The sequence below is a fragment of the Anabrus simplex genome, chromosome 4 (genome assembly GCF_040414725.1).
Source record: "Anabrus simplex isolate iqAnaSimp1 chromosome 4, ASM4041472v1, whole genome shotgun sequence".
In the NCBI taxonomy this organism is placed as follows: Eukaryota; Metazoa; Arthropoda; class Insecta; order Orthoptera; family Tettigoniidae; genus Anabrus; species Anabrus simplex.
Genome location: NC_090268.1, coordinates 453,532,932 through 453,603,181, shown reverse-complemented (window position 1 = coordinate 453,603,181; position 70,250 = coordinate 453,532,932). Strand labels below are relative to the sequence as shown.

General features: G+C 47.5%; 6 non-coding genes across 6 annotated transcripts; all 6 read left to right on the top strand.

The window, feature by feature from the left end:
• The first annotated feature begins 10,156 nt into the window (after window positions 1-10,156).
• On the top strand, window positions 10,157-10,275 carry LOC137500728 (5S ribosomal RNA). The gene has a single exon (XR_011018229.1). It is a non-coding gene; the product is annotated as a 5S ribosomal RNA (ribosomal RNA).
• Window positions 10,276-19,553: 9,278 nt separating this feature from the next.
• On the top strand, window positions 19,554-19,672 carry LOC137500727 (5S ribosomal RNA). The gene has a single exon (XR_011018228.1). It is a non-coding gene; the product is annotated as a 5S ribosomal RNA (ribosomal RNA).
• Window positions 19,673-28,957: 9,285 nt separating this feature from the next.
• Window positions 28,958-29,076, top strand: LOC137500726 (5S ribosomal RNA). Its single transcript, XR_011018227.1, has one exon. It is a non-coding gene; the product is annotated as a 5S ribosomal RNA (ribosomal RNA).
• A 9,275-nt stretch (window positions 29,077-38,351) lies between these two features.
• Window positions 38,352-38,470, top strand: LOC137500725 (5S ribosomal RNA). The gene has a single exon (XR_011018226.1). It is a non-coding gene; the product is annotated as a 5S ribosomal RNA (ribosomal RNA).
• Window positions 38,471-48,832: 10,362 nt separating this feature from the next.
• Window positions 48,833-48,951, top strand: LOC137500724 (5S ribosomal RNA). The gene has a single exon (XR_011018225.1). It is a non-coding gene; the product is annotated as a 5S ribosomal RNA (ribosomal RNA).
• Window positions 48,952-58,229: 9,278 nt separating this feature from the next.
• LOC137500709 (5S ribosomal RNA) lies at window positions 58,230-58,348 on the top strand. Its single transcript, XR_011018212.1, has one exon. It is a non-coding gene; the product is annotated as a 5S ribosomal RNA (ribosomal RNA).
• Window positions 58,349-70,250: the final 11,902 nt, after the last annotated feature.

The window sequence follows — 70,250 nt, the reverse complement described above, 5'->3', positions numbered from 1 at the left end:
TGCCATCAAGAGCCTGAAGGAACGAGGTGGATCTTCTCTGCAGGCTATCAAGAAGTACATCTCTGCCAACTACAAGGTGGACTCTGAGAAGCTGGCCCCTTTCATCAAGAAGTACCTGAAATCTGCCGTGGCTTCCGGAGAGCTGGTCCAGACCAAGGGGAAGGGAGCTTCAGGTTCCTTCAAGCTCGCTTCGGCTGCCAAGCCGGAGAAGGCCAGCGCAGCCCCTGTCAAGCGGTCCGCTGCCCCCAAGGAGAAGCGCATCCCCAAGGCGAAGAAGGCTGGTGGAGCCAAGGCTGCAGCCAAGAAAGCCATTTCCAAAAAGCCTGCCGAGAAGAAGAAGGCCGCTCCTGCTCCCAAACCCAAGCAGAAGGCTCCTTCCAAGGCTAAGAAGGCCGCCAAGGTGCCCACTAAGAAACCTAAGGCACCTAAGCCTAAAAAGGCCGCTAAGCCCAAGGCCTCGCCTAAAAAGGCACCAGCAAAAAGGAAGTGAGGACATTTCATGTTCTTGCTTCCTTCTACACGCACCTCTTGCTCTCGTAGGAGCAGAGGAAAAACGGCCCTTATCAGGGCCATCAATTTTATTCCCCAAGAGAGCATATTATGTCAGTCACTGTCCAAGGCTGGAACCCTGGCCTCTCCTATCTCTGCCTCCTAAACAGGCTAGTTTGTCTCATTGCGGGGCGACTCACTCTTCAAATTTCATTATTATTGTACTTAACTACATTTTTCTTTATCCTTACTTACTGCACTTTTGCTGTTGCTGTTGTTGTTGTTATTATTATTATTATTATTATTATTATTATTATTATTATTATTACTATCACGTCCTAGATATTAATTAATGAATTATTGTACTCAATACTCAAGATTATTATTATTATTATTATTATTATTATTATTATTATTATTATTGTTATTATTATTATATTCTGTTACTCTTAGATTTTTCCTTGAACCTAGAGGAACCACTAGCTTTTTTTCTTTTCGTTTTCCTTCTATCCTAGACCAGAGAGACAATAACTACTCTTCTAGGAAATTTTGGTGGCCCTGAAAAGGGCCGTTTGGTAAAGCTCCAGCCATAAGACAAGCACCGGACTTAGGCACGTTCGCCACGGATGCGGCGGGCGAGCTGGATGTCCTTAGGCATGATGGTGACACGCTTGGCGTGGATGGCACACAAGTTGGTGTCTTCAAAAAGACCCACCAGGTAGGCCTCACTGGCCTCCTGCAAGGCCATGACAGCCGAGCTCTGGAAGCGCAGGTCGGTCTTGAAGTCCTGAGCTATCTCTCTCACCAGCCGCTGGAAGGGCAGCTTGCGGATCAGAAGCTCAGTGCTCTTCTGGTAGCGTCTGATCTCACGCAGGGCCACGGTACCGGGCCTGTAGCGATGAGGCTTCTTCACTCCTCCGGTGGCAGGCGCGCTCTTACGGGCAGCCTTGGTGGCCAGTTGCTTGCGCGGGGCCTTGCCTCCGGTAGATTTACGTGCAGTCTGCTTAGTACGGGCCATCACGTGCTCACTGTCGACTCGTCCCAGGAAGAATGGTTCGGGGGCTTGCTGCCCGACTGTTTTATTGCTTCGCTTCCCCCACCCTCGGTAGCAGCTGCACTCCCATTGGCCGGGCGGTGCTGACGTCACCGGGGCCAGGCACTTTCAACAAAAGCGAGGGGCCTCGAGTGCCAGCCGCATTCTAGCTCTGAACTCGCAGCTCTACTGATCTATCATGACCGGACGAGGCAAGGGAGGCAAGGGACTCGGCAAAGGAGGCGCCAAGCGTCACAGGAAGGTGCTCCGAGACAACATCCAGGGCATCACTAAGCCTGCCATCAGACGTCTCGCTCGCAGAGGTGGAGTCAAGCGTATTTCGGGACTTATCTACGAGGAGACCCGTGGCGTGCTCAAGGTATTCCTGGAGAACGTTATCCGGGATGCCGTCACCTACACCGAGCACGCCAAGAGGAAGACCGTGACCGCCATGGATGTCGTCTATGCTCTCAAGAGGCAGGGACGCACCCTGTACGGTTTTGGTGGTTAAGTCTCCTCCGAGCGTGCTCCCGTTTGTGAGCATGCAGTATTTAAAAAACGGCCCTTTTCAGGGCCACCACTTACCTCTCAAAAGAGCACAGAGTCCCACTTACAGTACTCCTCTAACGTAGCTTGCGCTATTCTCCCTCTCAAAACAGTCATCTCCCCGAAACCTGCACGGAAAAAAGCCCTCATTATCAGTTATGATGTCTACATTTTAATGCTAACAAGAGAAAACAAACATTATCTTCCTTGCTGTGCACGTCTAAAAGACAAAGTATTGTAAATATACTACTTTAAGTATCCTTTCCTTTCCTTTCTAGTTAAGTGTGTGTTCTTACATGCATAGGTTGGTAGTATCCAGCAGTCAAGAACAGAATTATACAGCATAAATGAAATGAAAAGAAATCTATAATGTACTTCCTTCTTCCTTCCCTTCTGAAAATTAAATATTAAGAGGGGCCTGGAGCTACCTTACTCATTTCCCCCTTAAATAAATAACCTCAAAGGAAAGGCTATTCTTGTGCTCTCCTGGCTAATGTTACAGATGCCCTCATATTTGCAGTGTCTCATTATTGTTATTATTATCATTATTATTAGGAGAGTTGTCTGAACTGCTCTATCACTTCAGGATTTCTCCATACTTCTGCTAAGATAGCTATAGCAGCATGATAGACAAACAGCTCTTATCTTAAGGAGTTGGTGGCCCTGAAAAGGGCCGTTTATTTATATTTTTCCGGTGAGCCAACGCCCTGACCGAGAACAGGAACTTAAGCCTTCTTCTCGGTCTTCTTAGGCAGGAGCACTGCCTGGATGTTGGGCAGAACACCACCCTGGGCAATGGTCACTCCAGACAGCAACTTGTTCAACTCCTCGTCGTTACGGATGGCCAACTGTAAGTGACGAGGGATGATCCTGGTCTTCTTGTTGTCACGGGCTGCATTGCCCGCCAACTCAAGAACTTCAGCTGCCAGGTATTCCATGACTGCAGCCAGGTACACAGGAGCCCCAGCACCCACTCGCTCAGCGTAGTTTCCCTTGCGGAGGAGACGGTGGATACGGCCGACAGGGAACTGCAGGCCTGCACGGCTGGAGCGACTCTTGGACTTGCCCTTCACTTTTCCTCCCTTTCCTCGTCCTGACATGATGCTATGATGCTCTGCTGCTCTACTTCGAAGGGAAAATGATAGTAGAGTAGTAGTAGACCACACATCTCGTGGGATAAGAGGGTCGGAACCCAATCCCGTGAGCAATTTTAGCCCTTCGGCCTTAGGGGCCTTGAGTGCAACTTTCGATAGGTTTCTAACTAGACTGCATAGGTGTTATGAGGTGGTACTTTTGAACGGAATCGCACTGGTCAGGATATGACCTGCACCCCGGAGGGTGGATTTAACTTAGGAGAGACTTTGGTCGCTTGTGGATAAGACCATCAGTATCGTAGTTACCCAGGTTGGATATGAGTGGGTTTGGGTTGGAGTTCAGGTTGTAGTAGAATCGTTGTGCCGAGATCAGGATTCTGTAGTAAACTTCATCCACATGAAGGTCATTGTGTATATCGCGATTCCGTTCGTACCATTGCGCACCGCTGATCATGCGAAGTGCACGATTTTGAAAGCGCTGAACTTTATTTAGGTGCGTTTTGGCTGCGATCCCCCAGACAGGACTGGCATACTCAAGGATTGGCCGTATGGAGGTTTTGTACAGCAGGAGCCTGTTTTCTAAGTTGAGCCCATTGTCGGCTTTCATTAGAGGTATAATTTCGTACAGGCGTTTATATGCCTGGGCCAAAATTCTTTCAATATGGTGTCTGAAAGTTAATCTTCTGTCGAGGGAAACACCCAGGTATTTAGTGACATTTGACCACCGGATCACCTCGCCGAAAAAGACCAGTGGTAGTGGGTCAGAATGAGTTCTTTTGGAGAAAAGAGTAGCACTGCTCTTAGTAACATTAATTTTGATTCTCCACTGTCGAAGCCAAGGTTCGATAGTGGAGAGGGCTTCTTGGAGGTAATTTTGTACTCTGGGTGGTTGCCAGGATACAGAAGAGATGGCGGTGTCGTCCGCGTACATGTAGACATTCGCGTGCGGTGGACGAGGTATGTCTGACATAAATAGGTTGAAGAGAACCGGTGAGAGGACCCCTCCCTGAGGGACCCCAGCGTTGATGGGGCGGGGATCCGACAGGGAGTTGCCGACTTGCACTTGGAATTTTCTTTGTGAGAGATAGCTATGAAGAAGGTGAATCAGGTATTTGGGAATCTGAAGAAGATTGAGTTTGTAGATTAGTCCTTCATGCCATACCTTGTCAAACGCACGCGAGATGTCAAGAAAACAGACTCCTGTGTGCCTCCTATGATTATAATTTTTTGTAATTTCCTCGGTGATTCGCATAAGTTGGTGGACTGTGGAATGTCCACTTCTGAAACCAAATTGTTCGTCATTGAGGAGGTGTTTGGCTTCAATGATAGCTTGCAGACGAGAAAGTAGGATAGATTCAAAAAGTTTGGAGAGAATAGAGAGAAGAGAGATGGGTCTGTAGTTTTGGGGGAAAGTGGGGTCAGAGAGAGCCTTGGGGATCATGATGACCTTTGCCAGTTTCCATGGTTTGGGAAAGTGAGCAAATCTGAAGATGGCATTGAAGAGTTTGGTTATAAAAGTTAAGGCTTTCCTGGGTAAGTTTTTTAGGAACGTGGCTGAGATGTTGTCTAAACCAGGAGTTTTACGGTTTTTAAGTTTGCGAATAGCAGCCTGGAGCTCAGAAGGTGAGACAAATTTGAAGTCGGGGGGGAGATTGAAATCGTCGAGGTTGTCAATAGCCTCCTCGACAAGGTCAATGAAATCGTCATCGGACGGGTCTACATTGGGGGTGCAAGTTTCTTCAAAAGTGTCTGCAAGAGCGTTAGCTTTTTCGTAATCTGAATGAGCCAATCCTTGTTGACCATGTAGGGTAGGGATGCCAGTCCTTTTCCTAGTGAATCGTCTCGCCATCCTGTGCAGTGAGTTATCTGCAGCACTGAGCTCAGCTAATCTGGATTTCCAAGAACTTATTTTGTGGTTTCTGATGAGGGTGGTCAGATTTCTTTTCTGGCGATTCCAGACTGATTTTAGATATGGGTCTCTGGATAGGTGCCACTGCTTGCGGGTGCGGTTTTTGATTTTAATTTGTTGTAGAATCTCAGTTGGTAGAGGTTCAGGTTTGGTCCTGGCCACCGAGGGTCCCACGGCGGAAGTTTCGGCGGCAGAGATAATAGCGGTAGTGATCTCCTTTGTAAGGGCATCGATGTCTTCCGGACCTTTTATGCTGGGGTTACCGTTGACATGCGTTTGTAGATAGTCTCGAAAGGATTGCCAGTTGATCTTGCGTAGATGTATGGGGATGGGGATTGGGGAGTGAATGGGACTGGAAGCAATATTGATAAGAACTGGTAAATGGTCTGAATTTAGGGCATCAATGGTAGTCAATTTGATATAATGACGGATGTTAGAGGAAATGGCAATGTCTAGAGTATCGGGCATATGATTGGGGTTATGGGGGTAGTGGGTATGCCTATCAGGACCGTGAGTAAGCAGGAGTTTTCTGTCGCAGTATCGGGCCAGTTGGTTGCCTCTAGTTGTGGAGGTGCGACTGTTCCACCTTGGTTTCTTGGCATTAAAGTCCCCAGCAAGCAGGTGTTGGTGGCCAGGGCGGATGAGCTTATCCAGATCAGCTGAGTCAAATACTGCATTAGGTGAGATGTAACACGCAGAGAGACTGAGGGGTCCTTTGTGTGTGGCTACTTCAACGGTTGTGGCTTCAAGTGAGAAAAGGTCAGGTGGAGTAGGGATACGTTGATGGGAAAGGGTGTTTTTGATAAAGATGGCAGTGCCGCCATGTTCTCGGTTGGGACGATCGTTTCTGTAGGACTTGAAGTTGGGAAGGTGGAAGGAGTGGCGGGGTTTGAGCCAGGTTTCACAAATAAGGGCGATGTCGACCTTCAGTTCCTTGATTAGCTCACACAATTCGACGTGTTGACGTTGAACGCCTTCGGCGTTCCAAAAGAGGACCCTCAGTTCCCTGGGGGATGCCCGGTTGGTGGAAAGTTTAGGCATCTTGGAACCACTCAAGTAAGGCTTCAAAGAGGGCTTGTTTTTTGGCAGCAGGTGTAGGGGCAGCAGCAATGCGAGAAAGAGTGTTCTTGATAAGTGAAATTAAACTTTTGATGGTTGGATCTGTGAGAAGTTTGAAAAGTTCTAGTATGTCAGAAGCGCTAGAGGTGGAGGTAAGGTTTAACGGTGCTTCCCTTTCTGGTAAGGGGGCCGTAGTTCCTGGTAGAAGAGGGAAGTCGGAAAGGGAAAGGTTTATCGGATTGGGAGTGGTGGTCTGATTTGACTCGGAGGGCTGGGGGTTCATTGCATTGGCGTAAGTTATGTTAGCTTTAAGTCTTGACGGAGGGGGACCGGAGGGGCCTTTGCGGGCAGAGGGGAGCCTGGAGTTGTGCAATTGCAGGAGTCGGAGGTAGTGACTACATCCTCGGTAGTTTGCGGTGTGTTGTTCACCGCAGTTGGCGCAGCGAGGCTTCTGGGAGCGGTCGCCTCTTTTGGGGCAGTCGTTGGTGGTGTGGTAGTCTCCGCAGATTACGCATCTTGAGAGGCAGTGACAACCTCCTGAGAGATGGCCGTAGCGCTGGCATTTGAAACACTGGACTGGACCAGAAGGGCTGTTATATTTCTCAATTTTGACGTCGGTGCGCAGGAGATGCTTGATGTCGAAGATCTTAAGATCGTCGTCGTGGTCATCGAAGTAAGTGACCAGAAAGAGCGGGAGTTTCCTTTTGGTCTTCATGGACGTCATCTGGGCTACTGATGCTATGCGAAAACCAATGGACGATAATTCTTCGGCGATCTCTTCCAGGGATTGAGAGTGATGGAGGCCACGGATTACCACCTTCCTGTAGGCTTTGTCAACTAGGAGTCTAGTATGATATTGCCCGTTGCATTTTCGGATGAGGGCTTTCAACGTTTCAAAGTCTTCTAAAGAGCGGGTTTGAACCCGAATGCCGTCGTGAAGTACTTTGATTGCGTATTCAATCTGATTTGCCTTCAGAAGGTCGGTGAATTGATTAATGTCCTTAACGTCCCTGACATAGACAGGGGGAATCTTGATTCTTGGAGTCCGGGAAGTCTGGGAGGAGTTTTGCGCAGGAGGGGATGAGTTAGAATCAGTTCTAGATTGCTGGAAAGAATTATTGTCAATGAGGGGAGGTGGGGGGGAAGAACGGGAGGGAGTGGAGGGCTTGACGGCGGGGGTTTTTGGGGGCGAAGTGGGGGGAGCAGAAGGTTTACTGAAGATATCAAATTTGTTGGACACAACCAGTGGTCTTGGTTTCACATCATGGCATTTCATACGTCTTCTTTGGGAACGTCCAGTGGGCGACGTAAATGAGTCATCAGAAGAACCATCCGTGGAGGCAGCATCATCGGAGTCTGGAGTGAGGTTGTCCAGGCTAACAGACTGGGTGGCCGGGGACCTGGCTCTTGACAACGGAGGTGGAAGCGAAGAAGATCTTATCCTCAAACAGGTGGCTGGAGGCGGCTCCGACTCAGGACCAGAATCGGGTGGATCAGCTGTAGTGGTGACCACCGAGGATGTAGGGGTGACAGAAGGGGGGGGAGGGGGGGGAGGTGACCGAGTCTTGCGTAGAAAAGGCGGGGTAATACTTGGAGGTACCTCAACTCTTAAACAATTGGTTGACCTCTCGGGCATAATGCTCACTGCAGCAGGATTGGCGTTGGACAGCACACTTGGGCTGTTTCTATTAGGGTTTTTCATTTTGAAGATTCTTTGATTACAGGGGCCTGAAGGGCCTGAGGTGGAAGCAGACTGCAAAGAACCAGAAGGGTTCTTGCCGACTTTAGTCATGATAAGTAAGTTAGAGTGAGAAATGAAAGTTAGCCCCTGCCAAGGCAGGGGCCTTAGTCACTAGGGCTGAGGGGGCAGCCAAAATAACAGCTATGCAGTCGGGCAGGGTGGAAAAGAGCGAGCAGCAGGGGGGGGAGTGTCAAACACCAGGAGTGGACTGTCAGAAAAGTGTCTTCCTGTTGTCGAGGTCGCACCAGGGCGAGTTTTTCTGGTAGTGGTTGGGGCCACTGACAGGATGCGAGCTGCGGTCAACAGGCGACACAAGTTACGAAGGCTGTCGGTACAGCAGAGAAAAGATTTAGCGGGGACCTGAGGCCGAAGCAGGACGCTAAGTGCTCAACCTACACTACCAGTCCTGCTACGGAGACCGGAGGGCTATAGCTGGACTATGGATTGAACCAGGTCCGCTATAAAGACAAATTGCTCTGGTCAGCCTGGAAACAGGCCGAGGATGGAGGGCTGGTGGCAGTCAGGGGGCTGCGACGAAGACGAAGTGCGAAGCGGCGACAAGAGCGGGTATGCAACCCGCAAGGCGAGGTGCAGGCGCAGGTAGGCAACCAGCAAGGCGAGGGTCGGGTGACCGTGGGTAGCAGGCGTGAAGTCACGTCCCAGTAGAGGTGAGTAGCCGTGAAGAATGGCCCGCAGGGGAGAGGCAGGTAGGCAACCAGCCCAACTACCAGTTGGAATACCTCCTCGCTTCTTATGAGTTCCTGGTAGGTGAAGTCAATTGAAGGCAGCAGTATCTGGCCGGGAGCGGCTTGGCAGTCCAGGCAAAGGCTGGGGACGACCGAGGAGACCACGAAGAATGCGCTGACACCAATTAGCAGAGGCGGAGGCTGGGCAGAACGACGGAGAAGGCTCGGAGAACTGCTCAGTCCGGAGGCTACCAGGAGAATGCTGGCTGGCTGGCTGGCTGATGATGGCTGAAATGGTAAAAATGATGAAATGATGGAAAATGATACCGAATCACTCTGCGCACCAGTTTTGTAGCCTGCAAGGTTGCTCAACGTTACGAGCCAACCAATAAGGCTGCAGTAAGCTTGCGCTCATTGGCTAGTCGCATGCAGCCCTCTCGGTCTTAAAAAGAATTGCAAGGGGGCCGAAAAATTTACTTTCTAGGAGACATCCCAGACAACCATGCCACCCAAGACAAGCGGAAAGGCAGCCAAGAAAGCCGGCAAGGCCCAGAAGAACATCTCCAAGGGAGACAAGAAGAAGAAGCGCAAGAGGAAGGAAAGCTATGCCATCTACATCTACAAGGTGCTTAAACAGGTACATCCTGATACTGGCATCTCCAGCAAGGCGATGAGCATCATGAACAGCTTTGTCAACGACATCTTCGAGCGCATCGCCGCTGAGGCTTCCCGTCTGGCCCACTACAACAAGCGCTCCACCATCACCAGTCGGGAGATCCAGACTGCCGTCCGCCTCCTGTTGCCCGGTGAGCTGGCCAAGCACGCCGTCAGTGAGGGTACCAAGGCAGTTACCAAATACACCAGCTCCAAGTAAGGTGCCAGGTTTTCTGCCTTGCTGCATTCTTAACAAACGGCCCTTTTCAGGGCCACCACACCTTTAAAAAAAAGAGCAGCATCTGTTAGCCTTGTTATCAACTCCACTCTGATTTTATCTATCTGTCCTACTTCATATACATCGAAAGACAGTGCAAAACATTCAAATCATAAGCTAAGGAGGGAAGAACTACTACTACTACTACTACTACATTACCTTATTGCTAAAAATCCTCCTGCTTTGTCCTTTACAATGAAAACCAGACCAAGCCCCATGGCACTACAGCCCCTAAGCAAGCAGGCTGAGTGGACCTCAAAGCAGCCATTAGATCGAGGTAAAATTCCTTTGCCTGGCCGGGAATTGAACCCGGGCCCCCCAGCTACGAGGCAGGCACGCTGCCCCTGCGCTACAGCGCCGGCCCCTTCACAACCACCTTCAGTAATTATTATTATTATTATTATTATTATTATTACAACCCTCGACACTTCCCGTGTGTGTGTGCGCGCGCGCGCCAGCGCGCGCGTTTTTTTGGGGTTAGGTTACGAGAAGTGGGGTTAAGTCGAGTTAGGGTACGTTTCGCCGCGGAGCGCGACAACCACCCGCGCCCGCTCCGCGACGGCGACCTCCGAGCACACCCCTGCACCATTGCCAACGCCCCCGCGCCACAAAGACCTCCAGGAAACTCGCTTTGCGGTTCGTATGGACGTTTCAAGCTCCGTTCTCTCGCCAACGGCCATACCATGTTGAATACACCGGTTCTCGTCCGATCACCGCAGTTAAGCAACATTGGGCGTGGTCAGTACTTGGATGGGTGACCGCTTGGGAACACCACGTGCCGTTGGCTCAATTCCCTTTTTACCAAGTTTCCCAGTCCCAGTACGACAACTTACTTTCAACTTTTGCCTCAGGCCAGCAGAAATTGCTTAAATCACGTTTTTTGTTACGTCTGAAACTAGCTAGACCTTTTGCTGCTCTTCGACCCCGTGGCTATACAGGAACGAAGCTTAGCGTAGTATTGCATTTCCTCCTAGGTGACCGGCCTAACCTGGCGGCGGCGACATCATCATCATCGTTGTTGTTATTATTATTATTATTATTATTATTATTATTATTATTATTATTATTATTATTATTATTATTCGTCGTCTCTCTCTCTCTCTCTCTCTCTCTCTCTCTCTCTCTGTGTGTGTGTGTGTGTGTGTGTGTGTGTGTGTGTGTGTGTGTGTGTGTGTCGACCTAGGGGACCCTTGCTGAGCCTAGCACCGCTTCCAATTACTCGTGCCAGGATTTTAACTTTCGTACCTCCTATCGTACGTCCCTATGTCTAAACTTGCTGTTCTTATTCTTTTAGGTTAGTGTAGCTTATCCTGCAGGCCTCTTATGGCACATAACATCATTCTACGTCCTATTTCTCCCAATATTAAGATTATTAAAGGGCGGAACGAGGCTTCTAAACTCCCCGCCCACCTTGAAAATCGCGAGGAAGGTGGTTTCCATGCAACGTCATCGACACTGTCGTGATTACAATGAAAGCCATGTCCTAGCAACCGACCGCGGCATTTAGCAGCCCCTCAAAGAGTCGAACAATTTCCTTTTATGTTCTTTCAGGTAAGTAGCTATTCAAATTACGACACGGTTCGGCAATAAGTTACAAGTTTGTAGTACGCTCGTGTCTCTCCCGGGCTTCCTTACGAACGGTAGGGCACCAGTGCAGTACAGTGGCCTACACACAGCCCGCTATCTTCGAAGTGCGTGTGTTGCGATGTAACGTAGTTTTGAAGCCTAGGAACTTGTAAAACTCTTTCATTTCTATCAAAGACGAGACGCCCTTCAAATAAGACTGAGAAGGTAACCTTTTGACGACAAGGGTTAGTTCAAAGAGTCGTGACGTTTTAGGTTAGGTGAAGGGAGGAAAGCACTCGTTTTTGTTGTTTGTACGTCAGCTGACCGATCTTTTGGCAAGTGATAAATTGAGTAGAACGAATCGGAACTCCGTATAGTTACTGTTACCGTCCTAGAATTAAAATTAGACCATTCTGAGCCCTACTTGACAGGTTCGACACCGGCTCACTCGTGTGATATTTCGATGGTCTGTAGATATGGGCGCATAAAAAGAACTCCTGCGGGACAAACTTCCGGCACCTCGGCATCTACGAAAGGCGTAAGATAATAGTGAACATAACCTTACTAGTAGTACCACCACCACCATTACTGCTACTAATACGACTATTACTTAAGGCAGTGGACAATTTCGAACTCAAGCAATAATGTGTCCTTTTGCTGACCACCTGATCACTGCCTCTTGCCTTACTACTACAGGCTAGCGTTCAAGGAAAGAAAGAAAGAAAGAAAGAAAGAAAGAAATAAGTTACCGTTCTTCCCAAGTCAGGTTAGGATTTCTGCATCAGACACGGCTAGGGCTGATCGTGGATCTACTAGTACCTAACATGCTAAATTGTGCTCCGTTATATCATCACCAGTCGTGAAGTCACACCTGCATCTTCTAATTACAGGGTAGATGCTACATATTTCGGGCAATATATAACCCAGGTTTGGCTTGGATAACCTAAAAATATTCAGGTACTGGGTCTGGCCTGGTTATATCAAGTGTCACCCTAGATCAGCAGGGCTAAGAATCATCAGGTCTCTGTCATGAATTTAAATGGCTTAGTACCCCTCATTATGGTGTACTTCTCTTCATATTTGAGGGAAGAGGAGTAAAACTTAAAACTTTATTGCCTGTCTTAAACCACCTACTTTCTTTGGGGTATTGTCTAGCACAAACTTCTAAGGCGACCACATCACACAGCCCGATGCTCGAATACTGCTTGGGCAGGGGTGTAGGTGGTGGTTAGTGGTTGCAAGAAGGGTCCTGGAAGGGAGGGATAATAAGCCAGTACGCCACTTGCTCTTAAGTCTGTACCTTTCATTATACGGTTTCATTAACTATTTTTTACACCTGCCCTGTAGTATGGTACCATTTAGTAAGAGGTCTCTAGAGTTTGGCCTAGTACAACCTTCAATGAAAGTAGTTTTCAGGAGTGGTTAGGTACCCCTATACTTACTTTCTTTCTTTCTTTCTTTCTTTCTTTCTTTCTTTCTTTCTTGGATTACAAGGTGTCGGTAAAGCAGCTGATCGTTGCTTATGTACAAAAAAATGTTCATACATGGGCTTTCATTCGCTGAGGTAAATGATAATGATAATAATAATAATAATAATAATAATAATAATAATAATAATAATAATAATAATAATAATGGCAAGAACACAAAGGGTCCTTTTCTCTGCAGCTGATTTTTAGCATGAAGGACAGAGGCTGTCATGATGATGATGATTACCGAGTGATACCGTTAAGCTAAAACCCAGTAGGGGATTAATATTAACAGCAGGGAACGTTGTGCAGAATCATTCAGTAAAGATGTAATGGCAGGGGGAGGGGGGGAAGAGGGCGTTCAGTATAATACACCATCAACCCAAGTACAGTGCATATTTAGCTCTATGTTATGTAATGCTCTCTCTGCTCTCTGTACCTTTATTTGGCCCTACAACTTGTCTCACCAAGTGAAGGAGATCTTACACATAGTTACTGTACTGTACTTAATTTCACGCTGACTTCAACTGCTAGTAGGATACGCACGTCGAACCATGCAGAAACCTGCACGATTTCAAACGACTGCCGACTAGATAGCGACTAGGCCGAAGAAAGAAAGGGCATCTTATAAATCGAGAGCGACAATTCATTTTCGAGGTTAGGGTTACCGCTTGGTTCTCTTAGCCAAAGAAATCATGAAACCATTTTGCGAGTAAAAACTGATGTTACCTGAATTTTGGATACAGTTATTACTACCATCATCATCATCATCATCATCATCATCATCATCATCGTCATACGCTACTCTGTATGATGAAGGTGGGTAGCAAGATCGAGTCTCGGCGCGATCAGTTGGCTTCAAATTCTGCTTCACCTCGTTCAGAGTATACATATTCAAGGTAAAAACACTAGCTTCTCTCAAAAAATAAACTCCTATTGAAGGGTCATTAAACACAACTTCTTCTTCTTCTTCTTCTTCTTCTTCTTCTTCTTCTTCTTCTTCTTCTTCTTCTTCTTATTATTATTATTATTATTATTATTATTATTATTATTATTATTATTATTATTATTATTATTATTATTTTCCTTTCTTTCTTTCTTTCTTTCTTTCTGTCTTTCTTTCTTTCTTTCTTTCTTTCTTTCTTTCTTTCTTTCAGGACCATTTAAGTGAGATGTTAGCTGTATGAGTGTTGCAGCACCTCAAACCTTTACATTTTTTCCCTTGTAAGTTGTGGCAATGTCTTGCAGAGAAGTTTGTTGGGAAACCATGGTCCTTCCTTCCTTCCTTCCTTCCTTCCTTCCTTCCTTCCTTCCTTCCTTCCTTCCTTCCTTCCTTCCAATAAATCTGCTGAGTTGCTGTCTCAAAGGGTCTCTCATCCTAAAGAAATTTGACCGAAGGTAAGGGATGTTGCCAGGTCTATCAAACTGACAGACTTATCATCTCCTGGTACAGGAAATCTGTTCTTTGAAGAGTCTGGACTGACTGCCCCTTCCTCCGTCACGGTGTTCTCGATCCTGCCTTCGCAGCCCACTGGAGGCAGTAAGATACGACTCACAATGCCTCCATCCAGCAGGCGAGGGGTGAAGCCTCTCCTGAGGCGGTACAGGCTCTGTAGCGAACTGGAAATTTAATTATGCCCTAAGAAACATCTAGAGGTTCCCTTGGGCAGGCTGTCCCTTTTCCCAACCTGAGCTTTCGACCCCCGACAGGGGCTGAAAGCTGCTGGATGTGAGAGACTGTACAGAGTTGAGAGCCTTATAAATAGAGGCCTAAAGGCTAGGACTTTACGAGATTGGCGCTACCAGCAGGAAAGCAGGAGTCGAACGAGTCATGGAGGCTAGCTTCTAACTTATGTCCTTTATCCTGTAGGTCCTTTCAAGCAAAGCTACAAGAGGCAGATTACAGCAGGTCTGCTTCACTCTGTGGAAAACTACCTAAAGGCTGACTTGCCTTTGCTCTCACTCGGAAGGGGTTAGAGCCTGAGGATGGCCGTTCAGCTCCATTGCTAGAGGAAGGATTGGGCTTCCTTCAGGTAAGAGGGGGTCACTCCCGGGGGCGTCGCGACGACGACGGCCGCCCCTAAACGTCGGCATGGAGAGGCGGCTGGTGAAATGCTGCCCATCGAACGCACCTCCATCAGGACGCCCGAAGCAAGGTGACGAGTACTTCTGCCACCTGAGGAGCAGCGTCAAACCTTTGACTATCCCTTCCTAACCGAACCCTGATTGTAACCCACCCCTTAAAGACGCAGGGAGCACGAGAAAGGAGCTAGGAAGCACGTCCCCAACTTGTCGCCGCGCAACCCACCCGACAGCCAGCCACTGCTGTTTCCTGCGCGGTCCGAGTAGCCTGATACACTCAGATAACCAGGGGAGCGCGCGAACACATTCTCATCGTGACCATGGCTGACACAGCAACAGCATCGGCAGCATCTGCACCCGCCTCGGCTCCGGCCCAGGCGTCGCCCAAGAAGAGCAAGGCTTCTGCATCGAAGAAACCTCGCACCAAGCCTGCCCATCCGAAAACCTCCGAGATGGTGGGCAGTGCCATCAAGAGCCTGAAGGAACGAGGTGGATCTTCTCTGCAGGCTATCAAGAAGTACATCTCTGCCAACTACAAGGTGGACTCTGAGAAGCTGGCCCCTTTCATCAAGAAGTACCTGAAATCTGCCGTGGCTTCCGGAGAGCTGGTCCAGACCAAGGGGAAGGGAGCTTCAGGTTCCTTCAAGCTCGCTTCGGCTGCCAAGCCGGAGAAGGCCAGCGCAGCCCCTGTCAAGCGGTCCGCTGCCCCCAAGGAGAAGCGCATCCCCAAGGCGAAGAAGGCTGGTGGAGCCAAGGCTGCAGCCAAGAAAGCCATTTCCAAAAAGCCTGCCGAGAAGAAGAAGGCCGCTCCTGCTCCCAAACCCAAGCAGAAGGCTCCTTCCAAGGCTAAGAAGGCCGCCAAGGTGCCCACTAAGAAACCTAAGGCACCTAAGCCTAAAAAGGCCGCTAAGCCCAAGGCCTCGCCTAAAAAGGCACCAGCAAAAAGGAAGTGAGGACATTTCATGTTCTTGCTTCCTTCTACACGCACCTCTTGCTCTCGTAGGAGCAGAGGAAAAACGGCCCTTATTATCAGGGCCATCAATTTTATTCCCCAAGAGAGCATATTATGTCAGTCACTGTCCAAGGCTGGAACCCTGGCCTCTCCTATCTCTGCCTCCTAAACAGGCTAGTTTGTCTCATTGCGGGGCGACTCACTCTTCAAATTTCATTATTATTGTACTTAACTACATTTTTCTTTATCCTTACTTACTGCACTTTTGCTGTTGCTGTTGTTGTTGTTATTATTATTATTATTATTATTATTATTATTATTATTATTATTACTATCACGTCCTAGATATTAATTAATGAATTATTGTACTCAATACTCAAGATTATTATTATTATTATTATTATTATTATTATTATTATTATTATTGTTATTATTATTATATTCTGTTACTCTTAGATTTTTCCTTGAACCTAGAGGAACCACTAGCTTTTTTTCTTTTCGTTTTCCTTCTATCCTAGACCAGAGAGACAATAACTACTCTTCTAGGAAATTTTGGTGGCCCTGAAAAGGGCCGTTTGGTAAAGCTCCAGCCATAAGACAAGCACCGGACTTAGGCACGTTCGCCACGGATGCGGCGGGCGAGCTGGATGTCCTTAGGCATGATGGTGACACGCTTGGCGTGGATGGCACACAAGTTGGTGTCTTCAAAAAGACCCACCAGGTAGGCCTCACTGGCCTCCTGCAAGGCCATGACAGCCGAGCTCTGGAAGCGCAGGTCGGTCTTGAAGTCCTGAGCTATCTCTCTCACCAGCCGCTGGAAGGGCAGCTTGCGGATCAGAAGCTCAGTGCTCTTCTGGTAGCGTCTGATCTCACGCAGGGCCACGGTACCGGGCCTGTAGCGATGAGGCTTCTTCACTCCTCCGGTGGCAGGCGCGCTCTTACGGGCAGCCTTGGTGGCCAGTTGCTTGCGCGGGGCCTTGCCTCCGGTAGATTTACGTGCAGTCTGCTTAGTACGGGCCATCACGTGCTCACTGTCGACTCGTCCCAGGAAGAATGGTTCGGGGGCTTGCTGCCCGACTGTTTTATTGCTTCGCTTCCCCCACCCTCGGTAGCAGCTGCACTCCCATTGGCCGGGCGGTGCTGACGTCACCGGGGCCAGGCACTTTCAACAAAAGCGAGGGGCCTCGAGTGCCAGCCGCATTCTAGCTCTGAACTCGCAGCTCTACTGATCTATCATGACCGGACGAGGCAAGGGAGGCAAGGGACTCGGCAAAGGAGGCGCCAAGCGTCACAGGAAGGTGCTCCGAGACAACATCCAGGGCATCACTAAGCCTGCCATCAGACGTCTCGCTCGCAGAGGTGGAGTCAAGCGTATTTCGGGACTTATCTACGAGGAGACCCGTGGCGTGCTCAAGGTATTCCTGGAGAACGTTATCCGGGATGCCGTCACCTACACCGAGCACGCCAAGAGGAAGACCGTGACCGCCATGGATGTCGTCTATGCTCTCAAGAGGCAGGGACGCACCCTGTACGGTTTTGGTGGTTAAGTCTCCTCCGAGCGTGCTCCCGTTTGTGAGCATGCAGTATTTAAAAAACGGCCCTTTTCAGGGCCACCACTTACCTCTCAAAAGAGCACAGAGTCCCACTTACAGTACTCCTCTAACGTAGCTTGCGCTATTCTCCCTCTCAAAACAGTCATCTCCCCGAAACCTGCACGGAAAAAAGCCCTCATTATCAGTTATGATGTCTACATTTTAATGCTAACAAGAGAAAACAAACATTATCTTCCTTGCTGTGCACGTCTAAAAGACAAAGTATTGTAAATATACTACTTTAAGTATCCTTTCCTTTCCTTTCTAGTTAAGTGTGTGTTCTTACATGCATAGGTTGGTAGTATCCAGCAGTCAAGAACAGAATTATACAGCATAAATGAAATGAAAAGAAATCTATAATGTACTTCCTTCTTCCTTCCCTTCTGAAAATTAAATATTAAGAGGGGCCTGGAGCTACCTTACTCATTTCCCCCTTAAATAAATAACCTCAAAGGAAAGGCTATTCTTGTGCTCTCCTGGCTAATGTTACAGATGCCCTCATATTTGCAGTGTCTCATTATTGTTATTATTATCATTATTATTAGGAGAGTTGTCTGAACTGCTCTATCACTTCAGGATTTCTCCATACTTCTGCTAAGATAGCTATAGCAGCATGATAGACAAACAGCTCTTATCTTAAGGAGTTGGTGGCCCTGAAAAGGGCCGTTTATTTATATTTTTCCGGTGAGCCAACGCCCTGACCGAGAACAGGAACTTAAGCCTTCTTCTCGGTCTTCTTAGGCAGGAGCACTGCCTGGATGGGCAGAACACCACCCTGGGCAATGGTCACTCCAGACAGCAACTTGTTCAACTCCTCGTCGTTACGGATGGCCAACTGTAAGTGACGAGGGATGATCCTGGTCTTCTTGTTGTCACGGGCTGCATTGCCCGCCAACTCAAGAACTTCAGCTGCCAGGTATTCCATGACTGCAGCCAGGTACACAGGAGCCCCAGCACCCACTCGCTCAGCGTAGTTTCCCTTGCGGAGGAGACGGTGGATACGGCCGACAGGGAACTGCAGGCCTGCACGGCTGGAGCGACTCTTGGACTTGCCCTTCACTTTTCCTCCCTTTCCTCGTCCTGACATGATGCTATGATGCTCTGCTGCTCTACTTCGAAGGGAAAATGATACCGAATCACTCTGCGCACCAGTTTTGTAGCCTGCAAGGTTGCTCAACGTTACGAGCCAACCAATAAGGCTGCAGTAAGCTTGCGCTCATTGGCTAGTCGCATGCAGCCCTCTCGGTCTTAAAAAGAATTGCAAGGGGGCCGAAAAATTTACTTTCTAGGAGACATCCCAGACAACCATGCCACCCAAGACAAGCGGAAAGGCAGCCAAGAAAGCCGGCAAGGCCCAGAAGAACATCTCCAAGGGAGACAAGAAGAAGAAGCGCAAGAGGAAGGAAAGCTATGCCATCTACATCTACAAGGTGCTTAAACAGGTACATCCTGATACTGGCATCTCCAGCAAGGCGATGAGCATCATGAACAGCTTTGTCAACGACATCTTCGAGCGCATCGCCGCTGAGGCTTCCCGTCTGGCCCACTACAACAAGCGCTCCACCATCACCAGTCGGGAGATCCAGACTGCCGTCCGCCTCCTGTTGCCCGGTGAGCTGGCCAAGCACGCCGTCAGTGAGGGTACCAAGGCAGTTACCAAATACACCAGCTCCAAGTAAGGTGCCAGGTTTTCTGCCTTGCTGCATTCTTAACAAACGGCCCTTTTCAGGGCCACCACACCTTTAAAAAAAAGAGCAGCATCTGTTAGCCTTGTTATCAACTCCACTCTGATTTTATCTATCTGTCCTACTTCATATACATCGAAAGACAGTGCAAAACATTCAAATCATAAGCTAAGGAGGGAAGAACTACTACTACTACTACTACTACATTACCTTATTGCTAAAAATCCTCCTGCTTTGTCCTTTACAATGAAAACCAGACCAAGCCCCATGGCACTACAGCCCCTAAGCAAGCAGGCTGAGTGGACCTCAAAGCAGCCATTAGATCGAGGTAAAATTCCTTTGCCTGGCCGGGAATTGAACCCGGGCCCCCCAGCTACGAGGCAGGCACGCTGCCCCTGCGCTACAGCGCCGGCCCCTTCACAACCACCTTCAGTAATTATTATTATTATTATTATTATTATTATTACAACCCTCGACACTTCCCGTGTGTGTGTGCGCGCGCGCGCCAGCGCGCGCGTTTTTTTGGGGTTAGGTTACGAGAAGTGGGGTTAAGTCGAGTTAGGGTACGTTTCGCCGCGGAGCGCGACAACCACCCGCGCCCGCTCCGCGACGGCGACCTCCGAGCACACCCCTGCACCATTGCCAACGCCCCCGCGCCACAAAGACCTCCAGGAAACTCGCTTTGCGGTTCGTATGGACGTTTCAAGCTCCGTTCTCTCGCCAACGGCCATACCATGTTGAATACACCGGTTCTCGTCCGATCACCGCAGTTAAGCAACATTGGGCGTGGTCAGTACTTGGATGGGTGACCGCTTGGGAACACCACGTGCCGTTGGCTCAATTCCCTTTTTACCAAGTTTCCCAGTCCCAGTACGACAACTTACTTTCAACTTTTGCCTCAGGCCAGCAGAAATTGCTTAAATCACGTTTTTTGTTACGTCTGAAACTAGCTAGACCTTTTGCTGCTCTTCGACCCCGTGGCTATACAGGAACGAAGCTTAGCGTAGTATTGCATTTCCTCCTAGGTGACCGGCCTAACCTGGCGGCGGCGACATCATCATCATCGTTGTTGTTATTATTATTATTATTATTATTATTATTATTATTATTATTATTATTATTATTATTATTATTATTCGTCGTCTCTCTCTCTCTCTCTCTCTCTCTCTCTCTCTCTCTGTGTGTGTGTGTGTGTGTGTGTGTGTGTGTGTGTGTGTGTGTGTGTGTGTCGACCTAGGGGACCCTTGCTGAGCCTAGCACCGCTTCCAATTACTCGTGCCAGGATTTTAACTTTCGTACCTCCTATCGTACGTCCCTATGTCTAAACTTGCTGTTCTTATTCTTTTAGGTTAGTGTAGCTTATCCTGCAGGCCTCTTATGGCACATAACATCATTCTACGTCCTATTTCTCCCAATATTAAGATTATTAAAGGGCGGAACGAGGCTTCTAAACTCCCCGCCCACCTTGAAAATCGCGAGGAAGGTGGTTTCCATGCAACGTCATCGACACTGTCGTGATTACAATGAAAGCCATGTCCTAGCAACCGACCGCGGCATTTAGCAGCCCCTCAAAGAGTCGAACAATTTCCTTTTATGTTCTTTCAGGTAAGTAGCTATTCAAATTACGACACGGTTCGGCAATAAGTTACAAGTTTGTAGTACGCTCGTGTCTCTCCCGGGCTTCCTTACGAACGGTAGGGCACCAGTGCAGTACAGTGGCCTACACACAGCCCGCTATCTTCGAAGTGCGTGTGTTGCGATGTAACGTAGTTTTGAAGCCTAGGAACTTGTAAAACTCTTTCATTTCTATCAAAGACGAGACGCCCTTCAAATAAGACTGAGAAGGTAACCTTTTGACGACAAGGGTTAGTTCAAAGAGTCGTGACGTTTTAGGTTAGGTGAAGGGAGGAAAGCACTCGTTTTTGTTGTTTGTACGTCAGCTGACCGATCTTTTGGCAAGTGATAAATTGAGTAGAACGAATCGGAACTCCGTATAGTTACTGTTACCGTCCTAGAATTAAAATTAGACCATTCTGAGCCCTACTTGACAGGTTCGACACCGGCTCACTCGTGTGATATTTCGATGGTCTGTAGATATGGGCGCATAAAAAGAACTCCTGCGGGACAAACTTCCGGCACCTCGGCATCTACGAAAGGCGTAAGATAATAGTGAACATAACCTTACTAGTAGTACCACCACCACCATTACTGCTACTAATACGACTATTACTTAAGGCAGTGGACAATTTCGAACTCAAGCAATAATGTGTCCTTTTGCTGACCACCTGATCACTGCCTCTTGCCTTACTACTACAGGCTAGCGTTCAAGGAAAGAAAGAAAGAAAGAAAGAAAGAAAGAAATAAGTTACCGTTCTTCCCAAGTCAGGTTAGGATTTCTGCATCAGACACGGCTAGGGCTGATCGTGGATCTACTAGTACCTAACATGCTAAATTGTGCTCCGTTATATCATCACCAGTCGTGAAGTCACACCTGCATCTTCTAATTACAGGGTAGCTACATATTTCGGGCAATATATAACCCAGGTTTGGCTTGGATAACCTAAAAATATTCAGGTACTGGGTCTGGCCTGGTTATATCAAGTGTCACCCTAGATCAGCAGGGCTAAGAATCATCAGGTCTCTGTCATGAATTTAAATGGCTTAGTACCCCTCATTATGGTGTACTTCTCTTCATATTTGAGGGAAGAGGAGTAAAACTTAAAACTTTATTGCCTGTCTTAAACCACCTACTTTCTTTGGGGTATTGTCTAGCACAAACTTCTAAGGCGACCACATCACACAGCCCGATGCTCGAATACTGCTTGGGCAGGGGTGTAGGTGGTGGTTAGTGGTTGCAAGAAGGGTCCTGGAAGGGAGGGATAATAAGCCAGTACGCCACTTGCTCTTAAGTCTGTACCTTTCATTATACGGTTTCATTAACTATTTTTTACACCTGCCCTGTAGTATGGTACCATTTAGTAAGAGGTCTCTAGAGTTTGGCCTAGTACAACCTTCAATGAAAGTAGTTTTCAGGAGTGGTTAGGTACCCCTATACTTACTTTCTTTCTTTCTTTCTTTCTTTCTTTCTTTCTTTCTTTCTTTCTTGGATTACAAGGTGTCGGTAAAGCAGCTGATCGTTGCTTATGTACAAAAAAATGTTCATACATGGGCTTTCATTCGCTGAGGTAAATGATAATGATAATAATAATAATAATAATAATAATAATAATAATAATAATAATAATAATAATAATAATGGCAAGAACACAAAGGGTCCTTTTCTCTGCAGCTGATTTTTAGCATGAAGGACAGAGGCTGTCATGATGATGATGATTACCGAGTGATACCGTTAAGCTAAAACCCAGTAGGGGATTAATATTAACAGCAGGGAACGTTGTGCAGAATCATTCAGTAAAGATGTAATGGCAGGGGGAGGGGGGGAAGAGGGCGTTCAGTATAATACACCATCAACCCAAGTACAGTGCATATTTAGCTCTATGTTATGTAATGCTCTCTCTGCTCTCTGTACCTTTATTTGGCCCTACAACTTGTCTCACCAAGTGAAGGAGATCTTACACATAGTTACTGTACTGTACTTAATTTCACGCTGACTTCAACTGCTAGTAGGATACGCACGTCGAACCATGCAGAAACCTGCACGATTTCAAACGACTGCCGACTAGATAGCGACTAGGCCGAAGAAAGAAAGGGCATCTTATAAATCGAGAGCGACAATTCATTTTCGAGGTTAGGGTTACCGCTTGGTTCTCTTAGCCAAAGAAATCATGAAACCATTTTGCGAGTAAAAACTGATGTTACCTGAATTTTGGATACAGTTATTACTACCATCATCATCATCATCATCATCATCATCATCATCATCGTCATACGCTACTCTGTATGATGAAGGTGGGTAGCAAGATCGAGTCTCGGCGCGATCAGTTGGCTTCAAATTCTGCTTCACCTCGTTCAGAGTATACATATTCAAGGTAAAAACACTAGCTTCTCTCAAAAAATAAACTCCTATTGAAGGGTCATTAAACACAACTTCTTCTTCTTCTTCTTCTTCTTCTTCTTCTTCTTCTTCTTCTTCTTCTTCTTCTTCTTATTATTATTATTATTATTATTATTATTATTATTATTATTATTATTATTATTATTATTATTATTATTATTTTCCTTTCTTTCTTTCTTTCTTTCTTTCTGTCTTTCTTTCTTTCTTTCTTTCTTTCTTTCTTTCTTTCTTTCAGGACCATTTAAGTGAGATGTTAGCTGTATGAGTGTTGCAGCACCTCAAACCTTTACATTTTTTCCCTTGTAAGTTGTGGCAATGTCTTGCAGAGAAGTTTGTTGGGAAACCATGGTCCTTCCTTCCTTCCTTCCTTCCTTCCTTCCTTCCTTCCTTCCTTCCTTCCTTCCTTCCTTCCTTCCAATAAATCTGCTGAGTTGCTGTCTCAAAGGGTCTCTCATCCTAAAGAAATTTGACCGAAGGTAAGGGATGTTGCCAGGTCTATCAAACTGACAGACTTATCATCTCCTGGTACAGGAAATCTGTTCTTTGAAGAGTCTGGACTGACTGCCCCTTCCTCCGTCACGGTGTTCTCGATCCTGCCTTCGCAGCCCACTGGAGGCAGTAAGATACGACTCACAATGCCTCCATCCAGCAGGCGAGGGGTGAAGCCTCTCCTGAGGCGGTACAGGCTCTGTAGCGAACTGGAAATTTAATTATGCCCTAAGAAACATCTAGAGGTTCCCTTGGGCAGGCTGTCCCTTTTCCCAACCTGAGCTTTCGACCCCCGACAGGGGCTGAAAGCTGCTGGATGTGAGAGACTGTACAGAGTTGAGAGCCTTATAAATAGAGGCCTAAAGGCTAGGACTTTACGAGATTGGCGCTACCAGCAGGAAAGCAGGAGTCGAACGAGTCATGGAGGCTAGCTTCTAACTTATGTCCTTTATCCTGTAGGTCCTTTCAAGCAAAGCTACAAGAGGCAGATTACAGCAGGTCTGCTTCACTCTGTGGAAAACTACCTAAAGGCTGACTTGCCTTTGCTCTCACTCGGAAGGGGTTAGAGCCTGAGGATGGCCGTTCAGCTCCATTGCTAGAGGAAGGATTGGGCTTCCTTCAGGTAAGAGGGGGTCACTCCCGGGGGCGTCGCGACGACGACGGCCGCCCCTAAACGTCGGCATGGAGAGGCGGCTGGTGAAATGCTGCCCATCGAACGCACCTCCATCAGGACGCCCGAAGCAAGGTGACGAGTACTTCTGCCACCTGAGGAGCAGCGTCAAACCTTTGACTATCCCTTCCTAACCGAACCCTGATTGTAACCCACCCCTTAAAGACGCAGGGAGCACGAGAAAGGAGCTAGGAAGCACGTCCCCAACTTGTCGCCGCGCAACCCACCCGACAGCCAGCCACTGCTGTTTCCTGCGCGGTCCGAGTAGCCTGATACACTCAGATAACCAGGGGAGCGCGCGAACACATTCTCATCGTGACCATGGCTGACACAGCAACAGCATCGGCAGCATCTGCACCCGCCTCGGCTCCGGCCCAGGCGTCGCCCAAGAAGAGCAAGGCTTCTGCATCGAAGAAACCTCGCACCAAGCCTGCCCATCCGAAAACCTCCGAGATGGTGGGCAGTGCCATCAAGAGCCTGAAGGAACGAGGTGGATCTTCTCTGCAGGCTATCAAGAAGTACATCTCTGCCAACTACAAGGTGGACTCTGAGAAGCTGGCCCCTTTCATCAAGAAGTACCTGAAATCTGCCGTGGCTTCCGGAGAGCTGGTCCAGACCAAGGGGAAGGGAGCTTCAGGTTCCTTCAAGCTCGCTTCGGCTGCCAAGCCGGAGAAGGCCAGCGCAGCCCCTGTCAAGCGGTCCGCTGCCCCCAAGGAGAAGCGCATCCCCAAGGCGAAGAAGGCTGGTGGAGCCAAGGCTGCAGCCAAGAAAGCCATTTCCAAAAAGCCTGCCGAGAAGAAGAAGGCCGCTCCTGCTCCCAAACCCAAGCAGAAGGCTCCTTCCAAGGCTAAGAAGGCCGCCAAGGTGCCCACTAAGAAACCTAAGGCACCTAAGCCTAAAAAGGCCGCTAAGCCCAAGGCCTCGCCTAAAAAGGCACCAGCAAAAAGGAAGTGAGGACATTTCATGTTCTTGCTTCCTTCTACACGCACCTCTTGCTCTCGTAGGAGCAGAGGAAAAACGGCCCTTATCAGGGCCATCAATTTTATTCCCCAAGAGAGCATATTATGTCAGTCACTGTCCAAGGCTGGAACCCTGGCCTCTCCTATCTCTGCCTCCTAAACAGGCTAGTTTGTCTCATTGCGGGGCGACTCACTCTTCAAATTTCATTATTATTGTACTTAACTACATTTTTCTTTATCCTTACTTACTGCACTTTTGCTGTTGCTGTTGTTGTTGTTATTATTATTATTATTATTATTATTATTATTATTATTATTATTACTATCACGTCCTAGATATTAATTAATGAATTATTGTACTCAATACTCAAGATTATTATTATTATTATTATTATTATTATTATTATTATTATTATTGTTATTATTATTATATTCTGTTACTCTTAGATTTTTCCTTGAACCTAGAGGAACCACTAGCTTTTTTTCTTTTCGTTTTCCTTCTATCCTAGACCAGAGAGACAATAACTACTCTTCTAGGAAATTTTGGTGGCCCTGAAAAGGGCCGTTTGGTAAAGCTCCAGCCATAAGACAAGCACCGGACTTAGGCACGTTCGCCACGGATGCGGCGGGCGAGCTGGATGTCCTTAGGCATGATGGTGACACGCTTGGCGTGGATGGCACACAAGTTGGTGTCTTCAAAAAGACCCACCAGGTAGGCCTCACTGGCCTCCTGCAAGGCCATGACAGCCGAGCTCTGGAAGCGCAGGTCGGTCTTGAAGTCCTGAGCTATCTCTCTCACCAGCCGCTGGAAGGGCAGCTTGCGGATCAGAAGCTCAGTGCTCTTCTGGTAGCGTCTGATCTCACGCAGGGCCACGGTACCGGGCCTGTAGCGATGAGGCTTCTTCACTCCTCCGGTGGCAGGCGCGCTCTTACGGGCAGCCTTGGTGGCCAGTTGCTTGCGCGGGGCCTTGCCTCCGGTAGATTTACGTGCAGTCTGCTTAGTACGGGCCATCACGTGCTCACTGTCGACTCGTCCCAGGAAGAATGGTTCGGGGGCTTGCTGCCCGACTGTTTTATTGCTTCGCTTCCCCCACCCTCGGTAGCAGCTGCACTCCCATTGGCCGGGCGGTGCTGACGTCACCGGGGCCAGGCACTTTCAACAAAAGCGAGGGGCCTCGAGTGCCAGCCGCATTCTAGCTCTGAACTCGCAGCTCTACTGATCTATCATGACCGGACGAGGCAAGGGAGGCAAGGGACTCGGCAAAGGAGGCGCCAAGCGTCACAGGAAGGTGCTCCGAGACAACATCCAGGGCATCACTAAGCCTGCCATCAGACGTCTCGCTCGCAGAGGTGGAGTCAAGCGTATTTCGGGACTTATCTACGAGGAGACCCGTGGCGTGCTCAAGGTATTCCTGGAGAACGTTATCCGGGATGCCGTCACCTACACCGAGCACGCCAAGAGGAAGACCGTGACCGCCATGGATGTCGTCTATGCTCTCAAGAGGCAGGGACGCACCCTGTACGGTTTTGGTGGTTAAGTCTCCTCCGAGCGTGCTCCCGTTTGTGAGCATGCAGTATTTAAAAAACGGCCCTTTTCAGGGCCACCACTTACCTCTCAAAAGAGCACAGAGTCCCACTTACAGTACTCCTCTAACGTAGCTTGCGCTATTCTCCCTCTCAAAACAGTCATCTCCCCGAAACCTGCACGGAAAAAAGCCCTCATTATCAGTTATGATGTCTACATTTTAATGCTAACAAGAGAAAACAAACATTATCTTCCTTGCTGTGCACGTCTAAAAGACAAAGTATTGTAAATATACTACTTTAAGTATCCTTTCCTTTCCTTTCTAGTTAAGTGTGTGTTCTTACATGCATAGGTTGGTAGTATCCAGCAGTCAAGAACAGAATTATACAGCATAAATGAAATGAAAAGAAATCTATAATGTACTTCCTTCTTCCTTCCCTTCTGAAAATTAAATATTAAGAGGGGCCTGGAGCTACCTTACTCATTTCCCCCTTAAATAAATAACCTCAAAGGAAAGGCTATTCTTGTGCTCTCCTGGCTAATGTTACAGATGCCCTCATATTTGCAGTGTCTCATTATTGTTATTATTATCATTATTATTAGGAGAGTTGTCTGAACTGCTCTATCACTTCAGGATTTCTCCATACTTCTGCTAAGATAGCTATAGCAGCATGATAGACAAACAGCTCTTATCTTAAGGAGTTGGTGGCCCTGAAAAGGGCCGTTTATTTATATTTTTCCGGTGAGCCAACGCCCTGACCGAGAACAGGAACTTAAGCCTTCTTCTCGGTCTTCTTAGGCAGGAGCACTGCCTGGATGTTGGGCAGAACACCACCCTGGGCAATGGTCACTCCAGACAGCAACTTGTTCAACTCCTCGTCGTTACGGATGGCCAACTGTAAGTGACGAGGGATGATCCTGGTCTTCTTGTTGTCACGGGCTGCATTGCCCGCCAACTCAAGAACTTCAGCTGCCAGGTATTCCATGACTGCAGCCAGGTACACAGGAGCCCCAGCACCCACTCGCTCAGCGTAGTTTCCCTTGCGGAGGAGACGGTGGATACGGCCGACAGGGAACTGCAGGCCTGCACGGCTGGAGCGACTCTTGGACTTGCCCTTCACTTTTCCTCCCTTTCCTCGTCCTGACATGATGCTATGATGCTCTGCTGCTCTACTTCGAAGGGAAAATGATACCGAATCACTCTGCGCACCAGTTTTGTAGCCTGCAAGGTTGCTCAACGTTACGAGCCAACCAATAAGGCTGCAGTAAGCTTGCGCTCATTGGCTAGTCGCATGCAGCCCTCTCGGTCTTAAAAAGAATTGCAAGGGGGCCGAAAAATTTACTTTCTAGGAGACATCCCAGACAACCATGCCACCCAAGACAAGCGGAAAGGCAGCCAAGAAAGCCGGCAAGGCCCAGAAGAACATCTCCAAGGGAGACAAGAAGAAGAAGCGCAAGAGGAAGGAAAGCTATGCCATCTACATCTACAAGGTGCTTAAACAGGTACATCCTGATACTGGCATCTCCAGCAAGGCGATGAGCATCATGAACAGCTTTGTCAACGACATCTTCGAGCGCATCGCCGCTGAGGCTTCCCGTCTGGCCCACTACAACAAGCGCTCCACCATCACCAGTCGGGAGATCCAGACTGCCGTCCGCCTCCTGTTGCCCGGTGAGCTGGCCAAGCACGCCGTCAGTGAGGGTACCAAGGCAGTTACCAAATACACCAGCTCCAAGTAAGGTGCCAGGTTTTCTGCCTTGCTGCATTCTTAACAAACGGCCCTTTTCAGGGCCACCACACCTTTAAAAAAAAGAGCAGCATCTGTTAGCCTTGTTATCAACTCCACTCTGATTTTATCTATCTGTCCTACTTCATATACATCGAAAGACAGTGCAAAACATTCAAATCATAAGCTAAGGAGGGAAGAACTACTACTACTACTACTACTACATTACCTTATTGCTAAAAATCCTCCTGCTTTGTCCTTTACAATGAAAACCAGACCAAGCCCCATGGCACTACAGCCCCTAAGCAAGCAGGCTGAGTGGACCTCAAAGCAGCCATTAGATCGAGGTAAAATTCCTTTGCCTGGCCGGGAATTGAACCCGGGCCCCCCAGCTACGAGGCAGGCACGCTGCCCCTGCGCTACAGCGCCGGCCCCTTCACAACCACCTTCAGTAATTATTATTATTATTATTATTATTATTATTACAACCCTCGACACTTCCCGTGTGTGTGTGCGCGCGCGCGCCAGCGCGCGCGTTTTTTTGGGGTTAGGTTACGAGAAGTGGGGTTAAGTCGAGTTAGGGTACGTTTCGCCGCGGAGCGCGACAACCACCCGCGCCCGCTCCGCGACGGCGACCTCCGAGCACACCCCTGCACCATTGCCAACGCCCCCGCGCCACAAAGACCTCCAGGAAACTCGCTTTGCGGTTCGTATGGACGTTTCAAGCTCCGTTCTCTCGCCAACGGCCATACCATGTTGAATACACCGGTTCTCGTCCGATCACCGCAGTTAAGCAACATTGGGCGTGGTCAGTACTTGGATGGGTGACCGCTTGGGAACACCACGTGCCGTTGGCTCAATTCCCTTTTTACCAAGTTTCCCAGTCCCAGTACGACAACTTACTTTCAACTTTTGCCTCAGGCCAGCAGAAATTGCTTAAATCACGTTTTTTGTTACGTCTGAAACTAGCTAGACCTTTTGCTGCTCTTCGACCCCGTGGCTATACAGGAACGAAGCTTAGCGTAGTATTGCATTTCCTCCTAGGTGACCGGCCTAACCTGGCGGCGGCGACATCATCATCATCGTTGTTGTTATTATTATTATTATTATTATTATTATTATTATTATTATTATTATTATTATTATTATTATTATTCGTCGTCTCTCTCTCTCTCTCTCTCTCTCTCTCTCTCTCTCTGTGTGTGTGTGTGTGTGTGTGTGTGTGTGTGTGTGTGTGTGTGTGTGTGTCGACCTAGGGGACCCTTGCTGAGCCTAGCACCGCTTCCAATTACTCGTGCCAGGATTTTAACTTTCGTACCTCCTATCGTACGTCCCTATGTCTAAACTTGCTGTTCTTATTCTTTTAGGTTAGTGTAGCTTATCCTGCAGGCCTCTTATGGCACATAACATCATTCTACGTCCTATTTCTCCCAATATTAAGATTATTAAAGGGCGGAACGAGGCTTCTAAACTCCCCGCCCACCTTGAAAATCGCGAGGAAGGTGGTTTCCATGCAACGTCATCGACACTGTCGTGATTACAATGAAAGCCATGTCCTAGCAACCGACCGCGGCATTTAGCAGCCCCTCAAAGAGTCGAACAATTTCCTTTTATGTTCTTTCAGGTAAGTAGCTATTCAAATTACGACACGGTTCGGCAATAAGTTACAAGTTTGTAGTACGCTCGTGTCTCTCCCGGGCTTCCTTACGAACGGTAGGGCACCAGTGCAGTACAGTGGCCTACACACAGCCCGCTATCTTCGAAGTGCGTGTGTTGCGATGTAACGTAGTTTTGAAGCCTAGGAACTTGTAAAACTCTTTCATTTCTATCAAAGACGAGACGCCCTTCAAATAAGACTGAGAAGGTAACCTTTTGACGACAAGGGTTAGTTCAAAGAGTCGTGACGTTTTAGGTTAGGTGAAGGGAGGAAAGCACTCGTTTTTGTTGTTTGTACGTCAGCTGACCGATCTTTTGGCAAGTGATAAATTGAGTAGAACGAATCGGAACTCCGTATAGTTACTGTTACCGTCCTAGAATTAAAATTAGACCATTCTGAGCCCTACTTGACAGGTTCGACACCGGCTCACTCGTGTGATATTTCGATGGTCTGTAGATATGGGCGCATAAAAAGAACTCCTGCGGGACAAACTTCCGGCACCTCGGCATCTACGAAAGGCGTAAGATAATAGTGAACATAACCTTACTAGTAGTACCACCACCACCATTACTGCTACTAATACGACTATTACTTAAGGCAGTGGACAATTTCGAACTCAAGCAATAATGTGTCCTTTTGCTGACCACCTGATCACTGCCTCTTGCCTTACTACTACAGGCTAGCGTTCAAGGAAAGAAAGAAAGAAAGAAAGAAAGAAAGAAATAAGTTACCGTTCTTCCCAAGTCAGGTTAGGATTTCTGCATCAGACACGGCTAGGGCTGATCGTGGATCTACTAGTACCTAACATGCTAAATTGTGCTCCGTTATATCATCACCAGTCGTGAAGTCACACCTGCATCTTCTAATTACAGGGTAGATGCTACATATTTCGGGCAATATATAACCCAGGTTTGGCTTGGATAACCTAAAAATATTCAGGTACTGGGTCTGGCCTGGTTATATCAAGTGTCACCCTAGATCAGCAGGGCTAAGAATCATCAGGTCTCTGTCATGAATGGCTTAGTACCCCTCATTATGGTGTACTTCTCTTCATATTTGAGGGAAGAGGAGTAAAACTTAAAACTTTATTGCCTGTCTTAAACCACCTACTTTCTTTGGGGTATTGTCTAGCACAAACTTCTAAGGCGACCACATCACACAGCCCGATGCTCGAATACTGCTTGGGCAGGGGTGTAGGTGGTGGTTAGTGGTTGCAAGAAGGGTCCTGGAAGGGAGGGATAATAAGCCAGTACGCCACTTGCTCTTAAGTCTGTACCTTTCATTATACGGTTTCATTAACTATTTTTTACACCTGCCCTGTAGTATGGTACCATTTAGTAAGAGGTCTCTAGAGTTTGGCCTAGTACAACCTTCAATGAAAGTAGTTTTCAGGAGTGGTTAGGTACCCCTATACTTACTTTCTTTCTTTCTTTCTTTCTTTCTTTCTTTCTTTCTTTCTTGGATTACAAGGTGTCGGTAAAGCAGCTGATCGTTGCTTATGTACAAAAAAATGTTCATACATGGGCTTTCATTCGCTGAGGTAAATGATAATGATAATAATAATAATAATAATAATAATAATAATAATAATAATAATAATAATAATAATAATGGCAAGAACACAAAGGGTCCTTTTCTCTGCAGCTGATTTTTAGCATGAAGGACAGAGGCTGTCATGATGATGATGATTACCGAGTGATACCGTTAAGCTAAAACCCAGTAGGGGATTAATATTAACAGCAGGGAACGTTGTGCAGAATCATTCAGTAAAGATGTAATGGCAGGGGGAGGGGGGGAAGAGGGCGTTCAGTATAATACACCATCAACCCAAGTACAGTGCATATTTAGCTCTATGTTATGTAATGCTCTCTCTGCTCTCTGTACCTTTATTTGGCCCTACAACTTGTCTCACCAAGTGAAGGAGATCTTACACATAGTTACTGTACTGTACTTAATTTCACGCTGACTTCAACTGCTAGTAGGATACGCACGTCGAACCATGCAGAAACCTGCACGATTTCAAACGACTGCCGACTAGATAGCGACTAGGCCGAAGAAAGAAAGGGCATCTTATAAATCGAGAGCGACAATTCATTTTCGAGGTTAGGGTTACCGCTTGGTTCTCTTAGCCAAAGAAATCATGAAACCATTTTGCGAGTAAAAACTGATGTTACCTGAATTTTGGATACAGTTATTACTACCATCATCATCATCATCATCATCATCATCATCATCATCGTCATACGCTACTCTGTATGATGAAGGTGGGTAGCAAGATCGAGTCTCGGCGCGATCAGTTGGCTTCAAATTCTGCTTCACCTCGTTCAGAGTATACATATTCAAGGTAAAAACACTAGCTTCTCTCAAAAAATAAACTCCTATTGAAGGGTCATTAAACACAACTTCTTCTTCTTCTTCTTCTTCTTCTTCTTCTTCTTCTTCTTCTTCTTCTTCTTCTTCTTCTTATTATTATTATTATTATTATTATTATTATTATTATTATTATTATTATTATTATTATTATTATTTTCCTTTCTTTCTTTCTTTCTTTCTTTCTGTCTTTCTTTCTTTCTTTCTTTCTTTCTTTCTTTCTTTCTTTCAGGACCATTTAAGTGAGATGTTAGCTGTATGAGTGTTGCAGCACCTCAAACCTTTACATTTTTTCCCTTGTAAGTTGTGGCAATGTCTTGCAGAGAAGTTTGTTGGGAAACCATGGTCCTTCCTTCCTTCCTTCCTTCCTTCCTTCCTTCCTTCCTTCCTTCCTTCCTTCCTTCCTTCCTTCCAATAAATCTGCTGAGTTGCTGTCTCAAAGGGTCTCTCATCCTAAAGAAATTTGACCGAAGGTAAGGGATGTTGCCAGGTCTATCAAACTGACAGACTTATCATCTCCTGGTACAGGAAATCTGTTCTTTGAAGAGTCTGGACTGACTGCCCCTTCCTCCGTCACGGTGTTCTCGATCCTGCCTTCGCAGCCCACTGGAGGCAGTAAGATACGACTCACAATGCCTCCATCCAGCAGGCGAGGGGTGAAGCCTCTCCTGAGGCGGTACAGGCTCTGTAGCGAACTGGAAATTTAATTATGCCCTAAGAAACATCTAGAGGTTCCCTTGGGCAGGCTGTCCCTTTTCCCAACCTGAGCTTTCGACCCCCGACAGGGGCTGAAAGCTGCTGGATGTGAGAGACTGTACAGAGTTGAGAGCCTTATAAATAGAGGCCTAAAGGCTAGGACTTTACGAGATTGGCGCTACCAGCAGGAAAGCAGGAGTCGAACGAGTCATGGAGGCTAGCTTCTAACTTATGTCCTTTATCCTGTAGGTCCTTTCAAGCAAAGCTACAAGAGGCAGATTACAGCAGGTCTGCTTCACTCTGTGGAAAACTACCTAAAGGCTGACTTGCCTTTGCTCTCACTCGGAAGGGGTTAGAGCCTGAGGATGGCCGTTCAGCTCCATTGCTAGAGGAAGGATTGGGCTTCCTTCAGGTAAGAGGGGGTCACTCCCGGGGGCGTCGCGACGACGACGGCCGCCCCTAAACGTCGGCATGGAGAGGCGGCTGGTGAAATGCTGCCCATCGAACGCACCTCCATCAGGACGCCCGAAGCAAGGTGACGAGTACTTCTGCCACCTGAGGAGCAGCGTCAAACCTTTGACTATCCCTTCCTAACCGAACCCTGATTGTAACCCACCCCTTAAAGACGCAGGGAGCACGAGAAAGGAGCTAGGAAGCACGTCCCCAACTTGTCGCCGCGCAACCCACCCGACAGCCAGCCACTGCTGTTTCCTGCGCGGTCCGAGTAGCCTGATACACTCAGATAACCAGGGGAGCGCGCGAACACATTCTCATCGTGACCATGGCTGACACAGCAACAGCATCGGCAGCATCTGCACCCGCCTCGGCTCCGGCCCAGGCGTCGCCCAAGAAGAGCAAGGCTTCTGCATCGAAGAAACCTCGCACCAAGCCTGCCCATCCGAAAACCTCCGAGATGGTGGGCAGTGCCATCAAGAGCCTGAAGGAACGAGGTGGATCTTCTCTGCAGGCTATCAAGAAGTACATCTCTGCCAACTACAAGGTGGACTCTGAGAAGCTGGCCCCTTTCATCAAGAAGTACCTGAAATCTGCCGTGGCTTCCGGAGAGCTGGTCCAGACCAAGGGGAAGGGAGCTTCAGGTTCCTTCAAGCTCGCTTCGGCTGCCAAGCCGGAGAAGGCCAGCGCAGCCCCTGTCAAGCGGTCCGCTGCCCCCAAGGAGAAGCGCATCCCCAAGGCGAAGAAGGCTGGTGGAGCCAAGGCTGCAGCCAAGAAAGCCATTTCCAAAAAGCCTGCCGAGAAGAAGAAGGCCGCTCCTGCTCCCAAACCCAAGCAGAAGGCTCCTTCCAAGGCTAAGAAGGCCGCCAAGGTGCCCACTAAGAAACCTAAGGCACCTAAGCCTAAAAAGGCCGCTAAGCCCAAGGCCTCGCCTAAAAAGGCACCAGCAAAAAGGAAGTGAGGACATTTCATGTTCTTGCTTCCTTCTACACGCACCTCTTGCTCTCGTAGGAGCAGAGGAAAAACGGCCCTTATCAGGGCCATCAATTTTATTCCCCAAGAGAGCATATTATGTCAGTCACTGTCCAAGGCTGGAACCCTGGCCTCTCCTATCTCTGCCTCCTAAACAGGCTAGTTTGTCTCATTGCGGGGCGACTCACTCTTCAAATTTCATTATTATTGTACTTAACTACATTTTTCTTTATCCTTACTTACTGCACTTTTGCTGTTGCTGTTGTTGTTGTTATTATTATTATTATTATTATTATTATTATTATTATTATTATTACTATCACGTCCTAGATATTAATTAATGAATTATTGTACTCAATACTCAAGATTATTATTATTATTATTATTATTATTATTATTATTATTATTATTGTTATTATTATTATATTCTGTTACTCTTAGATTTTTCCTTGAACCTAGAGGAACCACTAGCTTTTTTTCTTTTCGTTTTCCTTCTATCCTAGACCAGAGAGACAATAACTACTCTTCTAGGAAATTTTGGTGGCCCTGAAAAGGGCCGTTTGGTAAAGCTCCAGCCATAAGACAAGCACCGGACTTAGGCACGTTCGCCACGGATGCGGCGGGCGAGCTGGATGTCCTTAGGCATGATGGTGACACGCTTGGCGTGGATGGCACACAAGTTGGTGTCTTCAAAAAGACCCACCAGGTAGGCCTCACTGGCCTCCTGCAAGGCCATGACAGCCGAGCTCTGGAAGCGCAGGTCGGTCTTGAAGTCCTGAGCTATCTCTCTCACCAGCCGCTGGAAGGGCAGCTTGCGGATCAGAAGCTCAGTGCTCTTCTGGTAGCGTCTGATCTCACGCAGGGCCACGGTACCGGGCCTGTAGCGATGAGGCTTCTTCACTCCTCCGGTGGCAGGCGCGCTCTTACGGGCAGCCTTGGTGGCCAGTTGCTTGCGCGGGGCCTTGCCTCCGGTAGATTTACGTGCAGTCTGCTTAGTACGGGCCATCACGTGCTCACTGTCGACTCGTCCCAGGAAGAATGGTTCGGGGGCTTGCTGCCCGACTGTTTTATTGCTTCGCTTCCCCCACCCTCGGTAGCAGCTGCACTCCCATTGGCCGGGCGGTGCTGACGTCACCGGGGCCAGGCACTTTCAACAAAAGCGAGGGGCCTCGAGTGCCAGCCGCATTCTAGCTCTGAACTCGCAGCTCTACTGATCTATCATGACCGGACGAGGCAAGGGAGGCAAGGGACTCGGCAAAGGAGGCGCCAAGCGTCACAGGAAGGTGCTCCGAGACAACATCCAGGGCATCACTAAGCCTGCCATCAGACGTCTCGCTCGCAGAGGTGGAGTCAAGCGTATTTCGGGACTTATCTACGAGGAGACCCGTGGCGTGCTCAAGGTATTCCTGGAGAACGTTATCCGGGATGCCGTCACCTACACCGAGCACGCCAAGAGGAAGACCGTGACCGCCATGGATGTCGTCTATGCTCTCAAGAGGCAGGGACGCACCCTGTACGGTTTTGGTGGTTAAGTCTCCTCCGAGCGTGCTCCCGTTTGTGAGCATGCAGTATTTAAAAAACGGCCCTTTTCAGGGCCACCACTTACCTCTCAAAAGAGCACAGAGTCCCACTTACAGTACTCCTCTAACGTAGCTTGCGCTATTCTCCCTCTCAAAACAGTCATCTCCCCGAAACCTGCACGGAAAAAAGCCCTCATTATCAGTTATGATGTCTACATTTTAATGCTAACAAGAGAAAACAAACATTATCTTCCTTGCTGTGCACGTCTAAAAGACAAAGTATTGTAAATATACTACTTTAAGTATCCTTTCCTTTCCTTTCTAGTTAAGTGTGTGTTCTTACATGCATAGGTTGGTAGTATCCAGCAGTCAAGAACAGAATTATACAGCATAAATGAAATGAAAAGAAATCTATAATGTACTTCCTTCTTCCTTCCCTTCTGAAAATTAAATATTAAGAGGGGCCTGGAGCTACCTTACTCATTTCCCCCTTAAATAAATAACCTCAAAGGAAAGGCTATTCTTGTGCTCTCCTGGCTAATGTTACAGATGCCCTCATATTTGCAGTGTCTCATTATTGTTATTATTATCATTATTATTAGGAGAGTTGTCTGAACTGCTCTATCACTTCAGGATTTCTCCATACTTCTGCTAAGATAGCTATAGCAGCATGATAGACAAACAGCTCTTATCTTAAGGAGTTGGTGGCCCTGAAAAGGGCCGTTTATTTATATTTTTCCGGTGAGCCAACGCCCTGACCGAGAACAGGAACTTAAGCCTTCTTCTCGGTCTTCTTAGGCAGGAGCACTGCCTGGATGTTGGGCAGAACACCACCCTGGGCAATGGTCACTCCAGACAGCAACTTGTTCAACTCCTCGTCGTTACGGATGGCCAACTGTAAGTGACGAGGGATGATCCTGGTCTTCTTGTTGTCACGGGCTGCATTGCCCGCCAACTCAAGAACTTCAGCTGCCAGGTATTCCATGACTGCAGCCAGGTACACAGGAGCCCCAGCACCCACTCGCTCAGCGTAGTTTCCCTTGCGGAGGAGACGGTGGATACGGCCGACAGGGAACTGCAGGCCTGCACGGCTGGAGCGACTCTTGGACTTGCCCTTCACTTTTCCTCCCTTTCCTCGTCCTGACATGATGCTATGATGCTCTGCTGCTCTACTTCGAAGGGAAAATGATACCGAATCACTCTGCGCACCAGTTTTGTAGCCTGCAAGGTTGCTCAACGTTACGAGCCAACCAATAAGGCTGCAGTAAGCTTGCGCTCATTGGCTAGTCGCATGCAGCCCTCTCGGTCTTAAAAAGAATTGCAAGGGGGCCGAAAAATTTACTTTCTAGGAGACATCCCAGACAACCATGCCACCCAAGACAAGCGGAAAGGCAGCCAAGAAAGCCGGCAAGGCCCAGAAGAACATCTCCAAGGGAGACAAGAAGAAGAAGCGCAAGAGGAAGGAAAGCTATGCCATCTACATCTACAAGGTGCTTAAACAGGTACATCCTGATACTGGCATCTCCAGCAAGGCGATGAGCATCATGAACAGCTTTGTCAACGACATCTTCGAGCGCATCGCCGCTGAGGCTTCCCGTCTGGCCCACTACAACAAGCGCTCCACCATCACCAGTCGGGAGATCCAGACTGCCGTCCGCCTCCTGTTGCCCGGTGAGCTGGCCAAGCACGCCGTCAGTGAGGGTACCAAGGCAGTTACCAAATACACCAGCTCCAAGTAAGGTGCCAGGTTTTCTGCCTTGCTGCATTCTTAACAAACGGCCCTTTTCAGGGCCACCACACCTTTAAAAAAAAGAGCAGCATCTGTTAGCCTTGTTATCAACTCCACTCTGATTTTATCTATCTGTCCTACTTCATATACATCGAAAGACAGTGCAAAACATTCAAATCATAAGCTAAGGAGGGAAGAACTACTACTACTACTACTACTACATTACCTTATTGCTAAAAATCCTCCTGCTTTGTCCTTTACAATGAAAACCAGACCAAGCCCCATGGCACTACAGCCCCTAAGCAAGCAGGCTGAGTGGACCTCAAAGCAGCCATTAGATCGAGGTAAAATTCCTTTGCCTGGCCGGGAATTGAACCCGGGCCCCCCAGCTACGAGGCAGGCACGCTGCCCCTGCGCTACAGCGCCGGCCCCTTCACAACCACCTTCAGTAATTATTATTATTATTATTATTATTATTATTACAACCCTCGACACTTCCCGTGTGTGTGTGCGCGCGCGCGCCAGCGCGCGCGTTTTTTTGGGGTTAGGTTACGAGAAGTGGGGTTAAGTCGAGTTAGGGTACGTTTCGCCGCGGAGCGCGACAACCACCCGCGCCCGCTCCGCGACGGCGACCTCCGAGCACACCCCTGCACCATTGCCAACGCCCCCGCGCCACAAAGACCTCCAGGAAACTCGCTTTGCGGTTCGTATGGACGTTTCAAGCTCCGTTCTCTCGCCAACGGCCATACCATGTTGAATACACCGGTTCTCGTCCGATCACCGCAGTTAAGCAACATTGGGCGTGGTCAGTACTTGGATGGGTGACCGCTTGGGAACACCACGTGCCGTTGGCTCAATTCCCTTTTTACCAAGTTTCCCAGTCCCAGTACGACAACTTACTTTCAACTTTTGCCTCAGGCCAGCAGAAATTGCTTAAATCACGTTTTTTGTTACGTCTGAAACTAGCTAGACCTTTTGCTGCTCTTCGACCCCGTGGCTATACAGGAACGAAGCTTAGCGTAGTATTGCATTTCCTCCTAGGTGACCGGCCTAACCTGGCGGCGGCGACATCATCATCATCGTTGTTGTTATTATTATTATTATTATTATTATTATTATTATTATTATTATTATTATTATTATTATTATTCGTCGTCTCTCTCTCTCTCTCTCTCTCTCTCTCTCTCTCTCTGTGTGTGTGTGTGTGTGTGTGTGTGTGTGTGTGTGTGTGTGTGTGTGTGTCGACCTAGGGGACCCTTGCTGAGCCTAGCACCGCTTCCAATTACTCGTGCCAGGATTTTAACTTTCGTACCTCCTATCGTACGTCCCTATGTCTAAACTTGCTGTTCTTATTCTTTTAGGTTAGTGTAGCTTATCCTGCAGGCCTCTTATGGCACATAACATCATTCTACGTCCTATTTCTCCCAATATTAAGATTATTAAAGGGCGGAACGAGGCTTCTAAACTCCCCGCCCACCTTGAAAATCGCGAGGAAGGTGGTTTCCATGCAACGTCATCGACACTGTCGTGATTACAATGAAAGCCATGTCCTAGCAACCGACCGCGGCATTTAGCAGCCCCTCAAAGAGTCGAACAATTTCCTTTTATGTTCTTTCAGGTAAGTAGCTATTCAAATTACGACACGGTTCGGCAATAAGTTACAAGTTTGTAGTACGCTCGTGTCTCTCCCGGGCTTCCTTACGAACGGTAGGGCACCAGTGCAGTACAGTGGCCTACACACAGCCCGCTATCTTCGAAGTGCGTGTGTTGCGATGTAACGTAGTTTTGAAGCCTAGGAACTTGTAAAACTCTTTCATTTCTATCAAAGACGAGACGCCCTTCAAATAAGACTGAGAAGGTAACCTTTTGACGACAAGGGTTAGTTCAAAGAGTCGTGACGTTTTAGGTTAGGTGAAGGGAGGAAAGCACTCGTTTTTGTTGTTTGTACGTCAGCTGACCGATCTTTTGGCAAGTGATAAATTGAGTAGAACGAATCGGAACTCCGTATAGTTACTGTTACCGTCCTAGAATTAAAATTAGACCATTCTGAGCCCTACCTGACAGGTTCGACACCGGCTCACTCGTGTGATATTTCGATGGTCTGTAGATATGGGCGCATAAAAAGAACTCCTGCGGGACAAACTTCCGGCACCTCGGCATCTACGAAAGGCGTAAGATAATAGTGAACATAACCTTACTAGTAGTACCACCACCACCATTACTGCTACTAATACGACTATTACTTAAGGCAGTGGACAATTTCGAACTCAAGCAATAATGTGTCCTTTTGCTGACCACCTGATCACTGCCTCTTGCCTTACTACTACAGGCTAGCGTTCAAGGAAAGAAAGAAAGAAAGAAAGAAAGAAAGAAATAAGTTACCGTTCTTCCCAAGTCAGGTTAGGATTTCTGCATCAGACACGGCTAGGGCTGATCGTGGATCTACTAGTACCTAACATGCTAAATTGTGCTCCGTTATATCATCACCAGTCGTGAAGTCACACCTGCATCTTCTAATTACAGGGTAGATGCTACATATTTCGGGCAATATATAACCCAGGTTTGGCTTGGATAACCTAAAAATATTCAGGTACTGGGTCTGGCCTGGTTATATCAAGTGTCACCCTAGATCAGCAGGGCTAAGAATCATCAGGTCTCTGTCATGAATTTAAATGGCTTAGTACCCCTCATTATGGTGTACTTCTCTTCATATTTGAGGGAAGAGGAGTAAAACTTAAAACTTTATTGCCTGTCTTAAACCACCTACTTTCTTTGGGGTATTGTCTAGCACAAACTTCTAAGGCGACCACATCACACAGCCCGATGCTCGAATACTGCTTGGGCAGGGGTGTAGGTGGTGGTTAGTGGTTGCAAGAAGGGTCCTGGAAGGGAGGGATAATAAGCCAGTACGCCACTTGCTCTTAAGTCTGTACCTTTCATTATACGGTTTCATTAACTATTTTTTACACCTGCCCTGTAGTATGGTACCATTTAGTAAGAGGTCTCTAGAGTTTGGCCTAGTACAACCTTCAATGAAAGTAGTTTTCAGGAGTGGTTAGGTACCCCTATACTTACTTTCTTTCTTTCTTTCTTTCTTTCTTTCTTTCTTTCTTTCTTGGATTACAAGGTGTCGGTAAAGCAGCTGATCGTTGCTTATGTACAAAAAAATGTTCATACATGGGCTTTCATTCGCTGAGGTAAATGATAATGATAATAATAATAATAATAATAATAATAATAATAATAATAATAATAATAATAATAATAATGGCAAGAACACAAAGGGTCCTTTTCTCTGCAGCTGATTTTTAGCATGAAGGACAGAGGCTGTCATGATGATGATGATTACCGAGTGATACCGTTAAGCTAAAACCCAGTAGGGGATTAATATTAACAGCAGGGAACGTTGTGCAGAATCATTCAGTAAAGATGTAATGGCAGGGGGAGGGGGGGAAGAGGGCGTTCAGTATAATACACCATCAACCCAAGTACAGTGCATATTTAGCTCTATGTTATGTAATGCTCTCTCTGCTCTCTGTACCTTTATTTGGCCCTACAACTTGTCTCACCAAGTGAAGGAGATCTTACACATAGTTACTGTACTGTACTTAATTTCACGCTGACTTCAACTGCTAGTAGGATACGCACGTCGAACCATGCAGAAACCTGCACGATTTCAAACGACTGCCGACTAGATAGCGACTAGGCCGAAGAAAGAAAGGGCATCTTATAAATCGAGAGCGACAATTCATTTTCGAGGTTAGGGTTACCGCTTGGTTCTCTTAGCCAAAGAAATCATGAAACCATTTTGCGAGTAAAAACTGATGTTACCTGAATTTTGGATACAGTTATTACTACCATCATCATCATCATCATCATCATCATCATCATCATCGTCATACGCTACTCTGTATGATGAAGGTGGGTAGCAAGATCGAGTCTCGGCGCGATCAGTTGGCTTCAAATTCTGCTTCACCTCGTTCAGAGTATACATATTCAAGGTAAAAACACTAGCTTCTCTCAAAAAATAAACTCCTATTGAAGGGTCATTAAACACAACTTCTTCTTCTTCTTCTTCTTCTTCTTCTTCTTCTTCTTCTTCTTCTTCTTCTTCTTCTTCTTCTTATTATTATTATTATTATTATTATTATTATTATTATTATTATTATTATTATTATTATTTTCCTTTCTTTCTTTCTTTCTTTCTTTCTGTCTTTCTTTCTTTCTTTCTTTCTTTCTTTCTTTCTTTCTTTCAGGACCATTTAAGTGAGATGTTAGCTGTATGAGTGTTGCAGCACCTCAAACCTTTACATTTTTTCCCTTGTAAGTTGTGGCAATGTCTTGCAGAGAAGTTTGTTGGGAAACCATGGTCCTTCCTTCCTTCCTTCCTTCCTTCCTTCCTTCCTTCCTTCCTTCCTTCCTTCCTTCCTTCCTTCCAATAAATCTGCTGAGTTGCTGTCTCAAAGGGTCTCTCATCCTAAAGAAATTTGACCGAAGGTAAGGGATGTTGCCAGGTCTATCAAACTGACAGACTTATCATCTCCTGGTACAGGAAATCTGTTCTTTGAAGAGTCTGGACTGACTGCCCCTTCCTCCGTCACGGTGTTCTCGATCCTGCCTTCGCAGCCCACTGGAGGCAGTAAGATACGACTCACAATGCCTCCATCCAGCAGGCGAGGGGTGAAGCCTCTCCTGAGGCGGTACAGGCTCTGTAGCGAACTGGAAATTTAATTATGCCCTAAGAAACATCTAGAGGTTCCCTTGGGCAGGCTGTCCCTTTTCCCAACCTGAGCTTTCGACCCCCGACAGGGGCTGAAAGCTGCTGGATGTGAGAGACTGTACAGAGTTGAGAGCCTTATAAATAGAGGCCTAAAGGCTAGGACTTTACGAGATTGGCGCTACCAGCAGGAAAGCAGGAGTCGAACGAGTCATGGAGGCTAGCTTCTAACTTATGTCCTTTATCCTGTAGGTCCTTTCAAGCAAAGCTACAAGAGGCAGATTACAGCAGGTCTGCTTCACTCTGTGGAAAACTACCTAAAGGCTGACTTGCCTTTGCTCTCACTCGGAAGGGGTTAGAGCCTGAGGATGGCCGTTCAGCTCCATTGCTAGAGGAAGGATTGGGCTTCCTTCAGGTAAGAGGGGGTCACTCCCGGGGGCGTCGCGACGACGACGGCCGCCCCTAAACGTCGGCATGGAGAGGCGGCTGGTGAAATGCTGCCCATCGAACGCACCTCCATCAGGACGCCCGAAGCAAGGTGACGAGTACTTCTGCCACCTGAGGAGCAGCGTCAAACCTTTGACTATCCCTTCCTAACCGAACCCTGATTGTAACCCACCCCTTAAAGACGCAGGGAGCACGAGAAAGGAGCTAGGAAGCACGTCCCCAACTTGTCGCCGCGCAACCCACCCGACAGCCAGCCACTGCTGTTTCCTGCGCGGTCCGAGTAGCCTGATACACTCAGATAACCAGGGGATCACTATCACAGAAAAATGTCAAACTTATTTACACTACATTTATACGTCCAGTCCTTACATATGCATACCCGGCCATAGGCTTTACCTCTATCACAGACATACGGCGACTACAAAGTATACAGAATTGGCTACTACACCTGGCAGTAAAAAGCTACACAGTCCCTGTTACACAACTGCACAGTATCACTAAAGTACCTTACTTACTAGACTATGTCCACTCCCAAACCACCAAATTCTACCACACCGCACACCAACACGAGAACCCACTCATTAACACACTAGGCCAATACGACCCCGACAGAACTGAAAAACATTACAGACGGCCTAAATACATACTTGCAGTAAAAGACATACTCACCAACCCCGACATATAAACTTAACTGAACAGCACATAACTGAATTACATACACCAACAACAGTTAACTAACACAAAAATAAGGACCGTTCTTTCTCTATTCCTCTGCTACCTGCGTACCCCACTACCGTGCTGAAAATACATCCAGAGACCGGAACTTAGGGCGGTGTGCCCACCATAAAGATGCTACTCATACCACCACCGCATACTTACACTAATAACCGAATATTCTACGCACTGTGTAAGTCACTGCATTAAGAAGTCGGCTAAATTTCCCAGCAAACTTCCGAACGCAGGGAGTGTGGCTGTTGCAACTGGATACCCATTGTAACATCCACGGCCGTAACAAATCTAAAACTCTGCTGTGCCAGCCAAGCAAAAACTACGCGACCCCCCTGGTCGCACTCACATATTAAACAGTAAAAAACATTCATACACATATCACATGCACTACACTATGCAATAACATAGAGCAAAAAAGCAAGCACCACACAGCTTAATCACACACACATTAAAAATCACGCCACTAACACACATACTGTTTTACTATTAATATTAAAATATTAAAATTAAACAACTCACAAAAAACCAACAATACAACCAAACAGCACAACACTCAACAAATATAACAACAATACAGTCCGACAGAGGAGCGCAGAATAGCGCACCGGCATCGGTACCCCACATACCACCTATCTCCTCTGAGATAGGTGCACATACGGATGACCAGGGCGCGCGAACACATTCTCATCGTGACCATGGCTGACACAGCAACAGCATCGGCAGCATCTGCACCCGCCTCGGCTCCGGCCCAGGCGTCGCCCAAGAAGAGCAAGGCTTCTGCATCGAAGAAACCTCGCACCAAGCCTGCCCATCCGAAAACCTCCGAGATGGTGGGCAGTGCCATCAAGAGCCTGAAGGAACGAGGTGGATCTTCTCTGCAGGCTATCAAGAAGTACATCTCTGCCAACTACAAGGTGGACTCTGAGAAGCTGGCCCCTTTCATCAAGAAGTACCTGAAATCTGCCGTGGCTTCCGGAGAGCTGGTCCAGACCAAGGGGAAGGGAGCTTCAGGTTCCTTCAAGCTCGCTTCGGCTGCCAAGCCGGAGAAGGCCAGCGCAGCCCCTGTCAAGCGGTCCGCTGCCCCCAAGGAGAAGCGCATCCCCAAGGCGAAGAAGGCTGGTGGAGCCAAGGCTGCAGCCAAGAAAGCCATTTCCAAAAAGCCTGCCGAGAAGAAGAAGGCCGCTCCTGCTCCCAAACCCAAGCAGAAGGCTCCTTCCAAGGCTAAGAAGGCCGCCAAGGTGCCCACTAAGAAACCTAAGGCACCTAAGCCTAAAAAGGCCGCTAAGCCCAAGGCCTCGCCTAAAAAGGCACCAGCAAAAAGGAAGTGAGGACATTTCATGTTCTTGCTTCCTTCTACACGCACCTCTTGCTCTCGTAGGAGCAGAGGAAAAACGGCCCTTATCAGGGCCATCAATTTTATTCCCCAAGAGAGCATATTATGTCAGTCACTGTCCAAGGCTGGAACCCTGGCCTCTCCTATCTCTGCCTCCTAAACAGGCTAGTTTGTCTCATTGCGGGGCGACTCACTCTTCAAATTTCATTATTATTGTACTTAACTACATTTTTCTTTATCCTTACTTACTGCACTTTTGCTGTTGCTGTTGTTGTTGTTATTATTATTATTATTATTATTATTATTATTATTATTATTATTACTATCACGTCCTAGATATTAATTAATGAATTATTGTACTCAATACTCAAGATTATTATTATTATTATTATTATTATTATTATTATTATTATTATTGTTATTATTATTATATTCTGTTACTCTTAGATTTTTCCTTGAACCTAGAGGAACCACTAGCTTTTTTTCTTTTCGTTTTCCTTCTATCCTAGACCAGAGAGACAATAACTACTCTTCTAGGAAATTTTGGTGGCCCTGAAAAGGGCCGTTTGGTAAAGCTCCAGCCATAAGACAAGCACCGGACTTAGGCACGTTCGCCACGGATGCGGCGGGCGAGCTGGATGTCCTTAGGCATGATGGTGACACGCTTGGCGTGGATGGCACACAAGTTGGTGTCTTCAAAAAGACCCACCAGGTAGGCCTCACTGGCCTCCTGCAAGGCCATGACAGCCGAGCTCTGGAAGCGCAGGTCGGTCTTGAAGTCCTGAGCTATCTCTCTCACCAGCCGCTGGAAGGGCAGCTTGCGGATCAGAAGCTCAGTGCTCTTCTGGTAGCGTCTGATCTCACGCAGGGCCACGGTACCGGGCCTGTAGCGATGAGGCTTCTTCACTCCTCCGGTGGCAGGCGCGCTCTTACGGGCAGCCTTGGTGGCCAGTTGCTTGCGCGGGGCCTTGCCTCCGGTAGATTTACGTGCAGTCTGCTTAGTACGGGCCATCACGTGCTCACTGTCGACTCGTCCCAGGAAGAATGGTTCGGGGGCTTGCTGCCCGACTGTTTTATTGCTTCGCTTCCCCCACCCTCGGTAGCAGCTGCACTCCCATTGGCCGGGCGGTGCTGACGTCACCGGGGCCAGGCACTTTCAACAAAAGCGAGGGGCCTCGAGTGCCAGCCGCATTCTAGCTCTGAACTCGCAGCTCTACTGATCTATCATGACCGGACGAGGCAAGGGAGGCAAGGGACTCGGCAAAGGAGGCGCCAAGCGTCACAGGAAGGTGCTCCGAGACAACATCCAGGGCATCACTAAGCCTGCCATCAGACGTCTCGCTCGCAGAGGTGGAGTCAAGCGTATTTCGGGACTTATCTACGAGGAGACCCGTGGCGTGCTCAAGGTATTCCTGGAGAACGTTATCCGGGATGCCGTCACCTACACCGAGCACGCCAAGAGGAAGACCGTGACCGCCATGGATGTCGTCTATGCTCTCAAGAGGCAGGGACGCACCCTGTACGGTTTTGGTGGTTAAGTCTCCTCCGAGCGTGCTCCCGTTTGTGAGCATGCAGTATTTAAAAAACGGCCCTTTTCAGGGCCACCACTTACCTCTCAAAAGAGCACAGAGTCCCACTTACAGTACTCCTCTAACGTAGCTTGCGCTATTCTCCCTCTCAAAACAGTCATCTCCCCGAAACCTGCACGGAAAAAAGCCCTCATTATCAGTTATGATGTCTACATTTTAATGCTAACAAGAGAAAACAAACATTATCTTCCTTGCTGTGCACGTCTAAAAGACAAAGTATTGTAAATATACTACTTTAAGTATCCTTTCCTTTCCTTTCTAGTTAAGTGTGTGTTCTTACATGCATAGGTTGGTAGTATCCAGCAGTCAAGAACAGAATTATACAGCATAAATGAAATGAAAAGAAATCTATAATGTACTTCCTTCTTCCTTCCCTTCTGAAAATTAAATATTAAGAGGGGCCTGGAGCTACCTTACTCATTTCCCCCTTAAATAAATAACCTCAAAGGAAAGGCTATTCTTGTGCTCTCCTGGCTAATGTTACAGATGCCCTCATATTTGCAGTGTCTCATTATTGTTATTATTATCATTATTATTAGGAGAGTTGTCTGAACTGCTCTATCACTTCAGGATTTCTCCATACTTCTGCTAAGATAGCTATAGCAGCATGATAGACAAACAGCTCTTATCTTAAGGAGTTGGTGGCCCTGAAAAGGGCCGTTTATTTATATTTTTCCGGTGAGCCAACGCCCTGACCGAGAACAGGAACTTAAGCCTTCTTCTCGGTCTTCTTAGGCAGGAGCACTGCCTGGATGTTGGGCAGAACACCACCCTGGGCAATGGTCACTCCAGACAGCAACTTGTTCAACTCCTCGTCGTTACGGATGGCCAACTGTAAGTGACGAGGGATGATCCTGGTCTTCTTGTTGTCACGGGCTGCATTGCCCGCCAACTCAAGAACTTCAGCTGCCAGGTATTCCATGACTGCAGCCAGGTACACAGGAGCCCCAGCACCCACTCGCTCAGCGTAGTTTCCCTTGCGGAGGAGACGGTGGATACGGCCGACAGGGAACTGCAGGCCTGCACGGCTGGAGCGACTCTTGGACTTGCCCTTCACTTTTCCTCCCTTTCCTCGTCCTGACATGATGCTATGATGCTCTGCTGCTCTACTTCGAAGGGAAAATGATACCGAATCACTCTGCGCACCAGTTTTGTAGCCTGCAAGGTTGCTCAACGTTACGAGCCAACCAATAAGGCTGCAGTAAGCTTGCGCTCATTGGCTAGTCGCATGCAGCCCTCTCGGTCTTAAAAAGAATTGCAAGGGGGCCGAAAAATTTACTTTCTAGGAGACATCCCAGACAACCATGCCACCCAAGACAAGCGGAAAGGCAGCCAAGAAAGCCGGCAAGGCCCAGAAGAACATCTCCAAGGGAGACAAGAAGAAGAAGCGCAAGAGGAAGGAAAGCTATGCCATCTACATCTACAAGGTGCTTAAACAGGTACATCCTGATACTGGCATCTCCAGCAAGGCGATGAGCATCATGAACAGCTTTGTCAACGACATCTTCGAGCGCATCGCCGCTGAGGCTTCCCGTCTGGCCCACTACAACAAGCGCTCCACCATCACCAGTCGGGAGATCCAGACTGCCGTCCGCCTCCTGTTGCCCGGTGAGCTGGCCAAGCACGCCGTCAGTGAGGGTACCAAGGCAGTTACCAAATACACCAGCTCCAAGTAAGGTGCCAGGTTTTCTGCCTTGCTGCATTCTTAACAAACGGCCCTTTTCAGGGCCACCACACCTTTAAAAAAAAGAGCAGCATCTGTTAGCCTTGTTATCAACTCCACTCTGATTTTATCTATCTGTCCTACTTCATATACATCGAAAGACAGTGCAAAACATTCAAATCATAAGCTAAGGAGGGAAGAACTACTACTACTACTACTACTACATTACCTTATTGCTAAAAATCCTCCTGCTTTGTCCTTTACAATGAAAACCAGACCAAGCCCCATGGCACTACAGCCCCTAAGCAAGCAGGCTGAGTGGACCTCAAAGCAGCCATTAGATCGAGGTAAAATTCCTTTGCCTGGCCGGGAATTGAACCCGGGCCCCCCAGCTACGAGGCAGGCACGCTGCCCCTGCGCTACAGCGCCGGCCCCTTCACAACCACCTTCAGTAATTATTATTATTATTATTATTATTATTATTACAACCCTCGACACTTCCCGTGTGTGTGTGCGCGCGCGCGCCAGCGCGCGCGTTTTTTTGGGGTTAGGTTACGAGAAGTGGGGTTAAGTCGAGTTAGGGTACGTTTCGCCGCGGAGCGCGACAACCACCCGCGCCCGCTCCGCGACGGCGACCTCCGAGCACACCCCTGCACCATTGCCAACGCCCCCGCGCCACAAAGACCTCCAGGAAACTCGCTTTGCGGTTCGTATGGACGTTTCAAGCTCCGTTCTCTCGCCAACGGCCATACCATGTTGAATACACCGGTTCTCGTCCGATCACCGCAGTTAAGCAACATTGGGCGTGGTCAGTACTTGGATGGGTGACCGCTTGGGAACACCACGTGCCGTTGGCTCAATTCCCTTTTTACCAAGTTTCCCAGTCCCAGTACGACAACTTACTTTCAACTTTTGCCTCAGGCCAGCAGAAATTGCTTAAATCACGTTTTTTGTTACGTCTGAAACTAGCTAGACCTTTTGCTGCTCTTCGACCCCGTGGCTATACAGGAACGAAGCTTAGCGTAGTATTGCATTTCCTCCTAGGTGACCGGCCTAACCTGGCGGCGGCGACATCATCATCATCGTTGTTGTTATTATTATTATTATTATTATTATTATTATTATTATTATTATTATTATTATTATTATTCGTCGTCTCTCTCTCTCTCTCTCTCTCTCTCTCTCTCTCTCTGTGTGTGTGTGTGTGTGTGTGTGTGTGTGTGTGTGTGTGTGTGTGTGTGTCGACCTAGGGGACCCTTGCTGAGCCTAGCACCGCTTCCAATTACTCGTGCCAGGATTTTAACTTTCGTACCTCCTATCGTACGTCCCTATGTCTAAACTTGCTGTTCTTATTCTTTTAGGTTAGTGTAGCTTATCCTGCAGGCCTCTTATGGCACATAACATCATTCTACGTCCTATTTCTCCCAATATTAAGATTATTAAAGGGCGGAACGAGGCTTCTAAACTCCCCGCCCACCTTGAAAATCGCGAGGAAGGTGGTTTCCATGCAACGTCATCGACACTGTCGTGATTACAATGAAAGCCATGTCCTAGCAACCGACCGCGGCATTTAGCAGCCCCTCAAAGAGTCGAACAATTTCCTTTTATGTTCTTTCAGGTAAGTAGCTATTCAAATTACGACACGGTTCGGCAATAAGTTACAAGTTTGTAGTACGCTCGTGTCTCTCCCGGGCTTCCTTACGAACGGTAGGGCACCAGTGCAGTACAGTGGCCTACACACAGCCCGCTATCTTCGAAGTGCGTGTGTTGCGATGTAACGTAGTTTTGAAGCCTAGGAACTTGTAAAACTCTTTCATTTCTATCAAAGACGAGACGCCCTTCAAATAAGACTGAGAAGGTAACCTTTTGACGACAAGGGTTAGTTCAAAGAGTCGTGACGTTTTAGGTTAGGTGAAGGGAGGAAAGCACTCGTTTTTGTTGTTTGTACGTCAGCTGACCGATCTTTTGGCAAGTGATAAATTGAGTAGAACGAATCGGAACTCCGTATAGTTACTGTTACCGTCCTAGAATTAAAATTAGACCATTCTGAGCCCTACTTGACAGGTTCGACACCGGCTCACTCGTGTGATATTTCGATGGTCTGTAGATATGGGCGCATAAAAAGAACTCCTGCGGGACAAACTTCCGGCACCTCGGCATCTACGAAAGGCGTAAGATAATAGTGAACATAACCTTACTAGTAGTACCACCACCACCATTACTGCTACTAATACGACTATTACTTAAGGCAGTGGACAATTTCGAACTCAAGCAATAATGTGTCCTTTTGCTGACCACCTGATCACTGCCTCTTGCCTTACTACTACAGGCTAGCGTTCAAGGAAAGAAAGAAAGAAAGAAAGAAAGAAAGAAATAAGTTACCGTTCTTCCCAAGTCAGGTTAGGATTTCTGCATCAGACACGGCTAGGGCTGATCGTGGATCTACTAGTACCTAACATGCTAAATTGTGCTCCGTTATATCATCACCAGTCGTGAAGTCACACCTGCATCTTCTAATTACAGGGTAGATGCTACATATTTCGGGCAATATATAACCCAGGTTTGGCTTGGATAACCTAAAAATATTCAGGTACTGGGTCTGGCCTGGTTATATCAAGTGTCACCCTAGATCAGCAGGGCTAAGAATCATCAGGTCTCTGTCATGAATTTAAATGGCTTAGTACCCCTCATTATGGTGTACTTCTCTTCATATTTGAGGGAAGAGGAGTAAAACTTAAAACTTTATTGCCTGTCTTAAACCACCTACTTTCTTTGGGGTATTGTCTAGCACAAACTTCTAAGGCGACCACATCACACAGCCCGATGCTCGAATACTGCTTGGGCAGGGGTGTAGGTGGTGGTTAGTGGTTGCAAGAAGGGTCCTGGAAGGGAGGGATAATAAGCCAGTACGCCACTTGCTCTTAAGTCTGTACCTTTCATTATACGGTTTCATTAACTATTTTTTACACCTGCCCTGTAGTATGGTACCATTTAGTAAGAGGTCTCTAGAGTTTGGCCTAGTACAACCTTCAATGAAAGTAGTTTTCAGGAGTGGTTAGGTACCCCTATACTTACTTTCTTTCTTTCTTTCTTTCTTTCTTTCTTTCTTTCTTTCTTGGATTACAAGGTGTCGGTAAAGCAGCTGATCGTTGCTTATGTACAAAAAAATGTTCATACATGGGCTTTCATTCGCTGAGGTAAATGATAATGATAATAATAATAATAATAATAATAATAATAATAATAATAATAATAATAATAATAATAATGGCAAGAACACAAAGGGTCCTTTTCTCTGCAGCTGATTTTTAGCATGAAGGACAGAGGCTGTCATGATGATGATGATTACCGAGTGATACCGTTAAGCTAAAACCCAGTAGGGGATTAATATTAACAGCAGGGAACGTTGTGCAGAATCATTCAGTAAAGATGTAATGGCAGGGGGAGGGGGGGAAGAGGGCGTTCAGTATAATACACCATCAACCCAAGTACAGTGCATATTTAGCTCTATGTTATGTAATGCTCTCTCTGCTCTCTGTACCTTTATTTGGCCCTACAACTTGTCTCACCAAGTGAAGGAGATCTTACACATAGTTACTGTACTGTACTTAATTTCACGCTGACTTCAACTGCTAGTAGGATACGCACGTCGAACCATGCAGAAACCTGCACGATTTCAAACGACTGCCGACTAGATAGCGACTAGGCCGAAGAAAGAAAGGGCATCTTATAAATCGAGAGCGACAATTCATTTTCGAGGTTAGGGTTACCGCTTGGTTCTCTTAGCCAAAGAAATCATGAAACCATTTTGCGAGTAAAAACTGATGTTACCTGAATTTTGGATACAGTTATTACTACCATCATCATCATCATCATCATCATCATCATCATCATCGTCATACGCTACTCTGTATGATGAAGGTGGGTAGCAAGATCGAGTCTCGGCGCGATCAGTTGGCTTCAAATTCTGCTTCACCTCGTTCAGAGTATACATATTCAAGGTAAAAACACTAGCTTCTCTCAAAAAATAAACTCCTATTGAAGGGTCATTAAACACAACTTCTTCTTCTTCTTCTTCTTCTTCTTCTTCTTCTTCTTCTTCTTCTTCTTCTTCTTCTTCTTATTATTATTATTATTATTATTATTATTATTATTATTATTATTATTATTATTATTATTATTATTATTTTCCTTTCTTTCTTTCTTTCTTTCTTTCTGTCTTTCTTTCTTTCTTTCTTTCTTTCTTTCTTTCTTTCTTTCAGGACCATTTAAGTGAGATGTTAGCTGTATGAGTGTTGCAGCACCTCAAACCTTTACATTTTTTCCCTTGTAAGTTGTGGCAATGTCTTGCAGAGAAGTTTGTTGGGAAACCATGGTCCTTCCTTCCTTCCTTCCTTCCTTCCTTCCTTCCTTCCTTCCTTCCTTCCTTCCTTCCTTCCTTCCAATAAATCTGCTGAGTTGCTGTCTCAAAGGGTCTCTCATCCTAAAGAAATTTGACCGAAGGTAAGGGATGTTGCCAGGTCTATCAAACTGACAGACTTATCATCTCCTGGTACAGGAAATCTGTTCTTTGAAGAGTCTGGACTGACTGCCCCTTCCTCCGTCACGGTGTTCTCGATCCTGCCTTCGCAGCCCACTGGAGGCAGTAAGATACGACTCACAATGCCTCCATCCAGCAGGCGAGGGGTGAAGCCTCTCCTGAGGCGGTACAGGCTCTGTAGCGAACTGGAAATTTAATTATGCCCTAAGAAACATCTAGAGGTTCCCTTGGGCAGGCTGTCCCTTTTCCCAACCTGAGCTTTCGACCCCCGACAGGGGCTGAAAGCTGCTGGATGTGAGAGACTGTACAGAGTTGAGAGCCTTATAAATAGAGGCCTAAAGGCTAGGACTTTACGAGATTGGCGCTACCAGCAGGAAAGCAGGAGTCGAACGAGTCATGGAGGCTAGCTTCTAACTTATGTCCTTTATCCTGTAGGTCCTTTCAAGCAAAGCTACAAGAGGCAGATTACAGCAGGTCTGCTTCACTCTGTGGAAAACTACCTAAAGGCTGACTTGCCTTTGCTCTCACTCGGAAGGGGTTAGAGCCTGAGGATGGCCGTTCAGCTCCATTGCTAGAGGAAGGATTGGGCTTCCTTCAGGTAAGAGGGGGTCACTCCCGGGGGCGTCGCGACGACGACGGCCGCCCCTAAACGTCGGCATGGAGAGGCGGCTGGTGAAATGCTGCCCATCGAACGCACCTCCATCAGGACGCCCGAAGCAAGGTGACGAGTACTTCTGCCACCTGAGGAGCAGCGTCAAACCTTTGACTATCCCTTCCTAACCGAACCCTGATTGTAACCCACCCCTTAAAGACGCAGGGAGCACGAGAAAGGAGCTAGGAAGCACGTCCCCAACTTGTCGCCGCGCAACCCACCCGACAGCCAGCCACTGCTGTTTCCTGCGCGGTCCGAGTAGCCTGATACACTCAGATAACCAGGGGAGCGCGCGAACACATTCTCATCGTGACCATGGCTGACACAGCAACAGCATCGGCAGCATCTGCACCCGCCTCGGCTCCGGCCCAGGCGTCGCCCAAGAAGAGCAAGGCTTCTGCATCGAAGAAACCTCGCACCAAGCCTGCCCATCCGAAAACCTCCGAGATGGTGGGCAGTGCCATCAAGAGCCTGAAGGAACGAGGTGGATCTTCTCTGCAGGCTATCAAGAAGTACATCTCTGCCAACTACAAGGTGGACTCTGAGAAGCTGGCCCCTTTCATCAAGAAGTACCTGAAATCTGCCGTGGCTTCCGGAGAGCTGGTCCAGACCAAGGGGAAGGGAGCTTCAGGTTCCTTCAAGCTCGCTTCGGCTGCCAAGCCGGAGAAGGCCAGCGCAGCCCCTGTCAAGCGGTCCGCTGCCCCCAAGGAGAAGCGCATCCCCAAGGCGAAGAAGGCTGGTGGAGCCAAGGCTGCAGCCAAGAAAGCCATTTCCAAAAAGCCTGCCGAGAAGAAGAAGGCCGCTCCTGCTCCCAAACCCAAGCAGAAGGCTCCTTCCAAGGCTAAGAAGGCCGCCAAGGTGCCCACTAAGAAACCTAAGGCACCTAAGCCTAAAAAGGCCGCTAAGCCCAAGGCCTCGCCTAAAAAGGCACCAGCAAAAAGGAAGTGAGGACATTTCATGTTCTTGCTTCCTTCTACACGCACCTCTTGCTCTCGTAGGAGCAGAGGAAAAACGGCCCTTATCAGGGCCATCAATTTTATTCCCCAAGAGAGCATATTATGTCAGTCACTGTCCAAGGCTGGAACCCTGGCCTCTCCTATCTCTGCCTCCTAAACAGGCTAGTTTGTCTCATTGCGGGGCGACTCACTCTTCAAATTTCATTATTATTGTACTTAACTACATTTTTCTTTATCCTTACTTACTGCACTTTTGCTGTTGCTGTTGTTGTTGTTATTATTATTATTATTATTATTATTATTATTATTATTATTATTACTATCACGTCCTAGATATTAATTAATGAATTATTGTACTCAATACTCAAGATTATTATTATTATTATTATTATTATTATTATTATTATTATTATTGTTATTATTATTATATTCTGTTACTCTTAGATTTTTCCTTGAACCTAGAGGAACCACTAGCTTTTTTTCTTTTCGTTTTCCTTCTATCCTAGACCAGAGAGACAATAACTACTCTTCTAGGAAATTTTGGTGGCCCTGAAAAGGGCCGTTTGGTAAAGCTCCAGCCATAAGACAAGCACCGGACTTAGGCACGTTCGCCACGGATGCGGCGGGCGAGCTGGATGTCCTTAGGCATGATGGTGACACGCTTGGCGTGGATGGCACACAAGTTGGTGTCTTCAAAAAGACCCACCAGGTAGGCCTCACTGGCCTCCTGCAAGGCCATGACAGCCGAGCTCTGGAAGCGCAGGTCGGTCTTGAAGTCCTGAGCTATCTCTCTCACCAGCCGCTGGAAGGGCAGCTTGCGGATCAGAAGCTCAGTGCTCTTCTGGTAGCGTCTGATCTCACGCAGGGCCACGGTACCGGGCCTGTAGCGATGAGGCTTCTTCACTCCTCCGGTGGCAGGCGCGCTCTTACGGGCAGCCTTGGTGGCCAGTTGCTTGCGCGGGGCCTTGCCTCCGGTAGATTTACGTGCAGTCTGCTTAGTACGGGCCATCACGTGCTCACTGTCGACTCGTCCCAGGAAGAATGGTTCGGGGGCTTGCTGCCCGACTGTTTTATTGCTTCGCTTCCCCCACCCTCGGTAGCAGCTGCACTCCCATTGGCCGGGCGGTGCTGACGTCACCGGGGCCAGGCACTTTCAACAAAAGCGAGGGGCCTCGAGTGCCAGCCGCATTCTAGCTCTGAACTCGCAGCTCTACTGATCTATCATGACCGGACGAGGCAAGGGAGGCAAGGGACTCGGCAAAGGAGGCGCCAAGCGTCACAGGAAGGTGCTCCGAGACAACATCCAGGGCATCACTAAGCCTGCCATCAGACGTCTCGCTCGCAGAGGTGGAGTCAAGCGTATTTCGGGACTTATCTACGAGGAGACCCGTGGCGTGCTCAAGGTATTCCTGGAGAACGTTATCCGGGATGCCGTCACCTACACCGAGCACGCCAAGAGGAAGACCGTGACCGCCATGGATGTCGTCTATGCTCTCAAGAGGCAGGGACGCACCCTGTACGGTTTTGGTGGTTAAGTCTCCTCCGAGCGTGCTCCCGTTTGTGAGCATGCAGTATTTAAAAAACGGCCCTTTTCAGGGCCACCACTTACCTCTCAAAAGAGCACAGAGTCCCACTTACAGTACTCCTCTAACGTAGCTTGCGCTATTCTCCCTCTCAAAACAGTCATCTCCCCGAAACCTGCACGGAAAAAAGCCCTCATTATCAGTTATGATGTCTACATTTTAATGCTAACAAGAGAAAACAAACATTATCTTCCTTGCTGTGCACGTCTAAAAGACAAAGTATTGTAAATATACTACTTTAAGTATCCTTTCCTTTCCTTTCTAGTTAAGTGTGTGTTCTTACATGCATAGGTTGGTAGTATCCAGCAGTCAAGAACAGAATTATACAGCATAAATGAAATGAAAAGAAATCTATAATGTACTTCCTTCTTCCTTCCCTTCTGAAAATTAAATATTAAGAGGGGCCTGGAGCTACCTTACTCATTTCCCCCTTAAATAAATAACCTCAAAGGAAAGGCTATTCTTGTGCTCTCCTGGCTAATGTTACAGATGCCCTCATATTTGCAGTGTCTCATTATTGTTATTATTATCATTATTATTAGGAGAGTTGTCTGAACTGCTCTATCACTTCAGGATTTCTCCATACTTCTGCTAAGATAGCTATAGCAGCATGATAGACAAACAGCTCTTATCTTAAGGAGTTGGTGGCCCTGAAAAGGGCCGTTTATTTATATTTTTCCGGTGAGCCAACGCCCTGACCGAGAACAGGAACTTAAGCCTTCTTCTCGGTCTTCTTAGGCAGGAGCACTGCCTGGATGTTGGGCAGAACACCACCCTGGGCAATGGTCACTCCAGACAGCAACTTGTTCAACTCCTCGTCGTTACGGATGGCCAACTGTAAGTGACGAGGGATGATCCTGGTCTTCTTGTTGTCACGGGCTGCATTGCCCGCCAACTCAAGAACTTCAGCTGCCAGGTATTCCATGACTGCAGCCAGGTACACAGGAGCCCCAGCACCCACTCGCTCAGCGTAGTTTCCCTTGCGGAGGAGACGGTGGATACGGCCGACAGGGAACTGCAGGCCTGCACGGCTGGAGCGACTCTTGGACTTGCCCTTCACTTTTCCTCCCTTTCCTCGTCCTGACATGATGCTATGATGCTCTGCTGCTCTACTTCGAAGGGAAAATGATACCGAATCACTCTGCGCACCAGTTTTGTAGCCTGCAAGGTTGCTCAACGTTACGAGCCAACCAATAAGGCTGCAGTAAGCTTGCGCTCATTGGCTAGTCGCATGCAGCCCTCTCGGTCTTAAAAAGAATTGCAAGGGGGCCGAAAAATTTACTTTCTAGGAGACATCCCAGACAACCATGCCACCCAAGACAAGCGGAAAGGCAGCCAAGAAAGCCGGCAAGGCCCAGAAGAACATCTCCAAGGGAGACAAGAAGAAGAAGCGCAAGAGGAAGGAAAGCTATGCCATCTACATCTACAAGGTGCTTAAACAGGTACATCCTGATACTGGCATCTCCAGCAAGGCGATGAGCATCATGAACAGCTTTGTCAACGACATCTTCGAGCGCATCGCCGCTGAGGCTTCCCGTCTGGCCCACTACAACAAGCGCTCCACCATCACCAGTCGGGAGATCCAGACTGCCGTCCGCCTCCTGTTGCCCGGTGAGCTGGCCAAGCACGCCGTCAGTGAGGGTACCAAGGCAGTTACCAAATACACCAGCTCCAAGTAAGGTGCCAGGTTTTCTGCCTTGCTGCATTCTTAACAAACGGCCCTTTTCAGGGCCACCACACCTTTAAAAAAAAGAGCAGCATCTGTTAGCCTTGTTATCAACTCCACTCTGATTTTATCTATCTGTCCTACTTCATATACATCGAAAGACAGTGCAAAACATTCAAATCATAAGCTAAGGAGGGAAGAACTACTACTACTACTACTACTACATTACCTTATTGCTAAAAATCCTCCTGCTTTGTCCTTTACAATGAAAACCAGACCAAGCCCCATGGCACTACAGCCCCTAAGCAAGCAGGCTGAGTGGACCTCAAAGCAGCCATTAGATCGAGGTAAAATTCCTTTGCCTGGCCGGGAATTGAACCCGGGCCCCCCAGCTACGAGGCAGGCACGCTGCCCCTGCGCTACAGCGCCGGCCCCTTCACAACCACCTTCAGTAATTATTATTATTATTATTATTATTATTATTACAACCCTCGACACTTCCCGTGTGTGTGTGCGCGCGCGCGCCAGCGCGCGCGTTTTTTTGGGGTTAGGTTACGAGAAGTGGGGTTAAGTCGAGTTAGGGTACGTTTCGCCGCGGAGCGCGACAACCACCCGCGCCCGCTCCGCGACGGCGACCTCCGAGCACACCCCTGCACCATTGCCAACGCCCCCGCGCCACAAAGACCTCCAGGAAACTCGCTTTGCGGTTCGTATGGACGTTTCAAGCTCCGTTCTCTCGCCAACGGCCATACCATGTTGAATACACCGGTTCTCGTCCGATCACCGCAGTTAAGCAACATTGGGCGTGGTCAGTACTTGGATGGGTGACCGCTTGGGAACACCACGTGCCGTTGGCTCAATTCCCTTTTTACCAAGTTTCCCAGTCCCAGTACGACAACTTACTTTCAACTTTTGCCTCAGGCCAGCAGAAATTGCTTAAATCACGTTTTTTGTTACGTCTGAAACTAGCTAGACCTTTTGCTGCTCTTCGACCCCGTGGCTATACAGGAACGAAGCTTAGCGTAGTATTGCATTTCCTCCTAGGTGACCGGCCTAACCTGGCGGCGGCGACATCATCATCATCGTTGTTGTTATTATTATTATTATTATTATTATTATTATTATTATTATTATTATTATTATTATTATTATTCGTCGTCTCTCTCTCTCTCTCTCTCTCTCTCTCTCTCTCTCTGTGTGTGTGTGTGTGTGTGTGTGTGTGTGTGTGTGTGTGTGTGTGTGTGTCGACCTAGGGGACCCTTGCTGAGCCTAGCACCGCTTCCAATTACTCGTGCCAGGATTTTAACTTTCGTACCTCCTATCGTACGTCCCTATGTCTAAACTTGCTGTTCTTATTCTTTTAGGTTAGTGTAGCTTATCCTGCAGGCCTCTTATGGCACATAACATCATTCTACGTCCTATTTCTCCCAATATTAAGATTATTAAAGGGCGGAACGAGGCTTCTAAACTCCCCGCCCACCTTGAAAATCGCGAGGAAGGTGGTTTCCATGCAACGTCATCGACACTGTCGTGATTACAATGAAAGCCATGTCCTAGCAACCGACCGCGGCATTTAGCAGCCCCTCAAAGAGTCGAACAATTTCCTTTTATGTTCTTTCAGGTAAGTAGCTATTCAAATTACGACACGGTTCGGCAATAAGTTACAAGTTTGTAGTACGCTCGTGTCTCTCCCGGGCTTCCTTACGAACGGTAGGGCACCAGTGCAGTACAGTGGCCTACACACAGCCCGCTATCTTCGAAGTGCGTGTGTTGCGATGTAACGTAGTTTTGAAGCCTAGGAACTTGTAAAACTCTTTCATTTCTATCAAAGACGAGACGCCCTTCAAATAAGACTGAGAAGGTAACCTTTTGACGACAAGGGTTAGTTCAAAGAGTCGTGACGTTTTAGGTTAGGTGAAGGGAGGAAAGCACTCGTTTTTGTTGTTTGTACGTCAGCTGACCGATCTTTTGGCAAGTGATAAATTGAGTAGAACGAATCGGAACTCCGTATAGTTACTGTTACCGTCCTAGAATTAAAATTAGACCATTCTGAGCCCTACTTGACAGGTTCGACACCGGCTCACTCGTGTGATATTTCGATGGTCTGTAGATATGGGCGCATAAAAAGAACTCCTGCGGGACAAACTTCCGGCACCTCGGCATCTACGAAAGGCGTAAGATAATAGTGAACATAACCTTACTAGTAGTACCACCACCACCATTACTGCTACTAATACGACTATTACTTAAGGCAGTGGACAATTTCGAACTCAAGCAATAATGTGTCCTTTTGCTGACCACCTGATCACTGCCTCTTGCCTTACTACTACAGGCTAGCGTTCAAGGAAAGAAAGAAAGAAAGAAAGAAAGAAAGAAATAAGTTACCGTTCTTCCCAAGTCAGGTTAGGATTTCTGCATCAGACACGGCTAGGGCTGATCGTGGATCTACTAGTACCTAACATGCTAAATTGTGCTCCGTTATATCATCACCAGTCGTGAAGTCACACCTGCATCTTCTAATTACAGGGTAGATGCTACATATTTCGGGCAATATATAACCCAGGTTTGGCTTGGATAACCTAAAAATATTCAGGTACTGGGTCTGGCCTGGTTATATCAAGTGTCACCCTAGATCAGCAGGGCTAAGAATCATCAGGTCTCTGTCATGAATTTAAATGGCTTAGTACCCCTCATTATGGTGTACTTCTCTTCATATTTGAGGGAAGAGGAGTAAAACTTAAAACTTTATTGCCTGTCTTAAACCACCTACTTTCTTTGGGGTATTGTCTAGCACAAACTTCTAAGGCGACCACATCACACAGCCCGATGCTCGAATACTGCTTGGGCAGGGGTGTAGGTGGTGGTTAGTGGTTGCAAGAAGGGTCCTGGAAGGGAGGGATAATAAGCCAGTACGCCACTTGCTCTTAAGTCTGTACCTTTCATTATACGGTTTCATTAACTATTTTTTACACCTGCCCTGTAGTATGGTACCATTTAGTAAGAGGTCTCTAGAGTTTGGCCTAGTACAACCTTCAATGAAAGTAGTTTTCAGGAGTGGTTAGGTACCCCTATACTTACTTTCTTTCTTTCTTTCTTTCTTTCTTTCTTTCTTTCTTTCTTGGATTACAAGGTGTCGGTAAAGCAGCTGATCGTTGCTTATGTACAAAAAAATGTTCATACATGGGCTTTCATTCGCTGAGGTAAATGATAATGATAATAATAATAATAATAATAATAATAATAATAATAATAATAATAATAATAATAATAATGGCAAGAACACAAAGGGTCCTTTTCTCTGCAGCTGATTTTTAGCATGAAGGACAGAGGCTGTCATGATGATGATGATTACCGAGTGATACCGTTAAGCTAAAACCCAGTAGGGGATTAATATTAACAGCAGGGAACGTTGTGCAGAATCATTCAGTAAAGATGTAATGGCAGGGGGAGGGGGGGAAGAGGGCGTTCAGTATAATACACCATCAACCCAAGTACAGTGCATATTTAGCTCTATGTTATGTAATGCTCTCTCTGCTCTCTGTACCTTTATTTGGCCCTACAACTTGTCTCACCAAGTGAAGGAGATCTTACACATAGTTACTGTACTGTACTTAATTTCACGCTGACTTCAACTGCTAGTAGGATACGCACGTCGAACCATGCAGAAACCTGCACGATTTCAAACGACTGCCGACTAGATAGCGACTAGGCCGAAGAAAGAAAGGGCATCTTATAAATCGAGAGCGACAATTCATTTTCGAGGTTAGGGTTACCGCTTGGTTCTCTTAGCCAAAGAAATCATGAAACCATTTTGCGAGTAAAAACTGATGTTACCTGAATTTTGGATACAGTTATTACTACCATCATCATCATCATCATCATCATCATCATCATCATCGTCATACGCTACTCTGTATGATGAAGGTGGGTAGCAAGATCGAGTCTCGGCGCGATCAGTTGGCTTCAAATTCTGCTTCACCTCGTTCAGAGTATACATATTCAAGGTAAAAACACTAGCTTCTCTCAAAAAATAAACTCCTATTGAAGGGTCATTAAACACAACTTCTTCTTCTTCTTCTTCTTCTTCTTCTTCTTCTTCTTCTTCTTCTTCTTCTTCTTCTTCTTATTATTATTATTATTATTATTATTATTATTATTATTATTATTATTATTATTATTATTATTATTATTTTCCTTTCTTTCTTTCTTTCTTTCTTTCTGTCTTTCTTTCTTTCTTTCTTTCTTTCTTTCTTTCTTTCTTTCTTTCAGGACCATTTAAGTGAGATGTTAGCTGTATGAGTGTTGCAGCACCTCAAACCTTTACATTTTTTCCCTTGTAAGTTGTGGCAATGTCTTGCAGAGAAGTTTGTTGGGAAACCATGGTCCTTCCTTCCTTCCTTCCTTCCTTCCTTCCTTCCTTCCTTCCTTCCTTCCTTCCTTCCTTCCTTCCAATAAATCTGCTGAGTTGCTGTCTCAAAGGGTCTCTCATCCTAAAGAAATTTGACCGAAGGTAAGGGATGTTGCCAGGTCTATCAAACTGACAGACTTATCATCTCCTGGTACAGGAAATCTGTTCTTTGAAGAGTCTGGACTGACTGCCCCTTCCTCCGTCACGGTGTTCTCGATCCTGCCTTCGCAGCCCACTGGAGGCAGTAAGATACGACTCACAATGCCTCCATCCAGCAGGCGAGGGGTGAAGCCTCTCCTGAGGCGGTACAGGCTCTGTAGCGAACTGGAAATTTAATTATGCCCTAAGAAACATCTAGAGGTTCCCTTGGGCAGGCTGTCCCTTTTCCCAACCTGAGCTTTCGACCCCCGACAGGGGCTGAAAGCTGCTGGATGTGAGAGACTGTACAGAGTTGAGAGCCTTATAAATAGAGGCCTAAAGGCTAGGACTTTACGAGATTGGCGCTACCAGCAGGAAAGCAGGAGTCGAACGAGTCATGGAGGCTAGCTTCTAACTTATGTCCTTTATCCTGTAGGTCCTTTCAAGCAAAGCTACAAGAGGCAGATTACAGCAGGTCTGCTTCACTCTGTGGAAAACTACCTAAAGGCTGACTTGCCTTTGCTCTCACTCGGAAGGGGTTAGAGCCTGAGGATGGCCGTTCAGCTCCATTGCTAGAGGAAGGATTGGGCTTCCTTCAGGTAAGAGGGGGTCACTCCCGGGGGCGTCGCGACGACGACGGCCGCCCCTAAACGTCGGCATGGAGAGGCGGCTGGTGAAATGCTGCCCATCGAACGCACCTCCATCAGGACGCCCGAAGCAAGGTGACGAGTACTTCTGCCACCTGAGGAGCAGCGTCAAACCTTTGACTATCCCTTCCTAACCGAACCCTGATTGTAACCCACCCCTTAAAGACGCAGGGAGCACGAGAAAGGAGCTAGGAAGCACGTCCCCAACTTGTCGCCGCGCAACCCACCCGACAGCCAGCCACTGCTGTTTCCTGCGCGGTCCGAGTAGCCTGATACACTCAGATAACCAGGGGAGCGCGCGAACACATTCTCATCGTGACCATGGCTGACACAGCAACAGCATCGGCAGCATCTGCACCCGCCTCGGCTCCGGCCCAGGCGTCGCCCAAGAAGAGCAAGGCTTCTGCATCGAAGAAACCTCGCACCAAGCCTGCCCATCCGAAAACCTCCGAGATGGTGGGCAGTGCCATCAAGAGCCTGAAGGAACGAGGTGGATCTTCTCTGCAGGCTATCAAGAAGTACATCTCTGCCAACTACAAGGTGGACTCTGAGAAGCTGGCCCCTTTCATCAAGAAGTACCTGAAATCTGCCGTGGCTTCCGGAGAGCTGGTCCAGACCAAGGGGAAGGGAGCTTCAGGTTCCTTCAAGCTCGCTTCGGCTGCCAAGCCGGAGAAGGCCAGCGCAGCCCCTGTCAAGCGGTCCGCTGCCCCCAAGGAGAAGCGCATCCCCAAGGCGAAGAAGGCTGGTGGAGCCAAGGCTGCAGCCAAGAAAGCCATTTCCAAAAAGCCTGCCGAGAAGAAGAAGGCCGCTCCTGCTCCCAAACCCAAGCAGAAGGCTCCTTCCAAGGCTAAGAAGGCCGCCAAGGTGCCCACTAAGAAACCTAAGGCACCTAAGCCTAAAAAGGCCGCTAAGCCCAAGGCCTCGCCTAAAAAGGCACCAGCAAAAAGGAAGTGAGGACATTTCATGTTCTTGCTTCCTTCTACACGCACCTCTTGCTCTCGTAGGAGCAGAGGAAAAACGGCCCTTATCAGGGCCATCAATTTTATTCCCCAAGAGAGCATATTATGTCAGTCACTGTCCAAGGCTGGAACCCTGGCCTCTCCTATCTCTGCCTCCTAAACAGGCTAGTTTGTCTCATTGCGGGGCGACTCACTCTTCAAATTTCATTATTATTGTACTTAACTACATTTTTCTTTATCCTTACTTACTGCACTTTTGCTGTTGCTGTTGTTGTTGTTATTATTATTATTATTATTATTATTATTATTATTATTATTATTACTATCACGTCCTAGATATTAATTAATGAATTATTGTACTCAATACTCAAGATTATTATTATTATTATTATTATTATTATTATTATTATTATTATTGTTATTATTATTATATTCTGTTACTCTTAGATTTTTCCTTGAACCTAGAGGAACCACTAGCTTTTTTTCTTTTCGTTTTCCTTCTATCCTAGACCAGAGAGACAATAACTACTCTTCTAGGAAATTTTGGTGGCCCTGAAAAGGGCCGTTTGGTAAAGCTCCAGCCATAAGACAAGCACCGGACTTAGGCACGTTCGCCACGGATGCGGCGGGCGAGCTGGATGTCCTTAGGCATGATGGTGACACGCTTGGCGTGGATGGCACACAAGTTGGTGTCTTCAAAAAGACCCACCAGGTAGGCCTCACTGGCCTCCTGCAAGGCCATGACAGCCGAGCTCTGGAAGCGCAGGTCGGTCTTGAAGTCCTGAGCTATCTCTCTCACCAGCCGCTGGAAGGGCAGCTTGCGGATCAGAAGCTCAGTGCTCTTCTGGTAGCGTCTGATCTCACGCAGGGCCACGGTACCGGGCCTGTAGCGATGAGGCTTCTTCACTCCTCCGGTGGCAGGCGCGCTCTTACGGGCAGCCTTGGTGGCCAGTTGCTTGCGCGGGGCCTTGCCTCCGGTAGATTTACGTGCAGTCTGCTTAGTACGGGCCATCACGTGCTCACTGTCGACTCGTCCCAGGAAGAATGGTTCGGGGGCTTGCTGCCCGACTGTTTTATTGCTTCGCTTCCCCCACCCTCGGTAGCAGCTGCACTCCCATTGGCCGGGCGGTGCTGACGTCACCGGGGCCAGGCACTTTCAACAAAAGCGAGGGGCCTCGAGTGCCAGCCGCATTCTAGCTCTGAACTCGCAGCTCTACTGATCTATCATGACCGGACGAGGCAAGGGAGGCAAGGGACTCGGCAAAGGAGGCGCCAAGCGTCACAGGAAGGTGCTCCGAGACAACATCCAGGGCATCACTAAGCCTGCCATCAGACGTCTCGCTCGCAGAGGTGGAGTCAAGCGTATTTCGGGACTTATCTACGAGGAGACCCGTGGCGTGCTCAAGGTATTCCTGGAGAACGTTATCCGGGATGCCGTCACCTACACCGAGCACGCCAAGAGGAAGACCGTGACCGCCATGGATGTCGTCTATGCTCTCAAGAGGCAGGGACGCACCCTGTACGGTTTTGGTGGTTAAGTCTCCTCCGAGCGTGCTCCCGTTTGTGAGCATGCAGTATTTAAAAAACGGCCCTTTTCAGGGCCACCACTTACCTCTCAAAAGAGCACAGAGTCCCACTTACAGTACTCCTCTAACGTAGCTTGCGCTATTCTCCCTCTCAAAACAGTCATCTCCCCGAAACCTGCACGGAAAAAAGCCCTCATTATCAGTTATGATGTCTACATTTTAATGCTAACAAGAGAAAACAAACATTATCTTCCTTGCTGTGCACGTCTAAAAGACAAAGTATTGTAAATATACTACTTTAAGTATCCTTTCCTTTCCTTTCTAGTTAAGTGTGTGTTCTTACATGCATAGGTTGGTAGTATCCAGCAGTCAAGAACAGAATTATACAGCATAAATGAAATGAAAAGAAATCTATAATGTACTTCCTTCTTCCTTCCCTTCTGAAAATTAAATATTAAGAGGGGCCTGGAGCTACCTTACTCATTTCCCCCTTAAATAAATAACCTCAAAGGAAAGGCTATTCTTGTGCTCTCCTGGCTAATGTTACAGATGCCCTCATATTTGCAGTGTCTCATTATTGTTATTATTATCATTATTATTAGGAGAGTTGTCTGAACTGCTCTATCACTTCAGGATTCCTCCATACTTCTGCTAAGATAGCTATAGCAGCATGATAGACAAACAGCTCTTATCTTAAGGAGTTGGTGGCCCTGAAAAGGGCCGTTTATTTATATTTTTCCGGTGAGCCAACGCCCTGACCGAGAACAGGAACTTAAGCCTTCTTCTCGGTCTTCTTAGGCAGGAGCACTGCCTGGATGTTGGGCAGAACACCACCCTGGGCAATGGTCACTCCAGACAGCAACTTGTTCAACTCCTCGTCGTTACGGATGGCCAACTGTAAGTGACGAGGGATGATCCTGGTCTTCTTGTTGTCACGGGCTGCATTGCCCGCCAACTCAAGAACTTCAGCTGCCAGGTATTCCATGACTGCAGCCAGGTACACAGGAGCCCCAGCACCCACTCGCTCAGCGTAGTTTCCCTTGCGGAGGAGACGGTGGATACGGCCGACAGGGAACTGCAGGCCTGCACGGCTGGAGCGACTCTTGGACTTGCCCTTCACTTTTCCTCCCTTTCCTCGTCCTGACATGATGCTATGATGCTCTGCTGCTCTACTTCGAAGGGAAAATGATACCGAATCACTCTGCGCACCAGTTTTGTAGCCTGCAAGGTTGCTCAACGTTACGAGCCAACCAATAAGGCTGCAGTAAGCTTGCGCTCATTGGCTAGTCGCATGCAGCCCTCTCGGTCTTAAAAAGAATTGCAAGGGGGCCGAAAAATTTATTCGAGAACAATCTGGCAACTTGTACGGACGCTACGTACTGCTTTCTCCCGCTGTGTGACTGGTGTGAGCTCTTTCTTGGTGGTGCAAACGTTAATACTTTACAGTATATACAGTGAATAGCTAAAGTGGATTAAGTACCAATCCTTTTGGCGAATTCCCTGCTATATAACTGGTAAGTGCTATCGCTTGCTGTTGTTTGCTTGCTCTGGTGTGCCTGTCTTGGTAACTTCGTAGTTGCATGATGGCTAACTCCCCGCCACCGGGAGGTGGTGGAGATGATTTCCCACCTCTTGCTGACACGATAAAGCGCGCTAGGTGCGATAATCGCACTACGTCGGCATCTAGAGCCGGCTCTACCATTAATCTTCTCACTTCTCTCACAAGGGAGAAGTTTGAGGAATATTCCAGAACCGGTGACTTTCCGGCTCACTTGGCTGCCGCCTTCCGCAGCAATCATTCTGTGGCTAAGAAAATTAGAAACATGTACGCTAGAGAGAAACAGGCCAGAAGGGAACTACGTCCCAAGCCTGTTCCTACCTCTAATTCGTTTAGTGTGCTGGCTTCCTTGCCCACTGAGGGCAATATGTCTGCGGCTGATTTAGTCCCCCTCCCCCCTGCCCCCGCTCCTGCACCTCAACCCTCTACGAGCGCTGCCCCCTCTCAGCCTCCTAGGCCTGATAGGGTCGCGGGTTCGACCCCAAATAACAATGAGACAGGGCAGAGCTCCTCTCAAGGAAACCAGGGCGAGGCCATGGATGTTTCGACCCCGAAAAAAGTCTCTGTTCCCCCTATAGTGGTGCATGATAAATCAGAATATCAGCGCCACTATAATTACTTGAGGACCCGCTGCACTGGAAATATCAGAGTCATCAATACTAGGGATGCTCTGAAATTCCACGCGGAAAATGAGCAGGATTACCAACTGTTGAAACAGTATTTCGAGGAGAACAACAAGAGCTTTTACACGCACCAGCTCGCGAGTAAAAGGCTCCTCAAAGTGATCATTCGGAATATTGTTTCAACAGTAGACGTGGACTGGGTTCGAGAGGAACTCATAGCACTCGGATATCAACCACAGGACGTGTATCAGTACACGCGACGTGATGCTACGTCCAAGAAAGTGATACCCTTGAGTGTTATGAGTGTAACACTCCCGAAGGATAAATTCTCCGAGACCATTTACTCACTCAAATATTTGTGTGGGTGTGCGGTCAAAATTGAGGCTTTTAGGGGCCGTGAAGGCCCCTCTCAATGCTATCGATGCCAGCGGTGGGGGCACACCGCTAATTACTGTAAAATGCCTAGGAGGTGCGTAAAGTGTGGTGAAAACCATGCAGCTGCTGCCTGCCCCCTAAACCCGGAGGCACCAGCTAAGTGCGCCAACTGCCAGGGCGAACACCCCGCCTCCTGGAGGGGATGCCAGCTGTTCCGGAACATTATGGAACAGAAAATGGTTAGGGAGGTCTTGAAAACCGAGAAGCGAAAGGTCCTCCCCCCCTCCCGCGAAGTTGATCCCAACTTCTCGTACGCAGCTGCTGCTGGAGGTGCCCAGGCGGCCCCCGCCCCTGCATCGAACCCTGCCCCCTCAGAGGAAGCGTCACCCATCTCCGACTTTTCGGGCATGAGTGACATTTTGAACCTTGTGAGGCAAATTAATTTTTCTAAACTGCTACCTATCATTAAAGACACGATGACCAAACTAAGGTCATGTGAAACAATGATAGACAAGATTGGAGTCCTGTTAAGTGCTGTTTTTCAGTACTTTTCAGAGCCCTAAAGAGGCTGTCATTGTTTGACTATGGACCTTAGGGTTTGTGCCTGGAATTGCAAGGGTGTTTCTGCTCAGAGATACGAACTCGAGTCGTTTATCTCTGAGCACAACATTGATATCCTCCTTCTAGGGGAAACATGGCTGAAACCCCATATGCCTTTCAAAATTAAGAACTTTGCGGTATACCGCAAAGATAGAGCTGACAGAGAGGGCGGGGGAGTGGCTGTGCTGATTAAGTCTAAGCTTACTCATCACGTCATCGACCCTCTCCCTCTTGGAGCTATTGAGTCTCTCGGTATCGAGATTAGACATGATAACTATCATTATCGAATTTTTGCGGCCTATCTCCCCCCCAAAGCTCCGCTTCACACGGCTGAGCTAGATATTTTACTTAATAATCAAAGCCATACGCCCTCTATCATTGGAGGCGACTTGAATTCCAAGCACACCGACTGGAACTCCAGGACTATTAATCCTAGGGGGAGAATACTCCAGCAACATTCACTTGATACTGACATCAGTGTATATGCCCCCACGGAGCCCACCTTCTATCCGGATAATGGTGGCCTACCTGATGTCTTAGATGTCGCAGTCACTAAGTATTACAACAGGGCCATTGATTTCTTAGTCCCTGACGAATTAAATTCGGATCATAAACCCATCATTTTCAATCTTACCTGGGTTAGGCTTGAAGAGCCGTCACTTCCTGTACCTAAATTAAATCTTGACTACCACAAATTCACGTGGCATGTCAACAAAAATTTGAAAACCTTTCCGGTCACCAGCGAGAATGATGTGGACCGTGCGATTGCGCACCTTAATAATAAGGTCAGCAATGCACGGAAATACATCATTCGAGCAGCCAAAATTAATAATAATAATAATAATAATCGTTCTCAGCACCGTCCTGGTTCTGAGGATGATACCACACCGGATCTCCTTAAGGATTTGATCCAAATTAAAAATAGATACAGGAAGAGATGGCAACGATTCCGGGACCCCGCTGACCGGGCGGAATACCAGGAATTAGCCCGCGAAGTCCGCAATCGCTTGCTGGAGCGTAAGATTGAAAGATGGGAGGAGTTCTGCCGACATCTTTCAGAGCATGAGTCAGAACGCGACTTTTGGCGTGTCACTCGCGGTCTGACTCGAACCCAGGAACCCCGGCGTGCCATCCACGGCCGGCACGGCCTGGTGTTCTCCCCTTATGATAAAGCTGAGGCTTTTGCGGATACTATTGAAAGCCAGTGCGTAACTCACAACTTAGCTGACGATGACGATGACGATGACGAACGACGGACCCGTGAGATACGCAGAAAAGCCTTGGCTTTCGAAAGACAATGGACACCTGACTTTAACGTACCTGACTTCCAGCCTCGCGAGGTTCGCAGGGCTATTAAAAATTTAAACGAGAAGAAGTCTCCCGGTGATGACAGGGTTACAAATAAAGAAATTAAGTCACTGCCATACAGGGCAGTAATTTTCTTAGCTACCATTTTTTCGGCCTGCATAAAACTGGGATACTTCCCTGACGTCTGGAAGACTGGAAAAATGATAGTCTTCCCGAAGCCAGGGAAGGATAAATTATTCCCTCAAAATTATCGTCCGATAACCCTGTTATCACATATCTCTAAGATATTCGAGAGACTTCTTCTCTCACGCCTCAATGGATACCTAAGCACCCGCAACATACTGCGACCTGAGCAGTTTGGGTTCAGGTCCAGGCGCAGTGCCCCCCTTGCGGCGCTGCGCCTGACACAGTATGTCACAAGGTCGTTCAATATGCGCCGTAGCGTGCCAGCAGTATTTTTCGACGTAGAGAAAGCTTTCGACACTGTCTGGCACGATAATTTAATAGTGAAACTTCTGGAACTATATCAAGTTCCTACATACCTAGTCAAAATTATTCAGTCATATTTGACTAACAGGAAATTTTATATTTCCTGTGAAGGGGAGCAATCTACCCCT